Source organism: Pinus tabuliformis, chromosome 3_1 (assembly GCF_031772625.1).
Source record: "Pinus tabuliformis cultivar Carrire ecotype Pingquan chromosome 3_1, CPIR1, whole genome shotgun sequence".
In the NCBI taxonomy this organism is placed as follows: Eukaryota; Viridiplantae; Streptophyta; class Pinopsida; order Pinales; family Pinaceae; genus Pinus; species Pinus tabuliformis.
Window position 1 is genome coordinate 819,233,569 of NC_142301.1, and position 72,089 is coordinate 819,305,657.

Consider the following 72,089-nt stretch of genomic DNA (forward strand, 5'->3'; position numbering starts at 1 on the left):
GACATCAAGTATTTCTTTCTCACACATGACATGTTCATAATGAAATTTTCTGAAAATTAAAATGTCATCCAAGTAGACTATCATGTCTAGAAATGGCTTCAATACATCTTTCTTCATATGCATGAAAGTAGTATGAGAATGGAAAATACCGAAAAACACAACAATCCCTTCAAACAAACCTTGCTTGGTTTTGAATGTCGTCTTCCATATGTCTCCTTCAACAACTCTACTTTGATGATAACCACTTCTTGATTCCCATTTAATGAAATTATCTCCATTCTTCTTGGACACCAAAACAATAGGTGCACCACTTGGTGGAGATGGCCAGATGATCCTTTTGTTCAACAACCCTTGGATTTTCTTTGTTATTTATGTGCTTTCCCTTTTTTACATCCGATGCATGTCAATGTTAGAAAGTAGGCACTTTTGCTGCAATGGTATTTCATGTTGGATTCTCCTCTTAGAAGGAAATCCCTTTGCTTTCTGAAACACCTCACTATCATGGTTAACAACATCAACCAAATCAGTTTTCAATTTTGAATTACAACCATCGAACGCTTGGGTTTGATCATAAGAAGCACTAAATTCTTGCTTGAATTCACTAGTCTTTTCATCTGCCCTACATTAACTAACGAAATATTTAGTTTCTTGCGATGAGATATCACAATATAATCCACACCGTATTTGAACAAGTGGTACTCATTTTCATGATGATAGAATATTTCTTTTCTATCATAAAGGTAAGGACCACCCAAAGCAATTCCTGATATATCAAGCGGTACAACATCTAATTCAACTTCGTCAATGAAGTTTGTTGTGATTACAAACTGAAGAATACATTTTCTTGTAACCTGTAAGTTTTTATCCTTGCATATCCAACATGATGGATATGGATTGGGATGTAAAATGGGTTCAAGATTAAGTTTCTTTACTAAATCATCAAATATTAGGTTGGCTTGAGACCCACTATCAAAAAGTGTGTCGATTTTTGTATGTTTTGAGATTACCCTCACATGAAATAATTCAATCCTTGTTTCTTCATTTGGAGTACTAGTGTGACAATTTGATGTACTAGCGCTAGCAATGAATTCTTTTCCTTTTATACCCATGGGTGTAATTTTAGTCTCATCACTTGAATCGAATCCCAAATCCTCTTGAATGACTAGAACTATCTTTTCTTTTCCTTTGTTGTTGAATTTCTTAGGCCTCATCTCGGGATGAAGCTTCCAACAATTAGATTCATCGTAACCCTCTTTGGAATAATGGTTACATATTGTTTTCCCTCCTTATTTCTTAATGGGTTCATTTTTCTTTCCTTTGAAACCCTTTTCTTTCTCTTTACCCTTAAATGGCTTTTTACTACTGATCTGAAAATCACCCTTGAGTGACCTCAATTAAATAATTTATGAATGAAGGTATTACAGACTCATGCGCTGGTGTGTGTCTATGTTGTTTTAGGTAATGGATCGATCAGATTGCAAAATACACAGACACTAGAAATATGGAAAACAACAAGAGATGCACATTAAGCAAATACAAGAACACAACAAATTAATAAGGAGTTCACCCTATCCTCCAGGGCTACATCTCCAGTCCAGCTTTTGGTGGTGGCCTTGTTTTATTGTGTCTTTAAAGTAGAGATTTACAATGAGGAGCTCGATCTGAGTCTCCTGAAATAAAATTGCTTGGCAGGGTGGTCCTTGGATTCCCCAAGCCACTAGAGTACATAGACTCTTTTCCTTACCACCTCTTGACCTCTCTGGTCTTCAATGGGAGGAGCCCAATGTGGTGCTCAATTCCCGACAGGTCCTCTAAGGGATTGCTCGATGATGCCTTGTGCTGCAAGTCAGCTCGTCTCTCTGTCTTTCTGCTTCTTGCTTCACTGTATTTTCTTCTCTTTTTCTCTCTCTGTCTTCGTTCTCTTATTTTTCTCCCGTGTCCTTTGTTCTGTGTCTGTTCACGACTTAATGCCAATCTATCCCTAACTGCTCGCTTCCTCTTCTGCCCCCGTCGGATCGCCTGCTGTTGCTCGCTTGGAGTTCGTTGTCTTGGCGTCATCATCAATGGCTCATAGGGAGTGGCCACTTGTCCTCCTACGAACTGCACCGGCTCTTCCTCATTGGTTCAATTTTCCAGTTTCGCCGTGGAATGACTCATCTGCCACCTCAGCGGTCAAATCAGAGTTCAAACTTCTTTCTGTCACGGCTTAATCCCCTGCCAAATCCGGTTTCTCCATCGGGCATGATCTCATCCATTAGATCTGGAGCCCCCAGATCCTACGACATTCGTTCATTTCACGCGGTTGACTTGCTTGACTGTTAGCGCATGATGAGGCGGTTTTCTCTCTCCTCCGCTTGCCACATGTCGGGTGCTGAGTGGAATCACTCGGTTTTCTACAAATCTGCTTACAGCCCAAGGGTGCCCCTGATATACCGCCGGTTTTGGAGCGCGGGTCCCGCCTTTAGCCTTCAGTGCTTTCCCCGCTGTTTTCCCAGCTTCCATGCAACCGAGCACTCGGGGCCTTTCCTTCTCGAGGGGTTTTGCCTAGTGATGTGCGATTAGCGCTAAGCGCGCATCAGAAATGCCCTCTGTTTCCCGATCCGGGCTTCCCAATTGCTAGTTTTGCCTCCTGCGGGGTCTCCATGGGCCTCGGTCAGCGCGCTTTGTTAGAGGTCCTCGTCGTTCCTCGCTGGCTACAAACTGGCACTGTCAGAGGTCTTCCTGATCACTCTGTGTTCATAATTTTGAAGCCTGTCCTATTTTGATACAATCATGGCTCTTTGATTATTTTCATGGATCCAATTCAGATCATGACCTTCCCACTGCAAAAGCTTTTGGACCACCAAAATTTGGTTTTCAAGCATCAACTAAGTGAGGGTACAACTGTCTCACTTGTCCAATCTCAATCCACTTTTCGCTGCTCGGCTTTGAACCTTTTAGCCCAATTCTGAGGTACTCATGATCAGGTGCTCATGTCCTAAGTGTCGTAAAATGCTCAAAATTTAAAGTGCTTAGAACTGGTTCAAAGTTGAATGACTGGAAAGTGCTTGTCTTTCTTATTCCAACACCGCAAACGGTTCGAAAAACGGTCGCTGTATGAGGAAGTTATGGCAAAAAGAAGAATTTGTCCATAACATTAGAAATTTTAATTTTTCAAAAAAAATTAAAAAAGGAATATTCCGCCGGGCACGAAATCCGAGGAAACCACCAAACATTAAATGTAACTGCAGTTAAGTTGGCGGAATTTTGGCAGGAGCGCCAAATTTGGCGGACCCGCCATAATTGGCGGAACTATCTGGAGTTAACTAAAGTTAGCTGGAGTTTTTCTAGGGGCAAACTGGAGAAACTTTAAATGGCCATAACTTTGGCTAGGAAAGTCGGTTTTGGACGAATTTTTTTTTTATTTTGGGTATTTTCAACCTTCTAAAGCCATTGGTGCAGTTCTTACAGCCATTGGAGGTCATTTGTAGAGGTTTTGGAGCCGTGAAATTTCTATGAGCCATTAGGGCCCAGTTTTGTGAAGACTGTATAGGGTTGCAGGTATCCATTGGAGGTGATCCAATAGTCAATCCTAAAGGATTCAAGTGTTCTGAATCCATTTTTACCATCTATTTCTCCTGTAGATGCTTCTATTCAGCTGTATTTTCAATTTGAGCATTTAATAAAAACAAGGACAAGCCCGGTTGGGAGCTTTGGACTCAGAGCTCAGGGTTTTTGTGCAAAGATCTTCTAACTGTCTTGCAAAGTATTGATGCTTACCAGGTTGAAACTTAAAAGAGGGGAAGGACAGTTGACTAGATAACAAGAGAATCCTCAGTCAAGGAAGGCCAGAGAGCCATCACCTCCACCTTCAATTTCACCCTCAAGAGTCTCAGCAGAAGCTTCAAGGATGTCTGAACATGAAAGAGAAATTCCTATAGAGACAGATCCAAGAGAAGAAGAAAGAATCTTTAGAAAGGCTTTCTTGGACCTCACTGAAATGGTGAGGATATTGTACCAAGAAAGAAATGAGAAATTGGCTGGAGAAGGGTCCAAACATCCACATGAAGGAGAGGGCTCTTCAGGAGGTAAGAAGGATGATGATCATTCCAAGAAAAGACATGGAGGAAATGGTGATCCACCACCCCCATCTTCACCTTCTTCCTCTTCATCCTCGTCTTCTTCTGTTCATAAGCATAGATCCTCTGGAAAAAGTCCTTTTTTGAAGCTTGATGTAAAATTCGAATTACCTATGTTTAATGGTGAAGTGAATGCAGAAAAGCTTGACAACTGGATTAGGCAGTTGGAAGTTTACTTGAGGATCCAAAATATGCATGATGATGCCACAAAGATTCAGTTGGCTTCTTTGAGAATGGATGGAGCAGCACTGGTCTGGTGGGAGGTCAAGACTAAAGAGGAGATTAAGAAATTTGGTAAGGTCACCTTAACATGGCCTGAATTTCTGTTAGCCATTAAAAAACAATTTTATCCTCTTGCTCACATGCAGAAAGCCATTATGAATTGGCAAAATTTCAGACAACTTAAGGGTCAGAGTGTCCAAGACTACACCCAAGAATTCAGGAGAAGAGCTCTCTTATTAGGGGTAGATTTACAGACCCAAGAAACCTTGCTGAAATACATCGGTGGCTTGCATAGCTACCTTAGACACACCATCTTGATGTTTAACCCTACTAGCCTGGATGAGGTTTGTGTCCAAGCTACCCATTTAGAGGCAAGGGGAAAAAAAACATTTGAAGAGGGTAGAAACAAGCCCCCCAAGGGGAAAAACAAAGAGAAAACCTCCAAGGGAAAGGGCAAAAAGAATGCATCTATCAAATAGGAGAGTGAGAAAGTGATCTGTAAACACTGTTCTAAACCAGGTCATGAGGAGAAAAACTGTTGGAAATTATATCCTGAAAAAAGACCTCAATTTAACAAATCCAAAGGGAAACAGAAAACTGCTGCTACTACATCTACACCATAGGATTTAGAAGAAGATTCAGGTGATGAAACCAAAATTACAGCCATGGGTTTGAAAAACTTGAAGGAAAAAGAAGTTGAAACTCAAGCCAGCACTAGTACCTCAAACTGCCATGTACAAGCTCCTAATGAGGAAGAAAGAATTGAACTGTTTCATGTGAGGGTGATTTCAAAACATACTAAAATTGACACACTTTTTGATAGTGGGTCACAAGCAAACCTTATATCAGAGGACTTGGTCAAGCAGCTTAAACTTGAGACCGTTCCACATCCGAAGCCATATCCACTTGGATGGATTTGCAAGGATGCAAATCTACAAGTTTCAAGAAAGTGCACATTGCACTTTGCAATTACTGCACATTTTATTGACACAGTTGAACTTGATGTGGTACCTTTTGATATAGCAAGAATTGTTTTGGGAAGTCCTTACTTGTTTGACAAGAAAGCTATCTTTCATCGCCATGAAAACAAATATCATCTGTTCAAATATGGCAAGGAGTTCATTGTTAGAGGTCATCGCAAGAAGACAAATATAGCGATGGTGAATGCAGGACAGGTAAAAAGGCTGGTCAATTCAAGTAAGAATTTTGTTCTTCTTATGATTAAGCCCAAGGTTGATGTGAATCATGAGTCATTTGACAATTGTGATCCAAAACTTAAATAATATTTGTATGATGTAGTTGGTGCATATCATGAGATGTTTCAGGAGCCTACAGGTTTGCCTCCTAAGAGGGAGATTCAGCATGAAATCCATTTGCATCTAGATTGTCCTCTTCCAAACATAGGCATGTACCGCATGTCTATTATGGAGAATGCTGAAATAAAGAAGCAAATCAAGGACTTGTTGGACAAGGGTTTCATAAGGCCAAGTACTTCGCCATGTGGGTCACCGATTGTATTGATTCCAAAGAAAGATGGCACTTGGCATATGTGTGTTGATTTCAGGGCCTTGAACAAGATAACGGTAAAGAATCGTTACCCACTCCCAAGGATAGATGATTTGCTAGACCAGCTGAAAGATGCTCGATATTTCACTAAGCTAGACTTGCGCAGTGGATATCATCAAGTAAGAATTGAAGAAAGTGACATTTGGAAGACAGCCTTTAAAACCAAACAAGGACTCTTTGAGTGGCTTGTGATGCCGTTTGGTTTGTGCAATGCACCTGCAACTTTCATGCGGGTAATGGATGATGTCTTGCGTCCTTTTCTTGATGATTTCGTTATTGTCTACTTAGATGACATCTTAATTTTCAGCAAGTCTAGAGAAGATCATGTCATGCATGTTAGAAAAGTACTTGATGTTTTGAAGAAGAATCAGTTATTTCTTAAAATGTCAAAGTGTGAATTTGGAAAGACTTCTTTGGTTTATTTGGGACACATAGTAGGAGGAGGTGCTTTGAGAATTGATCCTGCTAAGATTGAGGCTATTGTGAAGTGGCCTACTCCCAAATCCATAACAGAGGTAAGAAGTTTTTTGGGTGCAGCTCAATATTGGAGTAAGTTTATCTCTAACTTCTCTTCTATAGCAGCTCCTATGCATGCAGTGACAAGTGTGAAGCATGCTTTCCAATGGGGAGGCAAGCAGCAAAAAGCTTTCGAATCTTTGAAAGAGAAGATTAGTTCAGCTCCAGTCCTTGCATTACCGGATTTGAGACAGCCATTTGAAATACAAACTGATGCTAGTGATTATGCTATGGGTGAAGTTCTTCTACAGCATGGTAACCTTATTGCTTTTCATTCTGAAACTTTTAATGGTGCTGTTGTAAATTATCCTACATATGACAAGGAGTTGTATGCATTGGTACAAAGTGTCAAAAAGTGGAAACACTACTTGATGGGCAAAGAAACTGTTATACATACCGACCATCAGCCCTTACAGTACTTGCAATCACAAAGCAAGTTACAACAGTCACGACACTTCATATGGATGGGCTTCTTGCAACAGTTCCATTTGGTAATAAGGTATAAGAAAGGTACTTTGAATAAGGTTGCTGATATGCTTTCAAGGCCTATTATTGGTGCTGTTACTTTACTTAAGAATGATTCCATTGTACACGATAGTTACATAGAACAATATGCATCTAATGATGACTTTAAAGATGTGTATGCTAACTTGAGTAAAGGAAATCATGTAGAGGAAAATGACTATCACATGCATAACAATTTGCTGTTTCATTTGGGCAAGTTTTGTATACCACAGGGGGAGAGGATAAATGTCATAAGAGAATCTCATTCTTCTCTTATTGCTGGCCATTTTGGTGTGAGCAAAACAGTTGCACATCTACAGAGGTATTGCTATTGGCCTCGCATGGTAGATTCTGTTTCAAGGTTCATAAGAGGTTGTTCATTATGTGCTACAAGCAAGCCTAGCAACAGGAAGCTTGGTTTGTATACTCCTTTGCCGGTACCTTCTAGACCATGGGAGAGCATCTCTATGGATTTTGTACGAGGTTTGCCAAAATCTCGAAAGCAGCATGATTATTTATATGTAGTAGTTGATCGTTTAAGCAAAATGTGTATACTTATGCCTTGTAAGAAAACTATAACTGCTGAAAAAACTACTGAATTATTTTTTCATCATGTATGGATTCACTTTGGTTTGCCTACTTCCATTATTAGTGACAGGGATTCCAGATTTGTGGGAAATTTTTGGTCCAACCTATGGGAGATGATGGACACAAAGTTGAAGAAAAGTACTACTTTCCATCCGCAAACAGATGGACAAACCGAAGTTGTGAACAGAACCATTGTGCACCTCTTGAGAGGTTATTGCAGCAAGCATCCCAAGCTTTGGGATGAACATTTGCACTACATACAGCATGCTTACAATCGTGCCAAGCACTCTTCCACAAACACCTCACCGTTTGAAGCTTGTTTTGGTTACTTGCCAAAATCACCTCTTGATTTCATTCTTGAGAAAGATGTTGCCATTGAGGGACATAGTGAAATTGACAAAGCTCGTTCATTCATTGAAAGAATTCAACAAATACATCAGCAAATTCAAGAACAGCTTGAGAAGAGTCAAGGCAAGTACAAGGAAAGACACGACAAGCATAGAGTCGATCACAAGTTTCAAGAAGGGGATGAGGTATGGCTGTACATTAGTAAGGAAAGGATGCAAGGAGAAGGTAAAAATCTGAAGCCTATTCGTTATGGTCCATTCAAAAACCTCAAGAAGGTTGGAAAAAATTCTTTTCAATTAGATTTTCCTTCCTACATGCAAATGTATTCTGTTGTCAAGGAGGCGTGATCAGGTGCTCATGTCCTAAGTGTCGTAAAATGCTCAAAATTTAAAGTGCTTAGAACTGGTTCAAATTTGAATGATTGGAAATTGCTCGTCTTCCTGATTCCGGCGCCGCAAACGATTCGAAAAACGGTCGCTGTATGAGGAAGTTATGGCAAAAAGAAGAATTTGTCCATAACATTAGAAATTTTAATTTTTCAAAAAAAATTAAAAAAAGAATATTCCGTCGGGCACGAAATCCGAGGCAACCACCAAACATTAAATGTAACTGCAGTTAAGTTGGCGGAATTTTGGCAGGAGCGCCAAATTTGGCGGACCCGCCATAATTGGCGGAGCTATCTGGAGTTAACTAAAGTTAGCTGGAGTTTTTCTAGAGGCAAACTGGAGAAACTTTCAATGGCCATAACTTTGGCTAGGAAAGTCGGTTTTGGACGAAATTTTTTTTTTATTTTGGGTATTTTCGACCTTCTAAATCCATTGGTGCAGGTCTTATAGCCATCAGAGGTCATTTGCAGAGGTTTTGGAGCCGTGAAAGTTCTAGGAGCCACTAGGGCCCAGTTTTGTGAAGACTGTATAGGGTTGCAGGTATCCATTGGAGGTGATCCAATAGTCAATCCTGAAGGATTCAAGTGTTCTAAATCCATTTTTACCATCTATTTCTCCTGTAGATGCTTCTATTTAGCTGTATTTTCAATTTGAGCATTTAATAAAAACAAGGACAAGCTCGGTTGGGAGCTTTGGACCCAGTAGACGTAGCCCTGGAGGGGGTGAACTGCTTTATCAACTTCTTTTGCATTTGTGGTTGATTTATTTTGCAGATCAAATTCATTTCAATGTGTTAAACAGTAAAAGGAAATAACTCTGCTATGCTTAAATGGGTCATGAACAGCTGAAAATTTCATGTGTTTTCTTTCTGCAAGACATGGAAATCTTTTAAACATGTTTAATTCTGAATTGAATACCTTGCAAACAAATTTCAAGTAGTTTCAAATTCAGATCAACTCAACATCTCCTCTGTGCATCGTCCTCACCTTCCTATCCAAAACTGTGTCTTCCTGCAATTCATTAAGATATTCAGGTAGCGGTCATCAATAGAAGGTAATTGAATTTGCTCTTCGGGATCTTCAATTAGAGAAGGTTCAAACAATCTCAAGCAATCTGCATTTATGACTGAGTAGATGTGCATGTAAGCTGGTAGATCAAGGCGAAAATCATTTTCACCAATCTTCTCAAGTATTTTGAAAGGTCCATACCTAATAGGCTTTAGCTTTTTACCTTCACCTTGCATCCTGTCCTTGCTGATATACAGCCAGACTTGGTCACCAACTTGGAAACTATGCTCCATCCGATGCTTGTCATGCCTTGCCTTGTATTTGGCTTGGCTCTTTTCCAGTTGTTCCTGTACTGCCTGGTGGATTTCCTGGATTTGTTCAATGAACCTAGTTGCCCTATCCACATCATTATGTCCCTCCACTGTGGTGTCTTTACCAAAGACAAAATCCAAAGGAGACCTTAGTGTGAAACCAAAACAAGTCTCAAAAGGAGATCTTTGTGTAGAAGAATGTTTTGCTCTGTTGTAAGCATGTTGCACATAACACAAATTTTCATCCCAAAGCTTAGGATGTTTATTACAATACCCTCTGAGTAACTGGATCACTATCCTGTTAACTACTTCTGTCTGGCCATCAGTTTGTGGATGAAAAGCAGTGCTTTTCTTTAGTTTGGTGTCCATCAGTTCCCACATACTTGACCAAAAATTTCCCACAAATCAGGTGTCTCGATCAGATACAATGGAAGTGGGTAATCCAAAGTGAACCCATACATGTTCAAAGAACAATTTTTCAGTTTGTTCAGCTGTAATTTGTTTATTATAGGGTATCAAAATACACATTTTGCTGAACCTATCCATGACAACATACAGATAATCATGACATTTCCTAGATTTAGGCAGTCCTCCAACAAAATCCATGGAAACACTTTCCCAAGGGTGAGAAGGAACTGGTAGTGGAGTGTACAAGCCTAGTTTTCTATTGTTGGGCTTTCTTTTAGCACACATAGTACACCCTCTTACATATCTAGAAACTGTCTCATTCATTTTTGGCCACTAAGAAAATCTTTGCAGCTGTGCAACTGTTTTGCTTACCCCAAAGTGACCTAATATTAGAGAAGTGTGCGCTTCTCGAATTATCTTTACTCTTTCAGTTTGTGGAATGCATAACTTCGCACAATGGTATAAGAATTGGTCCTTTACATGATAATCCATTTCTTCCACTCTTTTGCCTTGACTTAAAGTTGCATATACATATTTGAAATCTATATCTTGAGCATATTGTTCAATGTAGCTTTCATGTAGCACGGAATTATGCTTAAGTATAGTAGATGCATTTATAATGGGTTTAGATAACATGTCTGCAACTTTATTATGTATGCCCTTTTTATATCTGATGACTAAATGAAACTGTTGTAGAAAACCCATCCATCTATAATGTCTTGATTGCTGCAACTTAGTTTGGGAGTGTAGATATTGAAGTGGTTGATGATCAGTATGTATTACTGTCTCTTTTCCCATTAAGTAATGTTTCCACTTTTTCACACTCTGAACTAATGCATACAATTCTTTGTCATATGTAGGATAGTTAACTACTGTAGAATTAAAAGTCTCAGAATGATAACATATGGGTTTACCATGCTGTGTCAACACTGCTCCCATGGCATAGTCACTGGCATTAGTTTGGATCTCAAATGGTCTTTGAAGATCAGGCAGTGCTAGTACAGGTGTTGTACTAATCTTTTCTTTCAAGGTGTCAAAGGATTTCTGATGGTTGCCTCCCCACTAAAACACCTTGTTCAATCCTATTAAAGCATGTAAGGGAGCTGCAATTGAGGAAAAGTTAGAAATAAACTTTCTCCAATATTGTGATGCCCCTAAGAAGCTTCTCACTTCTGTAGCAGACTTGGGTTTAGGCCAGTTCACAATCATTGCCACCTTAGAGGGATCTATTTTCAGCTCACCACCCCCTACTATATGACCCAAATAATTCAGAGATGTTTTGCCAAATTCACATTTTGAGAGTTTAACATGAAGTTTTTCTCTTTTCAAAACATCTAGTGTCTACTTAACATGCTTTAAGTGTTCTTCCCATGTTTTGCTAAAAATCAGAATGTCATCCAGATACACAATAACAAAATCATCAAGAAAAGGTCTGAGTACATCATTCATTAATCTCATGAAAGTAGCAGGAGCATTAGTTAAGCCAAAAGGCATAACCAGCCACTCATACAATCCTTGCTTTATCTTGAAAGCAGTCTTCCATGCATCTTGTTCTGCAACTCTGACCTGATGGTATCCACTGTGCAAGTCTAGCTTGGAAAAATAAACAGCTTCTTTCAATTGATCTAAAAGATCATCTATGCGAGGAAGGGGATAACGATTTTTTATTGTTATCTTATTCAATGCTCGGTAATCAATGCACATTCTCCACGAGCCATCTTTCTTTCTCACCAAAACGATTGGTGACCCACATGGTGATGTGTTAGGTCTAATGAATCCTTTTTCGAGAAACTCCTGCACCTGCTTCTTGATTTCAGCATTCTCTAAAGCAGAAAACCTGTACATTCCAATGTTAGGCAATGGAGCATCTTGCTGCAAAATAATATCATGTACTATTTCTTTTTTGGGTGGCAGACCTTTAGGTTCTTGAAACAAGATATCATACTCTGAAACAACCTTTACTAAATCAGCTTGTTGTTCAGCATTACAGCCCTCAAATACATTGGTTTTTTCAGGTTTCTTTTCCTTTACAACCATCAGTAAGAATTGTTTGCATGAATTTATCATTCTTTTCATCTGCCCTGAGTTTATGAGAGTATAATTATTCTTGAGCTTATGAGCTCTCACAAAGTATTCGATTCAATCTTTGACAAGCAAATACTTGTTCTCAACTCTATAGAAAATAGCTTTCCTATCATACAAGTAAGGACTTCCTAAAACAATTCCACATATATCCAAAGGAATTATGTCTAACTCAACATCATCTACAAATGCTGACCCAAAAGAAAACTTGAGTTTGCACTGTCTAGTCACTTGTAGTTGTGCTTTATCATTCAACCATCCTAATGGGTATGGTTTCTTGCGAGGTGTGGTTGCTAATCCCAACTTCTTTACAATTGCTTCAGAAATTAAATTTACTTGTGAGCCACTATCAAACAAAGTATCAATCTTTTGATGTTTGGAAATAACTCGAATATGGAAAAGCTCATGTCTTTTTCTCTCATTTTCTTCATCAATAATAGATTGTGCAGAATTACTAGTAGATGCTTCAGAATTCTTACCTTTTATACCTGTGGTTGCAATGGTTGTTTCATCTCCCGAGTCTGACCCCAAATCTTTCTGAATAGTTGCAGCAGTCTTCTTCTTCTTGCCCTCGAACTTCTTAGGTCTCAGCTCTGGATGCAGAATCCAACAATGCTCATCATCATGCCCATCCTTTTTACAGTGAATGCATGAAGCTTTTTTCTTCTATGCAATGTTAGCCTTCCTTGCTTTCCACTTCTGCTTTCTTTTCTCTTTGCTCTTGCTTACAGTGGGTTGGGATGGTCCCCCAACTTCTAGATTTCCATTCTTTCCTCTAGCTTCTAGATGAGTAGCTTGTACATATACCTCATCTATACTAGTGGGATTAAACATGAGGATGGTATACCTCATGTAGCTGTGTAGACCACCAATGTACTTCAACAGAGTCTCTGGTGAGTCTAATGAGATTCCTAGAATCAATGCTCTCTTTCTAAATTCTTGAGTGTACCCTTGCACACTTTTCCCTTTCAACTGTTGAAGAGTTTCCAACTCATTATGGCTTGCTGCATGTAGGCCAATGGATAGAACTGCTTTTTTATTGCAGAAACAAATTCACTCCAGACAGAGATAGTCTTACCATGTCTTTTCATGTCAGCTTGGGTCCTGCCTTCCCACCAAACCAAGGCAATGCCTCCTCGGCGTAGGCTTGCCAGCTGAATCTTGTTCTTGTCTGAGTCAATGTTCTGTACTCTGCAATAAACATCAATTTGTCTAATCCAATTGTCCAACTTTTCTGCATTTAACTCTCCATCATATATAGGAAGATCAAATTTAACATCTAGTTTGATCAAAGATGCTTTCTTCTTGTGCTCAGGGCTGTTAGGAGGTGTGAGAAAGCTTTCCTCTTTCCCTTTTCCTTTTGAGTGGTCATGGAAGTGAGACTCATCTTCTCCCTTGTCATGCTTAGATCCTGATGAATCTTCATCCTTATGTCTTCTAAAGTCCCTATACATTTCTTCTACCATGGACTTTATGGCTAGGAAACTATCTATGAATTAAGGGTCTGGCCCCGTAGAACCTTCCTCTGACATTGCCTTCCGAGGATAGACTCTCCCAATTTTAGGATCAATTTCGACCAACTCTCCTTCTCCTAATTTGAGCTTTGATCTAGTTAGCATTAAACAGCTAAACCAACACAAGCTTGTATAACCTTAACATCCTAAAGCTCTGATACCACTTGATCTAAAAATCACCCTTGAGTGACCTCAATTAAATAATTTATGAATGAAGGTATTACAGACTCATGTGCTGGTGTGTGTCTATGTTATTTTAGGCAACGGGTCGATCAGATTGCAAAATACACAGACACTGGAAATACGAAAAACAGCAAGAGAAGAATAGTAAGCAAATACAAGAACATGACAAATTAATAAGGAGTTCACCCTATTCTCCAGGGCTACATCTCTAGTCCAGCTTTCAATGGTGGCCTTCTTTTATTGTGTCTTTAAAGTAGAGATTTACAATGAGAAGCTCGATCTGAGTCTCCTGAAACAGAATTGCTTGGCAAGGTGGTCCTTGGATTCCCCATGCCACTAAAGTACACAGACTCTTTTCCTTACCAACTCTTGACCTCTCTGGTCTTCAATGGGAGAGAGCCCAATGTGGTGCTCAATTCGCGACAGGTCCTCTCAGGGATTGCTCGATGCTGCCTTATGTTGCAGGTCAGCTCGGCTCTCTGTCTTTCTGCTTCTTGCTTCACTCTCTTTTCTTCTCTTTTTCTCTCTGTCTTCGTTCTCTTCTTTTTCTCCCGTGTCCTCTGTTCTGTGTCTGTTCATGGCTTAATGCCAATCTATCCCTGACTACTCGCTTCCTCTTTCGCCCCCGTTAGATCGCCTGTTACTGCTCGCTTGGAGTTCCCTGTCTCGGCATCAACATCAAATCCGGTTTCTCCATCGGGCGTGATCTCAGCTGTTAGATCTGGAGCCCCGAGATCCTACGACATTTGCTCATTTCGCACGGTTGACTTTCTCAACCGTTAGCGCGTGATGAGCGATATTTTTCTCTCTCCTCCACCTGCCACACGTCGGGCGCTGAGTGGAATCGCTCAGTTTTCTCCAAATCCGCTTACTACCCAAGGATGCCCCCGATATACCGCCGGTTTTGGAGAGTGGGTCCCGCCTTTAGCCTTCAGTGCTTTCCCCATGGTTTTCCCGGCTTCCATGCGATCGAGCGCTCAGGGCCTTTCCTTCTCGAGGGGTTTTTCACAGCGATGCCCTCTGTTTCCCGATCCGGGCTTCCCAATGGCCAGTTTTGCCTCCTGCACGGTCTCCATGGGCCTCAGTCAATGCGCTTTGGCCGAGGTCCTCGTCGTTCCTCGCTGGCTGCAAACTGCCACTGTCAGAGGTCTTCCTGATCGCTCCGTGTTCATAAATTTTGAAGTCTATCCTATTTTGATACAGTCATGGCTCTCTGATTATTTTCATGGATCCAATTTGGATCAACTACCCTCTTCTGGAGTGTTTTTCCGTCTTTCCTCAAGATGAGTGGCTTGCACACACACATCATCTAGATTATTGGTATTAAACATTAATATAGTATGCCTAAGGTAATTGTGTAAACCCCCTATGTACTTCAGTGACGTGTCTTGTGATTGCAAATCTACACCTAACATTAGAGACCTTTTTCTGAATTCTTGGGTGTAATCTTGCACATTTTGACCTATAAGTTGTCTAGGTTTCTGCCAATTCATAATGGCTTTCTGCATATAAGCTATAGGGTAGAATTTTCTTTTAATTGCAGCAATGAAATCAGACCAAGAAATTGAGATATTATCGTGTTTTTTTTATCTCCTCTTGTGTCTTTGAATCCCACGATACTAGTGCTGCACCCTCCATTCTCAAGGAAGTTAATTGAATATTTATGTCATCCTCTTGAAGGTTTTGAATTCTGCAATAGACCTCCAACTGACGAATCCAATTATCAAGCTTCTCCGCATTCACTTCACCATTATACATGAGCAATTGAAATTTAACATCAAGTTTTAATAAGGATGATTTACCAGTTCCTTTTGAGGTTTGTTGTTGAGAATGAGTAAGGGTTGTGTTAGTGGAATAGGGTGAAGATGACTGTGAAGAAGAAGATGAAGAATATGGTGGAGAGGGTGGAGGTTTACCTCCATTTCCATAACCTACTCCTAAAGAACCTTCTCCTTTGGGAGGTTTAGAGATTTCACCCTGTAGTATGTCATTCCTCTCTTCATAGAGGACCTTCACCATCTCTGTCATATCAAAGAAAGCCTTCTTGAAGGACTTCTCATCCTCTTTCATTGTAGGCTCTCCTTCATGAGACATGCTCACTGGTGCCTCAACTGCAACTTGAGGAAGAAATGGTGATGGAGATTGTGGCAACCTTTCCCTTCTTCCCTTTGACCCAACTTCAGGGCTTTCAACCAATTTCCCTTCTCCTCTTTTGAGTTTTAACCTTGTAAGCATGACATAAACTTGCAAATAGTTAAATCCTTCTTGCAAAAATAAAACCAAGATATCAGATACCAAAAAGATCTGATTAGGAATATTATTTTTGTTGTGCTAGGCTCCTCCTCAGATTATAAACACAATTCTATTCATGTTCTTAAGGATTCATGAGTTTATTGCAAGTGAAAATGAGTTTTATGTTAATTTTATGATAAATTTAGCATAAATAAGAAACTGAACAACAACGTATAAATGTACATAATATCATCAACAACACATCACAACAAGAACGTGATGAAGGAGTTTACCTCTCATGGGATATGTCTCCTTGGTCTAGCTTCCAATGTCTTGGGCCTCTCTATTATGCTCAAATGTTTAAAAGGATGTGTTTACAATGCTCAAATGCTTCTGCAACTTGCTCCAATGAGTCCAGAAAATCCAAAAATGGCCATCTAGCCTCTTTTTGCTCCCAATTTGGTCGAAAACTGAATAATTTTGGGACCTCTCCTAGTTTCTCTGCTATTCGCTCCACAAATTGCCCAGAATCTGGCACCGGACCCTCATTTTCACTTGGATTCCAACTAACTAGCCACCAAATCTACTGAAATCTGGGCATATTTGTTAGGAGGATAAATTGGCCATTGAGGTATAAAAATTCGGAGATTAAGGCATATGGAGGGCCATGCACCCAGGGGCTAGCCGTCGACGCTGGCCCCTTTCCTCTGACATTCGCATAAATGTTGGCGACTTAGACAGTGGTGTTCACATGGGTGGTTATGTCTGCGGGCTGGCCTAACCTCCAAATGGCGTGGTCATAAACTTTAAATACAACTTGTGGTCTATACATATTAAGAAATACCGTCGCGGTGTAATGGTCAAGGATATGTATTAGCGTTGGGAGGTAGCAGGTTCGACCCCCACTGCCTCCGCCTATACTATAACAAAACTTTTGGTGGCCTCCTGGATGCCACGTGGAGGTCTCCAACTGGGCCACGTGTCAACCTGTGGTTGGCCACTCCAACCAATCAAAACCACTAAAATCCGACCAATAAGAATGTGCCACTTGTCACAATATAATTCATCAAGGATCCCGTTGACCAAGTGTATGTCCACATACCCTACCTAGTCAGCACCACGTCATTAGTACAGACTTTTGACTGGGCTATCCTTTTTTTTGAAAATTCCCTTGTTTGGGAAAGTGAACAGAACTTGTTTCTAGAGTCATACAGAGTCCGTTTTGTACGAATGAGTTGTGTCGGATTCAAGATGATGAGCACTAGGAGGTTGTCCAAGTTCCACACCAATCTGACAATTTTGAATTTTGAGCTATTTTTTGAGCACCTAATCATGCATGAGGTCCTAGTTTGTGTAATTGTTATGGTCATGCATTGATGACTGGACTCTAACTAAAATGGTGTGTAAATGGTTTTGTAATCATGTGTTATATGTCTATATACAGTTGTTATGCATGTATGGTCTTGGTTATAGTTTGAATAGTAGGTCAAACATGCCTTGTGAAGTCATTGTATGCAATTTAAGTCATCATGGTGCTATTGGTTGTTATGATGCTAATATGTTGGCTAATATAGAATAGGAGATGCAAATCATTAAAGTGAAGCTGCAACATTGGACCTCGAGGCAAGAGCATGTCATCATAAAGGTTTGCATGTTGGGCATGCAGGTATGTAGGTTAAGGATTGTTATATACATTAGGGTTATATATATTAGGTTTATGTGCATGTCTTTTATGTTATGGCTACATTCATGATAGATGTTAGTTGATTAGTGTAGTTATATGCACATGTGTCAGATAATCAATAGTGGTAGTAACATGTGGTTGTATGCATTGCTATTTTTGTTTTATGTTAGATAACTTTATGATCATGTTATATGTTGTTGATGAGTATGCTATAGGTTAACTTTTTGTTGTTATATGATATTTAACTTGACGATTAGGATTATTTCATTGAGATCTTGATGTTGTAATTTGGATTGGTCATATGCGTGATGGTTATGTTCATTACATTGAAGATCTTGATGTTATATGTATTGTGTTAACCTGGTTTAACCTATGCAGATGGTTATGGTTGCGATATTCAGGTATGAGCCGACATATTTGTGATATGGTTTCATACTAATCTAGATTGATCATACATATGTGATTGCTATGCATAAATGATGATTGTTTATGAGTTATGATGTGAACATGTTAGTTAGTTACTATTATGGATATCATGATTTAGGTTTGAGTTGATATGTTGTGAAGTTGTATCGTGCTAACCTAGATTGATTGTGCAGACAAGATAGCCTCCCCTAAAATACACTAAGGTATGAGTTCGCTTATGTCATATATTTGGTGCTTGATTGTTTTATTATGTCATCTATTTGGTGTTCGAATGTTTGGTGTCTATTATGTCGTTTGGTTGATTCATTTAACATGGTATGTTTGCAAGTTGGTTGAATGTTTGATGAATTGCATAATATGAGTATGTGTTCCAATGATCTTGTTTTAAGATGATTGTACTAATACATATGTGTTGAGATAGTTGATAGGTACTTGAGTGTAGTAGGTGATGATTGTAGCGTTATGTCTAATGATTATGAGTTGACTATAGATTATGACATGCTTGTTAGTCTTGGTAAGGTTGATTTCAAATTGATACATATGATTGTCTTGATGTTTGGAACATATGGTTGACATGTGTGAGAAATTGCAGGGTAACATCCTTGGTATTAGCATGACAAGGTAATAGTTGACGATTTTATATAACTAACAGTGGGATGATGTGATAATGCATACTAAGACTCAATTGCAGCAAGGTAAAAAGGGTAAAATAAAGTAATTTGACAAGAATCCCTTTGGCTATGTTTGGAAAACCTAATTCCAAACGAACAAGTGCTTTGCATACATGGAGTCTCCTAACCTTGATTTTGTTTGACATTATGTGGATATGTGATAGGTTCATGAAAATGTACTTTACAGGTATATCAGCCTGTCTTTAGTTACAGGTGGATCTGTCAAAGAATTGGAGTCCCTTGAGAGATGTCATGGATGTGTTCAGTTACAAGCAATGTCAATGTGCTTGGCACAAAAAGATGTGGTAACTGGTGTATTGTTATGTTTATTTATGCACTAACATTTATGTGTTAATGACAACATGATGGAGGGAGTTGCATGGCAAGAAAGATTGCCATGAAATATTGAAGGCTCAAGTTGATGTTTCCTTGGGAACCATGGGGAATGAGTCATGGTGTTTGTTTCTAGTATTATGCTTTTGGTATTTTATGAATTGTAGAGATTGATTTGTGGTTTTGTTTATGTCTGGTGCAAGGCCTTGCCACTTTGGTTGTGGTGTCGTATTTTTGTCATTGGTTTTCATGATCTTCTTGTTGTTTGTTTCTTGACTTGTCTTTCGTGTTTTGAGTCTTGGGAATTGGTTGGGAAAGAGGAAATTTAATGGAGCTAGGGGAGAGGTGTGTGGAACCCAACAAGTAATGTACTATTCAGATGAAGCTCTATGCATGAGTAAGCGCAGCAGAAGGTAAGAATATGAGAGTCGGTTGGAATGGTTGGGTCCATTGCAGCAAATGGACGGTGGCAGTACAGTCATGAGAAAGGTAACCAGAAAAGGTAAAGTAAATGGATCTGAGGTGTCAGTTAACTTGGCTATGATTGGGAACGATTGTTCTCAATGTTTTTCATGAATAAAGGAAGTTCTCTTAACCTAGACCTTATGTTATCTAGTAATTATGTTATGATCATGATTATGTTGATGTTTATATATGTATACATGTATATATATATGTCGTTGTTTGACAGGATGATGATTGTTTTATGTTGATGATTATATATGTATGTATCCATGTATCTATGTTATTGTTTGACAGGTTGTCAGGGATCATTCTTGTGGAGGAATGATTGCTTATGCAGGTGAATGACATGAAGAGGTTCCTGGTTTATGAGGAATCAAGTGGAAGAATAGTCGTGACAAATATATGAGGTCAGTATCATGTGGTTATGAGTTGATATTATGTGATTATATTATTTCTATGTTATGGACAGGCTATACCGAGGGATACATCAACGAAATGAAAGAAGTGTGGTCTGCGACATGTTGGGACAAGCATGGATAAGACACTAGAAGCAATGTTGCTTGGTAGAGGTAGTGTGGTTTCAAATGTGTGGTATTATTGTGGTGCATATGTCATACATGTTGTGCATGTTACATCTATGATGACTGTGTGCATTTAGTATTGTTCATATATGGTGTGTGTACACGTTGTTTATGTAATTTTATGTACATGGTATAGTATATATAGTGTTGTATGAATGTTGCATATTCAGTGCTGGGTATAAATTATGATATGTACATGTTGGATATGAAATATTGTCTACATATTGTACTGTGTGCATGATGGATTTGCAGTGTTGTGTGCATATGGTGTTGTGCCCATGTGGGATATGCAGTGTTGTGTACAGATGATGTTATGTACATGTTGGAAATGCAGTGCTATGTACATGTGGTGTTGCATGCATGTTGTACATGTGGTGCTATGTAAATATGGTGTGGTGTGCATGATTGTACAAGTGGTTTTGTGTGCATGTGGTGTTGTGTACATGTTGTACAAGTGGCATTGTGTGCAGGTAGTGTTTTGTACATGTCATGCATGTGGTATCACATACATGTCATGCATGTGATACTATGTACATGTGGTATTGGTACACGTTGTACACATGGTGGAGTGTACATGTGGCATTGTGTACACGTTGTGCAGGTGGTGTCGTGTACATGTGATGTTGTGCACACGTTGTGCAGGTGGTGCAGTGTACGGGTGGTACTGTGTACATGTTGTACATATTGTACCAGTGCACGTGTGGTATTGTGTGCATGTCATACATGTTGTGTTGAGGGTATGCGGTATTATGTATGTGCATTGTGTAATCATGGTATCATGACATGTGTATTCCCTGTGCTGTACTTTGTGTAGTACATGTATGTTGTTGTGTTGTACACTAGGTGTACTTGTGTAAGTACATGTATTGTGTGGCATTGTACATCGGGTATAGGTGTATGTGCTTTATGTCAAGTGTAGGTGCATGTATTGCATGGAGTTGTATGTCGTGTGTGGTTATATGTGTGTGATGCACACTATGTATATGTGCACCTGGTTGAGGAGAAGGCACTAGGTGTTTGTCAGTGTAGAAACCGATCTAGTGTGCATAAGAAATAAGAACAAAGGTAGAAGTAAGGATCGATGAAGGATAAGTATCGATATTTTAGTTCAATTTTATTATACATGTGGTTTATGATGATTACGGGTGATCTATGATTCTGGTATATGATGATTACATGTGAATTATGATTTTGGTTTATGATGGTTACATGTGATTTATGATTTTAATGGTTATGTTTTGAGCTAACTTGATGTGATATTTTTATACATGTTGATTTGGTAAAATATGCTAGTTTGACTTGTTGTGAGAGGAAGTGAACAAGATTGCAAATGTTCCTTATTGACAAGATACCAATGAGTTATGATGTGAATTTATTTCAATTTATTTTAAATCTAATGGAAGTTATGTGCTTGGTACAGGGATACATGAAATGCTCGATTGGGTGATTGAAATCGACTGCAAGAATTTGTAACAACAAAAGGAATTGGAACATGCAACAGTATGTTGGTAGAGCACTTCAGGAGCAGGGCCATTGTGGGACACTGGTACCCAATAGTGTCCATTGATTTCCACATTGAAGCATTTTATGACCGGTATGATGGTTTTGAGGCATGGATATGACCTGGTTTTTGTATCTTTCGATGAGAGGAAGCCTTGCTAAGGGCTGGACTGCCCGAGATGGGGGTGCCAATGAAACTTGGAAGGTGAGTGATTGCACGAAAGGGGTGACCAGATTTCTCGAGGGACTGTGTAGCATAGAAGGGAAGGTCATCGACGGATTTGTTTTGGTCATTAGCATTGCCAGATGGAATCAGATGCACATTGGGAGTGCGCCCTAGAACAATAATCCGGTAGTTGTTCACTGAGAAGACAAGTGGCGCCGAATTATAGCACTGGACATTGGATGTAGCTTTGACTGTGACAGTGGATTATGGACTTCCTGGGAAGGAGGTGAATCTTGGTATTACTTTGAGGGTGGAGGTGTAAGCCTTTGGATTCCCTTGTTGTGGATACGTGCATCATATATTTTATTTGTTGGTTGAGCAAATGTGCATATGTATGTATGCGATATTGTAAATATTATATCGAGCAAGTTTATACAGCTCCACAGATAGTATGTCTACTTTTTGGTTGAAGAAAATGTGTATGTGTATATGTGGATTGTAAATATTGTAATGAGTTGTGTTATAAAGCTCCAGTAAAAGATATGATTGTCATGTTTTAGCAGTGGTCATTATAAATACTACAATGAGCTATGTTATAAAGCTCCATGAGCAGTATGTTTTTTTATCAGTGCTCTTGTTGGTTATAGGTGTCATTAAACACCAAGGACTGTGTTCCCCCAAGGGGAAGGGTTCTGTAACAAGTCTGGTGAAAATTCCATGTAAAAATATATAAGGCCATGGTGATGGGATACGTATTCCAAGCTGAATGGTGGGGGGAACATCCTAATGGGTGTTGATTCGTTTATTATGGCTAAGGAAATTGGCAAAGGCAATGGCTAAGGTTTTGGAAAGGAAAAATGGCATTTTTAGCACATTTATTTATGAAAATAATGGAAATTAGGAGAAAAGGAAGGTGAAAGGTCAGAATTTGCATGTGAGGAAGAAAATGAAGGAAAATAATGGAAAATGAAGAAAATAGAGGCCTCATTAATAAAAAGGCTTTTGAGGATCAGTGGGCAATTTTGGTCTATGCAAGACTTAATCAGTTCAGTTTTGGAGCTCTCTCATTATTCTCTCTCTATCCTACTCTTGGATACTTAGATTTTTCTTGGAGCACTCTTGGAGGGTGTGACATACTTGAATTCTTGGAGTAAGAAGGAAAATGAAGAGCAGGAAAGCGCAAGAGGGCATCGAGATCAACAACTACATCAAATTTTCTTGTAGGTACCGGGTTGCATGTATGATTTATTCACTAGTTTTGGCATGCATGGAAAATGCATGTGGTTTCTTGGCTGTGATCTGTCATTGGCATGGAGGTTGCCTGGATTGATAGTGGGTTGCCTAGCCTTTCCATTTCCCGAACAGCCATGGTGATTGTGGGTTTAATTTCATGATTTTTTTTGGTTGGTTCTCAAGATTCCTTAGCTTGGGTGAAGTTATTAGTTCCTAGAAGCCCTGGTTGGAAAAACGCCCTGGAAGCCCTGTAACAACTTGGGTTGAGTTACTAGTCCTGGAAGCCTTGGTTGGACAAATTCTCTGGAAGCCCGACGATAACTGTGGGTTGAGTTACTAGTCCTAGAAGCCTTGGTTGGAATAAACACTCTAGAAGCCCTGGAAGGCTTAGATGGAGACCAATTTGATGATGGTTTTGTGATGTTCAACCATGAGGTGGAATCATTGTTTGATGGGTTGAGGTGGATGGCCTATGGAAGCCCTAGATGAGTTTTGATTTATGTGTTCTATGAGATCCCACATTCATGCTTGGAATATGGCACGGAGGTGAATGGCTGAAGAGATATTTGGCTCAGCCATTCTAGGTCGAGTGGAACGTGGTAGTACCATCTCTAGTTGGTTCATTGAATTCATTAATGAGAAATACATTCCCTTGATTTTCATGTGTAATGGTACTGATGTATTTATGGATTTGATGGCTGATATGTTTATTGAATTTATTCCTATTATGTTGGTTATATGCACATTTTATGACAACATCTATGTATGGATCTCAACATGTTTTTACTTGTATGTGAATGGATAATGTGCCTACGCCCTAATAGATGATAATGCAACAAATGGCGTGAGGGAACAATGGTTCATAGCGATTATAAAATAAGTATGAGATCCCTACACTTAATTATGTTATTTACACATGTAGATTACATGTCAATGATATGTTTGACAAAATGTCTATCATGACTAGTAGGGATCTAGTTAATGTCTTGAACAAGTATTTGGTCCACAGTCACTAGCAGGAAGGCCTGTGAGAATGACTTTAGGTTGTTGGTCGCTCCCTTGCCCATGACATGAGAGCGACTATGGACCAAGAGATCTAAAACAACAGTGGGACCCTGGGAGAGGTTGTCTGAGTGGCTAACTTGTCTTCTGAGGATTTTGTTGATGATGTTGGATGTCTATATGGTGTGTTTCCGTCGGTTCCACTTCCTTAATGTGACTTAGGAGGTTGAACAATATCATAGTGGACTCTCGTCATATGTTTACCTCGGTTGGCCGGTTTCTTGGGTAGATGTGGGACGAGGGTGTTACAACTACTGATTTATGTATATGATTGATCTATTTTCCCTCACTTATATGTTGTCTTATGTGAGATCATGATGTATTTCTGTATGTTATGATTATATATTTTTATATATACTAATTTTCCTTTCATTAGAGGCAAGGATCGTATTTATATGTTTGTGAATGTGTGTAGGCAATAGGGTCTAGATGCTTGAGCAATATCTCTAGATGAGGAACAAGGTCTTTGACTACTAGATTTAGTTTTCAGTTTGCGTTGACATGCGAGGATAAATAGTTTCATTCTCTTTTCGTCCCTTCTCTATTATGAAAAGAAATAAATTCAAACATATCTTCGGAAAATCAATCTTATCATCTATATAAAATTTGGTAAATCATGAGGAGGGATATATGGGACAATAGCCCCTTTTCCATAGAGTTAAATTTGGGGAAAGAAGAAAGAGTGCCTTACCTAGGTTATATGGGCTAACGTGGAATGTGAAACTATTGGTAGGAGGTTGTTGGGTCGGTACCTTTGCATGGTTATATTTGATATTGGTTATGTACTTGGATTTAGGTAAGTCATTGATATTGTGGAATTGAAGCCTTGGTTGGGGTCTCACCCACTAGTGTGAGAATATGAGCCACATGGTCTATGGTTGGTTGGAACGTCTAAGGTCTATAGTCAGTTGGTTCCCCTTTCCAAATAAGTAATTGTATTTTGTGTTTAACAATTTTCTATTATATTAATTTCCATATATGTGTGTTGCTTTAGATTATATGTTTATGCATGTTTTATGCATTGTATGTGTCCTCTGCATGAGATAATTGGATGACATAGTATGGAGTATTTTATGGGATACTAGAGGATAAATTAAATTCTAATATATTGGTGATGAGTTTGAGGGAATTTCCTTGTAACCTTCCAACTGAGCCAATCACCGTGGTGGTCACTTATGTTATACATTCTCTTGGAGAATGAGGAAATAATATGTTAAATTCATGATCTCATCCAAAAGGGCCACATTCGACCAAGCTCCCCACCTTGTAGGAGTGAAAAAATGATGGGACATGGAGACTATGTATTGATTAAATATCTCTAAACAAAATCATTTTCAAGAACATATACTTGATCCCATGGGTAGAATATGGGTAGAACATTTGCAACACATCAACAGGTCATCAACACCTTGCAACAACACAAGAAGTCTGAAAATATGGAGGAATGATAATTTGGCATATAGAGAATTCAATATTTGGAATCTGTCATTGATGAACATGGGGTACATGTGGACCCAAACCAAAATCCAAGTCATTCAAGATTAGCCAACCCCGTTGAGTTTAATAGATCTTTGTATCTTTTTGGGCCTTGCTAACTTATACTAAAGGTTAATGTTGGGGTTGTCTCATATTTCTTAGCCCTTAATTCAAGTGACCAAGGGTGGAGCTAAAGAAAATATTTTTTGGTCAGTCACAACAGAAAACATTCAAGGATAGAAAACACCACCTCTACTATGCACCAATCCTCACCTTGACAGACCTACAATAATCATTTGAGATTAAGACATATGCCTTTGATTATGTTATCAATGTAATATTCAATTAGTAAGGACATCCAATGTCCTATCATAGTGAAACACTCTTTTATATTATACAGAGATACCCCACCTATGATAAGGAAATTTACTCCATCATGCAAGAATGTAGATAATGGAAGCATTATATTATGGGGAAGGAGATAATCATCTACACTAATCATAAGAATTTGTAATCCATGCAAGAATAAGGGAAGTTATTGAATGACTACCATAAGAAATGGTCCACATACTTGCAACAATTCCACTTGAACATCTAACATAAGAAGGGAAACACCAATCATGTTGTGGATTACCCTAGTTGACCCCTAGTTGTGGTGTTAACCACAATTCCTAAGCCTTGTGGGCATGAGACCTTTGTGTGGCCACAATTATACATCAAAAACTTTGAATTCACTACCACATACTAAACATTTATCATAGGAAAACTAGTTCCAACTTCCACCTCTAAGATGTGTTTTTATGCTACCTAGGCCACCTTTAGGGTCCTTTAAGCAAGCATTCCAATCAAATTTGGGAGGCACATTATAATCGAGTGGCGGGGAACTTTAGTGTGGACAATACAGTAATAGTACTAAAAGGTATTTCTGCTACCCAAAGCTTCAACAAGATGTCCACCATTACATTTGATTGTGCACTGCCTATGTCATTTCTAAACCATCCATCAAGAAGCAGGGGATTCACACTCATCTAGATAATCCCTAGGAGCTAGTCTACATGGATTACATGCTAGGTTTTCAATCCACCAAACATGGTAACAATTACATGTTTGTAATTTTCAAGTAGATCTGTAAGATGTCCATTTTGGCACCATTCAAGAAGAGTATCATAGTTCAAGCCACTGCTAAACTCTTCTTTGAGCATGTTTGGTTCATTTTGGGCTACCTTGGACCATTTCAAATAAGGACAACAGGTTCCTCAATACCTTCTGGTCCATCCTATGGTCTTTGATGGATACCAAGTTGACAGAATCGACTGCCTTTCGTCCCCAAACAAGTGGCCAGATACTAGTTTTCAACAATATGATTGGGTATATCTTGCACATGTACAACTGTAAGAATCCACATACATGCACTAAAATCCTTCCATATGCTTAACATAGTTGCAACAAATTTTTTCATACTTCTATTGGCCACATTCCTTTTCAAGTGCGCTTGGGGTTCCAACCATTTGTCCCCATTGATATTTCTATGCCCACTGCATCTTCATCAACATAGTCCTACCATGCTTAGGTCAAGGTAGATAGAGCATCCAAATTTGTTGAATGGATCGAACACCTTCAACAAGAGGTACATGATATCCTATTGAAAGCCAATGCCAAGTACAAGCAGTGACATGACCAACATGGGGTTCCACACAAGTTTTAGGTTGGTGATAAGGTGTGGTTCCAGTTATAAAAAGAGCACCTCATAAACCCCCATAGGAATCTCATACCACTTACATATGGGCCTGTTCAGTGTGGAGCCTGATTATCTTCTTTATTCAAAGGTTTCAGCCGGATGTATACCCCAAGAAGACTGTACACCCCTCCACGCAAGGGGGACTTGTCCCCCTTGCGGGGGTCCGGGGGCAGCGCCCCCGAAGCTAAAAATAGATGTAAAATTACCTTATAAAAGTCTACTAATCTCTAGTCAATCTGGGCCATTCATTAGGCGGATGATCTGACGGTAGAAGTTATGTTTAATTTAGGGTTTTTTGCCCTAGAAGGCAACCCCTCACTATATATGAGGTAATTGTATTGCATCTATGTAGATATGTATTCTCAGTGAGGAAGAGAGAGGAGATTGAGAGAGAAGAGGGTGTTACAGCGGATCTCCTATAGGTTGTATCTATTCAGTTTGCTAGATAATATAATTAAAGAAGGACTGGTTGTTTCTCTGTGGATGTAGCCCAAACTGGGTGAACCACGTATATCTGTGTCTCTCTTGTTTTATGCATTTTCTGTGTTTATATTTCTACAATATTTTATGTGTTCCATTGCTCTGTAATATATAATTTTCTAACAACTAGTATCAGAGCCGAAGGTCTATTTGGCTGATAAAATCGCAGGAAATAAGGGTTTCTGGTTTGAGTGGGAGCAATGGCGAAAGGTGGTAGGTTTAGGGTCGAAAAATTCAACGGCCAAAACTACTAGCTGTGGAAGATGCAGATGGAAGATTATCTATATCAGAGAGATCTGTACCTACCATTGAGTGGAAAGACAAAGAAGACGATGAGTATGACAGACACAAAATGGGATATTCTGGACAGAAAGGCACTTGGAACAATATGGTTGTGCCTAGCAGTGTCGGTAGCGTTTAATATTTCAAAGGAAACGACAACAGAGGGTTTAATGTCAACATTGGCCAAACTATATGAAAAACTCTCGGCCTAAAATAAGGTATTTATTATGAAGCATTTATTTAATATGAAGATGTCAGAAGGTGGATCTGTTGCAGATCATTTAAATGATTTTAATACAGTTACAAGTCAGTTAAGTTCTGTAGGGGTAAATTTTGATGATGAAGTTAGGGATCTATTATTTCTGTGCTCATTGCCAGAAAGTTGGAATGGTTTAGTTATGGCCATTAGTAACTCTGTCTCTGGATCTAGTACTTTAAAGATTAATGATGTTGTATGTGCAATCCTTAGCGAGGAAATGCGACGGAAAAGCTCCAGTGGGACATCAAGTAATGCTTTGACTGCAGAGACTAGGGGAAGAAAAATGGAAAGAGGAAAGAGCCCAGGATATCGCAGTAAGTCAAGAAAAGGCAGATCCAAGTCCACATCAGGGATAGTGTGCTGGAAATGCTGGAAGAAAGGACACCTGAAGAAAGACTGCAAGTCTCGGAAGGGAAAAGAAGGAGATGCGCAGCCAGAAACTAATCATGAAGCGAATGTAACAGGTGATGTGTAGCAAGATGCTTTGATTCTTTCATTAGAAAATATCATTGATGCCTGGGTGGTAGATTCAGGGGCCTCATTCCATGCCACACCTGATAAGAAACATTTTCATGATTATGTTCAAGGAGATTTTGGACAAGTTCGATTGGGTGATGATAAACCCTGTAAAATCGTTGGAATGGGTACAGTTTTCATAAAACAACAAAATGGAAATCAGTGGCTATTGAAGAAGGTAAGGCATGTTCCAGATCTGAAGAAAAATCTGATTTCAACAGGGTAGTTGGGAGGTGAAGGTTGCATAACTACTTTCACAGATAAAACCTGGAAGGTCACTAAAGGATCCCTGGTAATAGCGAAAGGAGAAAAGGTTGGTACATTGTATTTATGCAATGGTATTTCTAATTTTGTTAATGCTTTAACCTCTACAAGAGAAGATACGGCATTGTGGCATCATAGGCTCGGGCACATGAGTGAGAAGGGGATGCAGATTCTTCACTCAAGAAATTTGTTGCTAGGTTTGAAGCATGTTGATTTAAAATTCTGTGAGAATTGTGTTTATGGAAAACAGAAGAGAGTCAGATTCCTTAGAGTTGGGAAAGAAAAGAAGAGTGAAAAATTAGAGCTTGTGCATACAGATGTATGGGGACCTGCTCAGGTATCATCTCTTGGTGGCTCTCGTTATTATGTTACTTTTATTGATGATGCAACCAGAAAAACCTAGATTTATTGTATTCGAAATAAATATGATGTATTTGATACTTTCAAGAAATGGTAAGCTTCGGTTGAAAATGAGACAGGGAAAAGGTTGAAGTGTCTCAGATCAGATAAAGGAGGTGAATATTGTAGCAAATAGTTTGTTAGGTATTGTTCAGAGAATGGAATTCACATAAAGAAGACAGTTCTAGGAACACCATAAGAAAATGGTGTGTCATAAAGGATGAACATGACAATCATGGAGTGTGCAAGGTGCATGAGATTGCATGCAGGATTGCCTTTACAATTTTGGGCAGATGCTGTAGATACTGTTGTTTATCTAATAAACAGAGGGCCTTCAAGTTCCTTGGACGGTGGTATTCCAGAGGAGGCATGGACAGGTAAAAAGAGATAATACTCATTTTTAAAGACTTTTGGTTGTGAAGCCTTTGTCCACATTAATAAAGAAAATAGAACAAAGCTTGAGGCAAAATCAAAGAAATGTACCTTTATTGGATATGGTGTTAATGATTTTGGTTATCGCTTATATGATTATGAAAATCACAAAATCATTAGGAGCAGAGATGTAATATTCAATGAAAAGGTCTTGTATAAGAATCAGTTGCAGGAAAAGAAACAAGAAAAAGAAAATAGAGAATACACAGTGCTTGATGATATCACAGGAAAAGTGATGGTGCCTGAAAATCATAATGATCAACAGCCAGAACAACAACCATAATAGCAACAATCACTTCAAACACCTGAAAGTGATGTTAGAAGATCTACCAGGATAAGTAGACCCCCTAAACGATACTCTCCTTCATTATATTATGTATTTTTGACTGATTCTGGTGAACTAGAAAGTTATGAAGAAGCAGTGCAGGTAGAAAACAGGAAGAAGTGGGAGCAAGCCATGAAAGAAGAGATGGACTCCTTAGCACATAACCAGACTTGGGACTTAGTCAGGTTTCCTGCAGGTAAAACAACATTGCAGAATAAATGGGTTTACAGGCTGAAGGAAGAAGATGGAGGAAAACAGAGGTACAAAGCTAGACTTGTGGTGAAGGGGTTTGCACAGAAGAAAGGTATTGATTTTGATGAAATATTTTCTCGTGTTGTTAAAATGACTTCAATCATAACTATTTTAAGTCTAGTAGCAGTTGAAGATTTTCTTCTTGAGTAGTTAGATGTAAAGACAACCTTTCTCCATGGGGATTTGGAGGAAGAGATATATATGCAGCAGCCACAAGGATATGAGGTAAAAGGGAAGGAGAAACTAGTGTGCAGGTTGAAGAAGAGTTTGTATGGCTTAAAACAGGATCCAAGGCAGTGGTATCAAAATTTGACAGGTTTATGTTTGAACAAGGTTACACTAGATGTCACTCTGACCATTGTGTTTATCTCAAAAGGCAAAATGATGGCAGCTACGTTATATTGTTATTGTATGTAGATGTGTCACGCGGAATGAGTCGATCTTGCAGACAAGATAGACCTTCCTAGAATCTAAAGAAGACCTAACAACAAGCAAACCAACCAGACACTATCTTTCTCTAAATATGCTTCAATAAACAATAGCAAACAAAGGTTTCTAGGGCCTACCTTTGGTCCAACGCAAGCTTGTGGATGCCCTCGCTCTTTCGATCCAAATGAGCTCCTCTTCGCGAATCTGCAAACACAAATAAGGAAAACAAATTAAATAGCACCTGAAAAACCAATTGAAAAACTAATTGCATGAAACATATTTAACATGAAAGTCAAGGAGTCCATGAAACAAATAACATAAGATACTTGTTGAGAAAAATGAGTTTGATTGTATTAATTCAAAGGAAGAAGAACCTTACAACCTTTGCCTTGACGTTGTACAAGCTCCTCCCAGGGTCCAACAAGATGTCTCCTCTACTTTGACAAGTTTCACTCACTCTCCAATAGAACCAAGAGGTATGTGATCTCTCCTCTCAAGCTCAACCAAAGAGTCTCAATTTCACCAGCATTTACCCTCAAAATGTTCAGCTTCTAACCTCTCTAGTCCTCACCCCAATGCCTGTATTTATAGTGCAATGGAGGGAAGTTACTAGGTCCTCCTTCAAAGGGATAAAGCCCTCCTTCAAAGGGATAGCTCCTTTAGTCAAGGGATTAGCTCCTTCTCTTTTGGGATGCATGAACCACCTCAGGGCGAACAATCCACGTCAAAATTCCTTCTAGAAAACTCTAGAATTAACCCAAAGTGAGTTTTTTAAGATAAAAATTGTGCCTTTTAACTTTCACAGGGGTCTGCACCTGCACCGTTAGGAACAGAGCGGGCAGGTACGCAGCTTTTGTACACAGAAGGTGCGGGACCGCAGGTGACCATGGGAGAAAGTGTGGAACCAGAGTTACATTGATTTTTAATGTCTTTCTCCCACTTCCAAAGCTTGATTTGAAGAGATGAGGTTCTAGACTTGCTTAGGAGGACAGTACAAGTGATGATAGACCCATACTGACTGCAAATAATCATGGTGACGATATTTTTGTGTAACAGATTGCCCCCTAAAGTGCAAAGTCTGTAGTAGATGAGGATTTCATTTATCATATAGGAAGAGTGAAGTACTTTATCATTTCGAGGATTATCTTGCGGAGAGCCCGGTCGGAAACTGTAAAAACATTCAATGCAAGATATATATATGAGATCATATCATCGCTGAGGTAGGCATTCCCATACTCGGATCAAAACTAACTAGAAATCTACCTACTGCTCTGATATAGGAATGATCTTGTAAAACATCATAAGTATAGACTCATGTGAACACAGTATGGACGCAACCATCTTTTATGGATAGTCCACAACATAATGAGTACAAAATTCCTCGCAGCCTGGATGGTGGAAACTAGATCCAGGGTCTTCATTTCTACTTCCCGAAACAGTAAGATTCTATCCATGCGAATAAATGTGTTGATGTTGAACATGGTAGAAACCACTTGATTACCAGTCAATGATGTAAACTGTTAACAAGTGTGAGAGAAACCACCAGTGATGTCAATGGCTCTCAAAGTACCCAGTACAATCCATGAGATGTGAGTAAATGTGTTGATGTCGAACATATCATGGAATCCTTTGATCGAAAGTCAATGATGTAAACTGTCGTCAAAGGCAAGAAACCTGCCATTGAGGCATGCAGATCCCAAGGTACTGACGATCTCTAGATCATCTTTCTAGATAATGAGCTGAAGTCGATAGAAAGCGATCCGTTGCAGGCAAGCCCACAACACGAAATCATAGATGAAGTTGAAGAAATTTTGTTGCAAGGACTAACTCAGGGATGGTCAAGATGGATGACAGATATTTTTCAAATGAATGGCTTATTCGCAGTGACCTCTTGAACACATAACGACACGATAGATGGCTTGGTGACAATTGACCCAAAGTTAGTACCCAGAAACCGGCTGAAGACTTTCAATGTGGTTTGATCAACTGTTAGGCAAAGGATTTCCCAACCCAGGTGAATAAAAGTGTTGTGTTCAAGAGGGGTTACAAAGTATGACAAACAGACTCATTTTTCTCTCTTTTCCCCCACCATTTCTGGCAAGTACCTCTTTATTTTTGACAAGCTTGAGGAGGATAACATTTGCTTGATTATAATCTCATCCTTCGGATGAGTCCAACTTAGTTTAAATTCGAACCCTAAGAAGGAGTGGTTCGTCCCTGTTTGTAATTGAACAGGTCCTTTACTGTGAAATTTTGACGAGTCCAGTATAGGAGAAACTCGGCGTTTTTCAATTTTAGAGAGTCTGAAAAAACTTAAGAAATCTCTAGGGTTGACCTTTTTCGTAAATTTGTGTCTCCCAAGCCCGAAAAAGTATAAAATAATACTTGAGAGAACCGCTTGATCTTTTACGACCAAGGAGTACTTTTCATAATTAGTGCCACTGATCCGAAAAAGTAAAAAAGCGATCAATGACACGTCGTTTTATGACCAGTATCGAATTTGAAACGACAAAAATCCGGCAATCTTTTCATGTTTTTACAGTCGGAAAAGAGCTGTAAGTGGACCGTCTTTTAATTCTGTTTTAACGAGTGTAAAAGAAACGCTCGGCAATCTTTTCATGTTTTAGGAGTCAGAAAAGGGCTTAAAGATGACTCTAATGTTTCACTTTTTCGTAAGTTTTAACGAGTTTGAAAAAATGATAAAAATGTACTCATGGTTTTCACTTTTTCGTAAGTTTTAATGAGTTTGAAAAAATGATAAAAATGTACTCATTTGGCCGACTTTCAATTTAATTTACGAGCTGGAAAAGACGGAAAGAACTCGGCATTTTCATTTGTTTTACGAGAATGAAAGATAGCAAAATAATCTCAAGATTTTCATGAGTTTAACGAGTCTTGAAAATAACTGAAATTGACTCGAGATAGGTTTCATTTTTACAAAAGCTTGAAACAGAGAAAAACTATGCTTCAAAGTAGTTTCATTTTTACACAAGCTTGAAACAGAGAGAAAACTGTGCTTGATGCCCCCTAAGCGTAACTACTAGAGCGCATGCCCCCCCCAGCTTCATTTCATTCAACTAAGTACACTGCTGGTAATTATTAGCTGGATGGAATGAAGGTTCAGTTACGAGAATGAAATATTCGACCTAAAACTGTAAGAAAATTATGCAAAAAACCGAAATAACTAACCTAAATATACAACTTAACATTTATGAGATCCAGTCAAACTCTCGACTCAATTAGAGGAGGATTTGTTTCATTTTTTAACGAGCTTGACACAGAGAAAAGAACTATCCTCATACCTGATTCATTTTTAAGTGAGGTTGACTCAGTAAAAGGAACTGTCCTCATGGACATCTGTTTCATTTTTTAACGAGGTTGACACAGGAAAAGGAACTATCCTCACAACATCCGGTTTCATTTTTTAACGAGGTTGAGACGGGAACAAACTATCCTAGCAGCAACCTATTTCATTTTTTAACGAGGTTGACACAGGAACAAAACTATCCTCGCAACATTGATCATGGCTTCCAACTGGAAGAAAGACATGTCAATGGACACACCTTGATCATGGCTTCCAAGAGGTCTTCATCAGAAGGAAAAAGAGTTCTCTGGAAGGAACACATGTCAAGGGACTCAAAAGGGATAAAAACATCGGGTTCAAATAATCCCATAGAGTTTTCCATGTCAATTACCAGATCTAAATCAAAGGAAGATGAGCAAACAGTGGGAGCCTCACTTTCATCGGTAACTGAAAACATGGGACCAGTTACCACATAATTAACCCGTGGCGGGGTAGATACCACTTTAGAATCAGGAACATTTAGGGGTGTCATATTATTGGTAGTTGAAACAAGACCAGGGAACGAAAGCTGGTCTACAGTCCCCAGTATGGTCGCCATTCTGTCGCGCGGAATGAGTCGATCTTGCGGACAAGATAGACCTTCCTAGAATCTAAAGAAGACCTAACAACAAGCAAACCAACCAGACACTATCTTTCTCTAAATATGCTTCAATAAACAATAACAAACAAAGGTTTCTAGGGCCTACCTTTGGTCCAACGCAAGCTTGTGGATGCCCTCGCTCTTTCGATCCAAATGAGCTCCTCTTCACGAATCTGCAAACATAAACAAGGCAAACAAATTAAATAGCACCTGAAAAACCAATTGAAAAACTAATTGCATGAAACATATTTAACATGAAAGTCAAGGAGTCCATGAAACAAATAACATAAGATACTTGTTGAGAAAAATGAGTTTGATTGTATTAATTCAAAAGAAGAAGAACCTTACAACCTTTGCCTTGACGTTGTACAAGCTCCTCCCAGGGTCCAACAAGATGTCTCCTCTACTTTGACAAGTTTCACTCACTCTCCAATAGAACCAAGAGGTATGTGATATCTCCTCTCAAGCTCAACCAAAGAGTCTCAATTTCACCAGCATTTACCCTCAAAATGTTCAGCTTCTAACCTCTCTAGTCCTCACCCCAATGCCTGTATTTCTAGTGCAATGGAGGGAAGTTACTAAGTCCTCCTTCAAAGGGATAAAGCCCTCCTTCAAAGGGATAGCTCCTTTAGTCAAGGGATTAGCTCCTTCTCTTTTGTGATGCATGAACCACCTCAGGACGAACAATCCACGTCAAAATTCCTTCTAGAAAACTCTAGAATTAACCCAAAGTGAGTTTTTTAAGATAAAAATTGTGCCTTTTGACTTTCACAGGGGTCCGCACCTGCACCATTAGGAACAGAGCGGGCAGGTACGCAGCTTTTGTACACAGAAGGTGCGGGACCGCAGGTGTCCATGGGAGAAAGTGCAGAACCAGAGTTACATTGATTTCTAATGTCTTTCTCCCACTTCCAAAGCTTGATTTGAAGAGCTGAGGTCTTAGACTTGCTTAGGAGGACAGTACAAGTGATGATAGACCCATACTGACTGCAAATAATCATGGTGACGATATTTTAGTGTAACAGATTGCCCCCTAAAGTGCGAAGTCTGTAGTAGATGAGGATTTCATTTATCATATAGGAAGAGTGAAGTACTTTATCATTTTGAGGATCATCTTGTGGAGAGCCTGGTCGGAACCTGTAAAAACATTCAATGCAAGATATATATATGAGATCATATCATCGCTGAGGTAGGCATTCCCATACTCAGATCAAAACTAACTAGAAAACTATCTACTGCTCTGATATAGGAATGATCTTGTAAAACATCACAAGTATGGACTCATGTGAACACAGTATGGACGCAGCCATCTGTTTATAAATAGTCCACAATACAATGAATACAAAATTCCCCACAGCCTGGATGGTAGGAACTAGATCCAGGGTCCTCATTTCTACTTCCTGAAACAGTACGATTCTATCCATGCGAATAAATGTGTTGATGTCGAACATTGTAGAAATCACTTGATTACCAGTCAATAATGTAAATTGTTAACAAGTGTGAGAGAAACCACCAGTGATGTCAATGGCTCTCAAAGTACCCAGTACAATCCATGAGATGTGAGTAAATGTGTTGATGTCGAACATATCATCGAATCCTTTGATCGAAATTCAATGATGTAAATTGTCGTCAAAGGCAAGAAACCTGCCATTGAGGCATGCAGATCCCAAGGTACTGACGATCTCTAGATCATCTTTCTAGATAATGAGCTAAAGTCGATAGAAAGCGATCCGTTGTAGGCAAGCCCACAACACGAAATCATAGATGAAGTTGAAGAAATTTTGTTGCAAGGACTAACTCAGGGATGGTTAAGATGGATGACAGATATTTTGCAAATGAATGGCTTATTGGCAGTGACCTCTTGAACACATAACGACACGACAAATGGCTTGGTGACAATTGACCCAAAGTTAATACCCAGAAACCGGCTGAAGACTTTCAATGTGGTTTGATCAACTGTTAGGCAAAGGATTTCCCAACCCAGGTGAATAAAAATGTCGTGTTCAAGAGGGGTTACAAAGTATGACAAACAGACTCATTTTTCTCTCTTTTCCCCCACCATTTCTGGCAAGTACCTCTTTATTTTTGACAAGCTTGAGGAGGATAACATTTGCTTGATTATAAGCTCATCCTTCGGATGAGTCCAACTTAGTTTAAATTCGAACCCTAAGAAGGAGTGGTTCGTTCCTGTTTGTAATTGAACAGGTCCTTTACTGTGAAATTTTAACGAGTCCAGTATAGGAGAAACTCGGCGTTTTTCAATTTTAGAGAGTCTGAAAAAACTTAAGAAAACTCTAGGGTTGACCTTTTTCGTAAATTTGTGTCTCCCAAGTCCGAAAAAGTATAAAATAATACTTGAGAGAACCGCTTGATCTTTTACGACCAAGGAGTACTTTTCATTATTAGTGTCACTGACCCAAAAAAGTAAAAAAGCGATCAACGACACGTCGTTTCATAACCAATATCGAATTTGAAACGACAAAAATCCGGCAATATTTTCATGTTTTTACGGTCGTAAAAGAGCTGTAAGTGGACCATCTTTTAATTCCATTTTAACGAGTGTAAAAGAAACGCTCGGCAATATTTTCATGTTTTAGGAGTCAGAAAAGGGCTTAAAGATGACTCTACTTGTTTTTTCGTTGAAAATGATAGATTTCGCCTGAATAATCCTGTATTCTGCACAAAGACACAAATATTACTCATACCTGTTTGAAATGGATAAAAGCGTTCCAAAATACCTTTTCAAAGTGAAACATAAACAAATTTTCGATTTATTTACTCAAAAAACTTATAAAAAGGGCTTTTGTCAATTCATTTTTACTGTTTGAGTTTGGGTGAGAAAATAGTGCTTTTGCTTAGAAAACTTCCCGTGAAGATTGTGGAAAATCGAACAGTCGGAATCGAGCGCCGTCTTCTCCAAGTAATCCACATCACCTTACTCTTCATTTTAAACTGTTTAGTTTTTTGATTTAGCCCTTCATTTTGTTTTTTGGGAGAGTTTTTAGGCGCAAAACCCGCGCGCGGGGGTCCAAAGGTTTACCATTGCGGACCCGCGGACCCCGACTTTTTCTCCATTGGGAAAAAGCTCGGGGTCCGCACCTTCCGTGTAGACAAAGTGCGGACCCACGCACTGTGTCTAACGTGGAGGGTGCGTACCCCGCAGCAAGGGTTTTGAACCTAAGATTCCTCAAAAATGGACCTGTCACGCGGAAAGAGTCGATAGTGCGGACACAACCGACCTCCCTAGAAGCCTAAGACTTTCTAGTGACAAACAAGACAAATAGGAGCAATCCTTCTCTAAATATGCATTTATACTATGAGAAATCAAGTGTTTTAGATCTTACCTGTAACCCAACGCTGTTGTAGTAGTCCAGCTTTGTTGATCCGGATGAGCTCCTCCTTCTCTTCGAAACCTGCATTCACTAACAATCAAACGATTAAATAGCACCTGAATATCACATAAAATAAAACACATTTAACATATAGACCAAGGAGTATATGAAACAACTCATAAATAACAAATTGTTGAGAAGAATGGACTTATTTGTATTAAAAGGTAACAAAAGAAACCATTACAACCTGAGCCTTAGTGTTGTGCAAGTTCCTCCCAAGGTCCACAAGAGTCCTCCTTTACTCTGATCAGCTCACCCACTTCCAAATACAACAAGTAAAGATGGTAATCTCTCCTCACAAGCTTATACAAGGAAGTCCTAATTCCAGCAGCATCTACCCTTAGGAATGTTCAGCTTTCAACCTCCCCTCCCTCTGGCCCAATGCATGTATTTATAGTGCTGTAGAGGAAGTTAATCAGGTCCACCATCAATGGGATAAGCCCCTCTTTTGGGTGGGTTAGCTCCCCTCTTGATGGGATAAGTTCCTCTTCTATAGGGATACATGAACCATCTGGAGGCGCTCCATACACGTCAAACAAGCTTCTAGAATGCTCTAGAAATAACCACAAGTAACTTTTTTGGAGTGAAACTTGCGCTTATTGACCTTTACAGGAGTACGCACCCATTGCTTTACAGACAAAGCGTACAAGTACGCAGGTATTGTGAACTTGGATTGCGTACCCGCAGGTAAGGCTGAGAGAAACTGCGTACCAGAGATAACTTGACTTTAAATGACTTTTCTCTCTTTCTTTGAGTTTGACATGGAAGGCAGAGGCATGAGACTTGCCAAGGAGGATAGTATGACAGGTGATGGAGCCATACAAACTGCAAATAGTCATGGTGACATTTTTTAGTGTAACAGATTGCCCCCTAAAGTGCGAAGCCTGAAGTAGATTAGGGTTTCAAAACATCTAGGAAGGGTGAAGTACTTTATCATTTCAAGGATCATCTTGTGGAGAGCCTGGTCAAAACCTGCAAATATTCAACACAAAATACATATATAAGATGATATCACCGCTGAGGTAGGCATTCCCATACTCAGATTAAAAACTTTAACTAACAATCTAACTACTGCTCTGATACAGGAATGATTTTGCAGTACATCACAATTATAGACTTTTGTAGACACAGTATGGACGCAGCCATCTGTTTATGATTAGTCTAACATATAATGAATACAAAACTCCTCGCAGCCTGGATGGTGGAAACTAGATCCAGGGTCTTCATTTCTACTTCCCGAATTGGTATGATTCTATCCATGCGAATAAATGAATCGATGTCGAACATGGTAGAAACCACTTGATTACCAGTCAATGATGTAAACTGTTAACAAGTGTGAGAGAGACCACCAATGATGTCAATGGTTCTCAAAGTACCCAGTACAATCCATGAAATGTGAATGAATGGGTTGATGTCGAACACGTCACGAAGTCCTTTGATCGAAAGTCAATGATGTAAACTGTCGTCAAAGGCGAGAAACCTGCCATTGATGCATGCAGACCTCAAGGTACTGACGATCTCTAAGTCATCTTTCTAGATAATGTGCTGATGTCGATAGAAAGCGACCCGTTGCAAGCAAGCCCACAACACGAAATCATTGTTCAAGTTGAAGAAATGTTGCTGTAAGGACTGACTCAGGGATGGTCAAAATGGATGACAAGTATTTTGCATATGAATGGTTTATTTGCAGAGACCTCTTGAACACATAACGACACGACAGATGGCTTGGTGACGATTGACCCAAAGTTAATACCCAGAAATGGTTGAAGTCTTTCAAAGTGGTTTGATCAACTTTAAGGCAAAGGATTTCCCAACCCAGGTGAATGAAAAGTGTCGTGTTCAAGAGCGGTGATAAGGTTCTTCTGTAACAAAGGATAACAAATAGGTTCATTCTTCTCTCTTTTCCCCCACCATTTCTGGCAAGTACCTCTTTATTTTTTACAAGCTTGAGGAGGATAACATATGCTTGATTATAAGCTCATCCTTCGGATGAGTCCAACTTAGTTTAGATTCGGACCCTAAGAAGGAGTGGTCCGTTCCTGTTTGTAATCGAACAGGTCCTTTACTGTGAAATTTTAACGAGTCCAGTATAGGAAAAACTCGGCATTTTTCAATTTTAGAGAGTCTGAAAAAACTAAAGAAGACTCCAAGGTGGACTTTTTCGTAAATTTGTGTCTCCCAAGCCCGAAAAAGTATAAAATAATACCTGAGAGAACCGCCTGATCTTGCGACCAAGGAGTACTTTCATGATTAGTGCCTTTGACCTGAAAAGTAAAAAGCGATCAAGGACACGTCGTTTTATTTCCAGTATCGAGTTTGAAACGACAAAAACCCGGCAATCTTTTCTGTTTTTACGGTCAGAAAAGGGCTATAAGGGGACCGTCTTTTAATTTCGTTTTAACGAGTGTAAAAGAAACGCTCGGCAATCTTTTCATGTTTTAGGAGTCAGAAAAGGGCTTAAAAGAAGACTCTGATTTCTTGGTTCGTGAAAAATGATAGTTTACCCTAAAGTCCCTTTGTCCTGCACAAAAACAACACATTACTCATACCTGTTTAAGATAGACAAAAATACATTGAAAAATATCTCTTTATGGTGAAAAATAAACAAACCTAGCATTCATTTATCCAAAAAACCTATAAAAAGACTTTTTACCATGTCATTTTTACCATTTTACTGTTGAGGGAGAGAAAAGGGCTTTTGGCAAGAAACTTCCCGTGGACTTTGCGGAGAATCCGACCGTCAGAATCGAACGTCGTCTCTTTCAGGTATTCCACAACATCCTTCTCTTAATTTCCATCCATTTAGAATTCATTTTTAGGTTTTTATTTGATTTTTTGGAGGTCTTGGGGTTTCAAGGTGCACCCTTTGGGGTACGCAGGTCATGCACTGCTGACCTGCGTACCCCGATATTTTCTCAATGGGGAAAACACCAGGCGTATGCACCCGGTCTTAAGGGAAGCTGCGTACATACGCTCTGTCCCAAAAAGCCGGGGTGCGTACCCCGCAAAACGCGTTTTGAAACCCTCATTTCTCCAAAATGGACCAAAAATTTAAAATTTAATGGATTCTAACAGATGTTTTATGATGTGCAGGGTGCACACCATGCTTGATTGGCGTGAAAGAGAACACGAGGACGTTGATTTGGCTGCAATAGATCATCAACCCTCCATTGATGCTTTGAAGGCATGCGGTCTCTACAAGTACTGGGCCATACCTGGCATGAGGGCCCAGGTGCCATTCTTAGAGTGTCTGGTTGAAAAGTGGAACGTCCAGGAACAATGCTTTTACATCGGAGGGCACCAGCTCGAGATAGAGCCCTCTGACATATATTTTCTCACTGGTTTGCCTAATAGGGGCGAGCAACTGACTCTCTCCGGGACTAGGCCGGGTGGCCAATCCCTTGCTAGCCTCCGGCTAGAGTGGTGCAACAATCAGAACCAGGAGAAAGGGATAGAAATCAAATATATATCCCTGCCTGAACTTATGGTAATTGCCTTTACAGTTACCAGACTCTGCGGCGCAGCCGCCTTGCACAATGCCACCGGGTCCCAAATGCGGATAGTGATAGATTGCTACCGAGGCACCATTTTCAACTGGTGCGATGCTGTGTTGGCTAACATGAAGGGCCAACTGACTAGGGTAAAGAACAGGCAACTAAAGACCTTTGGGTATGGGCCTTTGGTTGTGAGATTTGCCCTAGATAGAGTTCTGATGCTTATACCTCAGCATCTCATTGTTCCGGTTGGGCCACCTCGGGAGCCAAAGTTGATACGATGGGTTACGGTGATGGCCCGACATCCTGATGAGGGAGCGGGAGTTGTTCGATTTCCTGCTGGTTACTTTCACTGGTTGGAGAACCAGGTCTTTGCGATTCAGGACTTTCCTTATGCCGGAGTAGATTTTCACGGTGATCCGGACATAGTTCTTCCACAGGGAGAACAATGGGACGACAGAGGTATTTCATTTTTCACAAGTTTTTAAATTATTTACTTTTTATTTGTTTTTATATCGTCTCAAAACTGACAGTGACAATTTTCAAAATGCAGATGTAGGCCCATAGCGTCCGACCAATCTCCGGCCATTCGAGAGAAGAGTACCAGTTGCACCAGCACCAGCCCCACAGGATGCAGCCGCAGAGGCCTCAGCCGAGCTGGAACAGGACCTAGAGCGTCTCATGGCAGACATACCAGAGACGACTATAGATGATATTCCCATTCGACTTCAGCGCTATGTGGTTGCAGTCCCAGGACCTATCAGGAGGTTCCTGTGTAGGGTAGCGCGGGCAGTGGTCTCGTATAGAGAGCACCACCAGTGATTGGCTAGTCACTTTTTGTAGACACATATGACATTTTTGGTTTTTTGTACTTATCATTTTTGCCGATCATAAGGTGTTTTTCAACCTATGATCGAAGACGATGTATATTTTTGACACACTCCTATCTATATATATATCATTATTACCAGCTTATCTTGTTACACATGTGTGATTAAATGTTAATGTTTTTTAAATTTACATGTATGATTATCGCAAATGTCTGTCTAACATTCGAGAAGCAATTGCATTTGCTAATGTATTAAAAGACCTTGGAATATGTTGATATTCAATGTAATCAAATTCACGTTCCAAAAGACGCACTCTCAAGAATAACCTTAATAACACTGGATTTCTAATGGCATAAACTCTATTGAGCTGTAATACAACGAGTTCAGAATCTAACCTCACTATCAAACTCCGAATTCCAAATGAAATGGATTCAGATAATAATTCAATCACTGCACTGTATTCTGCAATGTTGTTTGTTGTTTGACCGAGGCTCACCCCATGCATAGAAACTAACTCGTCAGAGGGCGAATAGATAACCCAGGCTGCAGAAGAGATATTTCGTGTACTATGACAAGCACCATCAGCAAATCCAATGTACGTTTGGAGAGGCATCGACATCTGCAATATCAAGAGTAAAACCAAGATAAGCCAGAATAACGACGAAAAACACACTCTCTAAACTAAGCACACTTGTCTAAAACTAAGCACACATACCGGCTAGAAAGAGAAAATTAACCTAACTATCCTAACAAAAATCTTCACACCCACCATTTAAGCATAGTACCTCTTTAGGTAAAGTCCATTTCTGGGTTTACCCAAAGAGTCCCCATCAAAGTCAACCAGCTCATAGGCCCCTTTTGCTAGCTTTCGCTTAACAATGTAGGGTCCATGCCACATAGGAACGAATTTTCCAGCACCTAATTTATCGTTAGCTTGATCATATAATAGCACTAGGTCTCCTTCCGAAAAATTTCGAGGGGTCACATTTCGATCGTATTGAGTTTTCATTCGTTTTGCATGAGTCTCGATTGCCAGTGCAGCATCACGTCGAGTCTCATCTAATTGAGCCAAATACAATAAACGCTTCTCCTCTTCGGAAGTAGCTGGAAGTAATTCAACAACCATTTGAAGTGATGGGATTTCGCATTCAATGGGTAGCACGGCTTCCAAACCATAAACTAGTTGGAAAGGAGTGAACCCTGTTGATGTTTTCACCAAAGTTCGATATGCCCACAGCGCGGAAAATAACATGTTGTGCCAATTCGACCGATGAATGCCAATGATTCGCCGGATCATGATGACCAAAACTTTGTTGATGGACTCAACCAGACCGTTGGCTTGTGGATAATAAGGTGTTGAGCTATCATGGCGCAAACCAAGCTGGCCTGTAAGTTCTGTCATCATAATGTTTCGAAAATGGCGCCCATGGTCAGTGATTATCGCTTGTGGGACACCAAACCTAGCAATAATGTGATTGAATACGAAAACTGCAGTAGTCTTGCCGTCTGCCTCGAATGTAGGCATCGCCTCGGCCCACTTAGTAAAATAATCAACCGCAAGGATGATATACGCATGCCCCCCGGCCGAGTGAGGGTTACAAGTAATAAAGTCGATACCCCATTTAGCAAAAGGACCAACGGCAATTATAGGGTGGAGAGGAGCTGGTGGTGCGCGCATCTTGCGATCAAACACTTGACAGTTGTGGCATTTTCGGACCGCAATGATACAATCTTTAAACATGGACGGCCAGAAATAGCCAGCACGCAACACTTTCTGAGCTGTGGCATACCCAGACATATGACCGCCACACGCTCCAGAGTGACAGTCATTCAAAACCCTTTCTGCCTCTTCGTGAGTTAAGCAACGTCGGAAAACCAAGTCCGCCCCACAGTGATAAAGAGTATACCTATTATTTTGTATTGTTGGGACTGGAATCGAATTTTCCGACGTTCCGTCTTTGAAGCTTCGGGCCGAAAGGATTGGGTTTGGAGATAGACAATTATATCCCCATACCACAGATCTAAAGTGCTGATAAGAAACAAAGATTCGTCCGCGATGGGCTCCTCTGCCACTGTTTCCGTGTCAGCACGCGGGAAATCACACATTAACTCGGCAAAGACTAAGGATTTCTTAGATTTGGACTTTTCGAACTCCAAATCGAACTCCTGCAGGATAACGATCCATTTGGAGTACTTGCCCCCTAGCAATTGTTTAGTCAGAATATAGATCATAGGGTTGCAATCCGAAATCACTATAGTTTTACGGAGAAGAATGTAGTGACGAAATCGCTGGACAGCTTGAACGGCTGCCAGTGCCAATTTTTCCACATGTGAGTACTTTAGCTCGGTTGGATTTAACGTCCGACTAAGGTAATATATCACATGTTCCGTTCCGAATTCATCTTCCTGAACTAAGACCATTCCAATGGTGGAGTGGGATGCGGCAAGATACAAAAAGTAATCCTGGTTATAGTTGGGAGGATGCAGCAACGGTGCATGGGTCAACGCGTGCTTAAGTGCATCGAAAGATTTCTGAGCTATCTCATCCCAAGAGAATTGAGCATTTTGTTTCAACAACCGGGTGAAACCCTTTGTAACCTCGACATAGTTAGGAATGAATCGACGTAAAAAGTTTGCTTTCCCTTGCAAACTCTGGAGTTGGTGCAGACTCGAAGGAGGAGGCATTTTGATGATAGCTTCTACCTTCGAGGGATCGACACGGATACCGGCTTTTGAAACGACAAATCCTAGCAATCGTCCCACTTCTATGCAAAAGACACATTTGTGTGGGTTCAACCGAATTCGATAATACTGACACCTCATAAAAATAGCTCGTAAGTGGACAAGGTGATCAGCTCGATGTAAAGAATGAGCAGGCAAATCATCGAGGTACGGCTGCACAATGTGCTTGATGTCGTGAAACGCATAAGACATTGCCCGTTGGAAAGTGGCTCCGGCATTCTTAAGTCCAAAAGGTAATTTGCAATAAGCAAATGTCCCCCAAGGACAAATGAAAGCCGTTTTTGGTTGATCGGCAGGTAGAATATTGATTTGGTTGTAACCGGAAAAACCATCCATAAAGGAAAATATTTCACTGCCGGCACAATCATCAATTATTTGATCGATATAGGGCGTGGGATAGTTGTCTTTTGGACAAGCACGATTAATATCCCTATAGTCGATGCATATTCTTATTGTTCCCTGTTTCTTGTTAACCGGAACAATATTCGATACCCAATCCGTTAACGGGATCGGATAAATGAAACCTGCTTTCAACAGCTTCTCAACTTCTGCTTTAATTGCAGCCGCTTTCCTAGGGTGTATCTGACGCAGACGTTGCCGAACGGGTTTAGCGTCCGGGTAAGTCTTGATTTCATGAACAACAATGGAGGGATCAATTCCTGGCATTTCCTCATAGGACCAGGCAAACACGTCGCGGAATTCTTGAAATAGGGCCTTGTATGTTTGAATTTCGTCATTTGTACACGAGGCACCTATATGAATGTTCTCAATAATTCCAGTTTTGACTGAAATGTCAATGGCAATAGTTTGGGAAATGTTTCCCAAATTCAACTCTGAATCAGGATGTTTCGTGGGATTCTGAGCGTCCTTAACATATTCAGCCGTAAAAATTGATGAAAAATCATTTTCAAAACCATCACCCTCAGGTAAAAACGAAGATCTATGATGGAGATCTTCCCATGATAGATCGTCTACACTTAGGATTTCGCGAAGTTGCTCGTCAGATGACACAACTTCGGGAAACGCTATCCGTTCTGAGGTTGATGTGAAAAGTGATTCCTCACAGACCACATTCATTTGGTCAACTTGGGTTGAACGCGAGTCGGTAAAAGACTGCACAGCTTCATAAGCAATTTCATATGGACTCAAAGGCATAGCATTATCGAATGAGTCTATCTCAGATTCAGATGGGACAATCCATGGATCATCGTAAATAATAGTATCTGACGTAATCATATGAATGGAAGTGAATGAAGGGTCTGCGTTGATTGGAGGAAAAGGAAAAGTTCCCAGTAAACCGAAATCTTTAACTAATCCTACGCCAACATCCCTATAAGGGATAGTCGTTTTACCGACATGCTGGATACTCTCTGAAGAGGCTGGGTCGGATGAAAAGAAAGTCAGCTGGTCTATTGTCATGATCTTGCCATTATGTGGAAACTTTATAACTCTGAAGACCGATGAGACGACCGCTGTCATAGCGTAAGACCAACTTCGACCCAAGAGAAGGTTGTAGTCTAGAGGGGCATCAACCACCTCCACATCCAGACTAACGGTTTTTCCTTCAACCCCTATAGGCAAATCCTGTAGAATGCCAAACAGATGGAACCCACGGCCATCAAAGGCCTTAAGAATCGTCGGGGATTGGTTCAATGAAGGAGAACCAAGCGATCTCCAACATTGAATCGACATAATACACGTAGAAGCTCCTTCATCAATTACAGTCCGATGAATAGGCCTGTTTTTTACTATCACTGGAATCTGGAAAGCCATCTGATGGGGGAGACGCGGTGTACTGTTTTCTAGATCAAAGATTATCAGGTTCGGGTCCTGAATATCAACAGCTCCTATAGCCTACAAAAGTAATTTTCGTTGTGCTGGGCATGATTGCAGCACTTCTAAAGCCGACATTGCTGAGGGTGAAACAGCTAAGTCCTCAACAATGTTATAATTCTGAGCTTCTCTCGCATGTGGATTGAAAACAGACTTTCGAAGTATACCCTTGGCGGGCGGTTTGATTACCAAGTCCGGGTTAGGTTTCTCGATCTGTAGTGGATCGGAACCGGGAGCTAAGGTTGATGGATTAGAATGAGAAGATTCTGCTTCTTTGCCATCAACAGGACTCTTACTACCATAATCGTGTGATCGAGTCGCAATCCGTACATGAGACATCATCAATATGGGTTCTTCACTGGCACTCGAGGAAGAACCTATCATCTTACTCTCCTACTGTGGAAATGGATCTTTCAAAACAGCAGGAGTTGGGGAATCTTTAACGATTTTCACAACCTCTGCCCGATGAGGGCAATCTCTTGTGAAATGATCTTCTTCACAAATTAAACAAGGATAGCGAGGTTTGCGTTTCTCGTCATTAGATTCCGACTTTTCTTTTTTCTCCTTTGGAGCCTTGTCTGCTTTATCCTTCTTCTTGCCTTTCTTTTTACCACCGTTTTTTGATTTAGCCGTAGATGACTCTACAGCGTGAACGTCGGCGGTAATTTCAGGAGAAGACTCTCCTGTTGGGGAGTCTAGTAAGGTTATGATTGGAGAAGAATTCTTTGAGGATTTCTTCTTACTTTTAGTGTTCACCGTACCAATCATGCCATCAGCAACATGAGACCCCGAAGGAGCAGCAGCGATTTGATTCGACTTAGGAAGATCTGGGATCTTCTCGTGCAACGTACCCGACTGAGTGTAAACTAAGTCAAGGTACTGGGCTTGAGCAATGACTTGCTCCTTAGTAACTACTCCGGCCTTAGCTACATCTTCAGTAATCTTCGGTAATAATGATTTGACAAACCATTCAGCTAAGATTTGGTCCGGAATAAAAACTTTCACTAAACGTCTTCGACGTCTCCATTCATGGATATGATCAGAAATATAAGTGGACGTCGATTGTTTTAATGAAGTTAATAACTCAGTACCATTATCGTATCTGACCGGCAACTGAAAATGAGTTAGGAACGAGGTAGCTAACTGGCTAAAGTTATAAAAAGAGGCCCGTGGTAACTCAATGTACCACTTGGCCGCGAGACCAATGAGCGTACGCTGAAAAAGACGTAAACGGATCGAATCATCCGAGATAGAATTCGAAGCACACCAGAGGTGGTAAGTCATCACGTGATTTGATGGATCCTCTCCAGACTTACCTTCGAACTTGGGTATATCACTGGGCAACTTATTTGGCATTGGCGGCCAGAACGGAAGATAATTTATTGGATCGTTCGTTAGGCGCGTCAAGTCGAGTAAATCCAAAGTTGCGATAAACGGCAATTGCCGGTTAGGATCTCTAAAACTCTGGGTCACAAGACCAGTCCCAGGAGGAGGATATCCAGGATAACTTGGAACAAGAATCGCGTTCGGGATATTATATCCTCCCGGAAAACCAGGATTAACCGGACCGTACTGGGGTTTTTGAGGTTGTTGATAAGTGTACCCAGGATACGGTTGATACTGGTAAATCGGTTGTTGGACAGCAGGACCGAATTGGTACTGTCCCTGGTACTGTTGATAAGTGAATTGTGGTTGACTTGTTACAACAGTACTTAAACCAGGCTGCCCTACAGGCATCTGGACCGTGGTTTGAATCGTAGATCCGGACAACGGTAAAGATGTATGAGGGGTGGTTGCAGAGACAGTAGAAACCGGAGCTGTCGATACTCCAGAAGTAAGTGCGGTAGATGTTGCGGTAGCTGCAGCAGCCGTTTGAGATGGAGTACTAGGTGCAATTGGAGGCTGAGTAACTACCGAAGTTACAGAAGTTTGAACATTTGACTGGACAGGTTGCGGTTGCTGGGGTGAACCAGAAACTACAGGTTGTCCAGTTTGAGGTAACAACTGTATACTTGGCTGCAACACCTGTTGACCTTGTGATGGATCCCACACTATCATTCCGGGGTATTGACCCGTAACAGGTTGAGGATACTGAGATCCGTAACCAGGTTGAGGGTAGGATTGATAATTGAAGGGTACATTTCCCGTACCTTGAACGTAAGATTGACCTTGAGGTGGTTGATAACCTTGACTCGAGTACTGACCTTGGGGTAGATACCCTTGAGGTAAGTACTGATACTGGGGTTGACCTTGATGCATAAATTGATACTGAGGTTGACCTTGGGGTACATATTGAGGTTGGGGTTAACCTTGAGGAATGTATGGCACCATAGGTACATACTGTCCTTGAGGTTGCCCCCCAGCCGCAACTTGTGTACCTTGAGGTTGCCCCCCAGGCGTTAATTGAGGCTGCCCCCCAGGCGGGAATTGACCACCTTGAGGTTGAGAACCAGGAATTGAACCTGACATCATATAAACGTCTCCTACACCCAACGGTTTATTACCATTGTTTCCAGCTAATGACCCATGTCCAATGGGTTGAGGAGATGCTCCTGCAAAGGTACCAGAAAGTGATTGATACCCAGTAGGAACAGAAGGACCACCATACAAGAAAGATTCAGGGGGTTGAGTAAGCACGGACGACTGACTAGACATGTTTACAGGAGTATAAATATCTCCGGGTGGATAAGGAGTAAGAGGTGGAGAAAAACCTATCCCTGAGTTGTCTAAATAATTAGTTAACGAAAGGTACCAAGTAGTACTTCTAGGTGGACTGTAAAAGATAGATTCACGCTCTCTTAGATCAAGAGTAGGTTGATCTTCAAGAACAGGGCCTACTTCTTCTTCTGGAGTAAGTTCTTCAATAGCTATCAAACCAGAAGGAAGATTTTCGGTTATGACTCTTTCTACCCTAGGTGAATCAGGAACACTAGAAGTTGGAGTAACAGGTTCAGATATTTCAGGTTCTTCGCCTATATCACTAGTAGATGAAAAACTACCAGCAAGCTCAGAAACTGCAACAGCTTCAGGATTGTAACCTGTTTCTAAACTTTGGTAATCTGGATGGACTACCAACGAAGACTCTCCTTCTTCAGGTGAACCTACTCTACTGCCACTAGGAGGAGTAACGAGGACTTTCAAACCTTCCAGATTACTCGGGTCGTCTCGAGGAGGTTCACCCCAAAGTCTACGAGATCTCCTCAATAATTCGGCCACAGAAACAACCTCAGGAGATTGGCCCCGAAGTCTACAGGACTGTCTCAGTAATTCCGCCACAGTTAAAAGTTTTTAACTACTGCACACGCAAACAAAGTAAAATCTCAAAACAAACCACCTAAAGTCTCTAAAGAACCAAACAAATTTGAATCACACGCCTAAAGAATCTAGGGCGTCAAACCATGCACAAACAGTAGCCTTCCGGACCGAAAACACTAGTTGGTGATGAAGCCCAACATCGCCGAATTCAGTACAGAAGTGGTGGGTGGAACAGTTACCCCGGCAACCTGCTTAATGAATAGACCGGCACAAGTTCCTCCACTTTAACCGTCTCGAGTGAAGTGAACCCCCGGAAAATCCAAGTGAGTCTAGCCGACGTCTGCTCCAGGTACAGTGGGATCTTCTCTCCACCGTCACCTCGGGTAGAATCCTAAAGATAATGGTCACTAAGGTTACCAACAGCAACAAATACACTTGGGGGAACAGTCTACACTCCGACAGCACGCAAGGGCAGAGTATCAAGCTCAATCCCCTTGCCGGCTCCTTGATAATAATCCAAGGTTTACCGACAAGTGATCCCTGGCTCCTCGACAATGGTTAATCCGAGGTTTACCGTTTGTAATACGTGCGTGTCTGGCGTCGTTCCCAACGAGGGAGGATTGATCCCCTCACTGGTTCGGACACAAGCTCGTGCTTCTCCTTTAAGAGGAGCTTTCCCAGAGTATAAATGAAACAGTTGGATTTATCCTACCACAAGATCAGCTACTTGTTTGGTTTTGTTGTCTTGGAGAGTTAATTACTCTCCTACTCCAAGACACTAGCCTGATCTATATTGGTGTTTCAGAGCCCTAGTAAATAAAAAGTTACTAAGTTGATTTTACTTTAAGCGTTAATTTTATGGTTTTCCTTTAAGACAAAAGGTAGTGGAGATGAAACTGGTGGTGTGTAGACTCGACTCTCAACCACTACAAAGATGCACCTAGGATGATTTACACTACTTTTCTTTTTCAATGAATCTCCTAGCTAAGAGAGTTGGAAAATGAAAATTTTATAGAAAACAACTTTCTTGGAAAAGACAATCAAAGAAACAATTCTCTTTATCTTTTTCAAAACATGCAACTCATGACCACTAATTATTCATGAAATTTCCTTTTTCTTCAAAAGACTACAAATGCTACCAAAGCAAACTTTTTCCAAAAGAATTTTTTGTATTTTTCCTATACTAATAAAGCATGTAAAACTATTTATCGAAAACCAAATTTAACAAATCTAAGGCAATCAATTCAAAATCACTCAAAAGCAAATTAAAGGGAAATTTACCTAAAAGTAAAACTAATGAGGACAAAAGCCTACAAGGATGATTCCTGGATGTTTTACTCAGTCAAAATGTAAATAAGGATCAGTCCATGCAGAATCATAAACTGATCATAAAAAACAAAATCGAAATCTTTTTGTTCTTTTTTTTTTTTAAATAAAATTCAAAGTTCAATCAATAAACGTTTTCGAGATTCGCAAAGAGAAGACACAAAGGTAGGTCTCTCACAAGGGTGAATTCGATGACAGGCCCGACTCCTAAGAGGGTTGAACAAAACCAGGGAGATCCAAAGTTTGACAACCTCTAACGCCAAAGTCACTACAGGACCAGTTAAAAATCAAACCCTAAGGCAAAATCCCTATGAATTCTACCAAAACTCTCGACACTAACGGAACAAGATCAGGTGAAGATCTCTGACAGTAAACCAATGGATCTGGGCAGTAAAAACAAATTAAAAACCAAAATCTAAAGAGCAAAAAGCAAAAATTGCAATTTTCTCAAATTTGACAGGGGTACGCAGGTGACCTGTTTAGACAGGTGCGGGTACGCTCTGTGCACACAGTTGCAGTGCGTACAAGTACGCACTGTGCTGAACTCAAAGCCTGCGTACTGCTGGCAAAGCTAAGAAAACTGAAAATCTAATTTAACCCTAAGCTAACCCACCCAAACACACAGTTAAACAGCCAAAAATCAGAAAATAAGCGCTTTTTCTCAGACCAAAATATTAAATCAAAAAGAACTCAAGCACATTCATGGAGTCCCCAGCGGAGTCGCCATTTTGTCACATGGAAAGAGTCGATAGTGCGGACACAACCGACCTCCCTAGAAGCCTAAGACTTTCTAGTGACAAACAAGACAAATAGGAGCAATCCTTCTCTAAATATGCATTTATACTATGAGAAATCAAGTGTTTTAGATCTTACCTGTAACCCAACGCTGTTGTAGTAGTCCAGCTTCGTTGATCCGAATGAGCTCCTCCTTCTCTTCGAAACCTGCATTCACTAACAATCAAACGATTAAATAGCACCTGAATATCACATAAAATAAAACACATTTAACATATAGACCAAGGAGTATATGAAACAACTCATAAATAACAAATTGTTGAGAAGAATGGACTTATTTGTATTAAAAGGTAACAAAAGAAACCATTACAACCTGAGCCTTGGTGTTGTGCAAGTTCCTCCCAGGGTCCACAAGAGTCCTCCTTTACTCTGATCAGCTCACCCACTTCCAAATACAACAAGTAAAGATGGTAATCTCTCCTCACAAGCTTATACAAGGAAGTCCTAATTCCAGCAGCATCTACCCTTAGGAATGTTCAGCTTTCAACCTCCCCTCCCTCTGGCCCAATGCATGTATTTATAGTGCTGTAGAGGAAGTTAATCAGGTCCACCATCAATGGGATAAGCCCCTCTTTTGAGTGGGTTAGCTCCCCTCTTGATGGGATAAGTTCCTCTTCTATAGGGATACATGAATCATCTGGAGGCGCTCCATACACGTCAAACAAGCTTCTAGAATGCTCTAGAAATAACCACAAGTAACTTTTTTGGAGTGAAACTTGTGCTTATTGACCTTTACAGGAGTACGCACCCATTGCTTTACAGACAGAGCGTACAAGTACGCAGGTATTGTGAACTTGGATTGCGTACCCGCAGGTAAGGCTGAGAGAAACTTCGTACCAGAGATAACTTGACTTTAAATGACTTTTCTCTCTTTCTTTGAGTTTGACATGGAAGGCAGAGGCATGAGACTTGCCAAGGAGGATAGTATGACAGGTGATGGAGCCATACAAACTGCAAATAGTCATGGTGACATTTTTTAGTGTAACAGGACCAATCAAAAAGTTTTCTAGCAATCTAATTAAACTTTATACTTGATGCAGAGGATATATCATGCTAGATTGGCGAGAACGGGAGCATGAGGACGTGGATACCGCCGCATGGAATCATCAACCTTCACTTGATGCTTTGAGGGCATGCGGACTGTACAAGTTCTGGACCATTCCTGGCATGAGGGCTCAGGTAGATTTCTTACAGTGGCTGGTTGACAGGTGGAGTGTACAGGACCAATGTTTTTTCATTGGCGGACACCAACTCGAAATCGAGCTGGAGGACATTTATTTCTTGACTGGTTTGCCTAAGAGAGGCGAGGACTTGACTCTATTCGGGACTAGGCCAAGTGGCCAATCTGTCGATAGCCTCCGGCTAGAGTACTGCGACAGCCAGGCTAAAGACAAAGGGATAGACATAAAGACCATATCCTGTCCTGAGCTCATGGTGATTGCGTTTACTGTCACCAGACTTTGCGGAGCTGCCGCATTACATGTTGCCACCGGATCCCAGATGCGTATGGCAATTGATTGCTTTCAGGGCACCATCTTCAACTGGTGCAATGCTGTGCTAGCCAATGTGAAAGGCCAACTGACCAGGGCCAAGAACGGACGACTAAAGACCTTTGGTTATGGGGCTTTGGTCGTGAGTTTTGGCCTGGAGAGGGTTCTTATGCTGATCCCACAACATCTTACTGTTGGAGCTGGGCTTCCTCGAGAGCCCAAACTGATGCGATGGGTCGCAGTCATGGCCCGTCACCCGGACGAGAGGACAGAGGTTGCTCGATTCAAACCTGAGTATTTCCAATGGTTGGAAAACTAGGTTTTTTGCATTTAGGATTTCCCTTACGCTGGGATAGATTTCCATGGTGACCCAGACATGGTTCTTCCACCGGGAGAGCAGTGGGACGAGTCAGGTAAAATCCTTTTCAACTTTCCCTATTTAAATTTTTTTATATTTTACATCGTCCCAAAACTGATAGTAAAAATTTCAAATGCAGATGTGGGTCCACAGCGACCAGCCGCTCTCCGGCCTTTCAAGAGGAGACAACCAGTTGCACCCGCGCCAGCCCCATAGGACGAATCAGCAGAGGTTTTGGCTGAGTTGGAGAGTCATCTTGAGCGCTTGACAGGAGATATTCCTGAGACTACTATTGATGACATTCCTCGTCGACTTCAGCACTATGTGATTGGAGTCCCGGGACCTTTTAGGAGGTTCCTTTGCAAGGTGGCTCGGGCAATGGTTTCTTATAGAGATCATCACCAGTGATAGGATGATCGCCTTTTGTGGGCACAAGTGACATTTTTGTTTTTTGTACTTATCATTTTTGCCGATCATAAAGTGTTTTCCAACCTATGATCGAAGACGATGTATTTTTTGACACACTCCTATTTGTATATCACTATTGCCGGCTTATCTTGTTAAACATGTGTGATGAAATGTTTTTAAATTTACATGTATGATTATTGCAAATGTCTATTTAACATTCGAGAAGCAATTGCATCTGCTAATGTATTCAAAGACCTTGGAATATGCTGATATTCAATGTAATCAAACTCACGTTCCAAGAGACGCACTCTCAAAAATAATCTTAATAACACTGGATTTCTAATGGCATACACTCTATTAAGCTATAATACAACGAGTTCAGAATCTAACCTCACTATCAAACTCTGAATCCCAAATGAAATAGATTCAGATAATAACTCAATCACTGCACTATACTCGGCAATGTTGTTTGTTGTTTGACCGAGGCTTACCCCATGCATAGAAACTAACTCGTCAGAGGGCGAATAGATAACCCAAGCTGCGGAAGAAATGTTCCGTGTACTACGACAATCACCATCAGAAAATCCAATGTGTGTTTGGAGAGGCATCGACATCTGCAATATCAAGAGTAAAACCAAGATAAGCAGGAATAATGACGAAAAACACTCTCTAAGCTAAGCACACTTTTTCAACTAAAACACACTTGCTAGAAAGAAAAACTAACCTAACTAAAAATCTCCATACCCTATTCTTTTAAGCATAGTACCTCTTCAAGTAAAGGCCATTTCTGGGTTTACCCAAAGAGTCCCCATCAAAGTTTACCAATTCATAAGCCCCTTTGGCTAGCTTTCGCTTGACAACATAGGGCCCATGCCACATAGGAACGAATTTTCCAGCACCTAATTTATCATTAGCTTGATCATACAATAACACTAGGTCTCCTTTCGAAAAATTTTGAGGGGTCACATTTTGATCATAATGAGCTTTCATACATTTTGCGTAAGTCTCGATCGCCAATGCAGCATCACGTCGATTCTCATCTAATTGAGCTAAGTATAACAAACGCTTTTCCTCTTCGGAAGTAGCTGGAAGTAACTCGATGGCCATTTGTAGTGACAGGATTTCGCACTCAATGGGTAACACGGCTTCTAAACCATAAACTAGTTGGAAAGGAGTGAACCCTGTTGATGTTTTTACAGATTCAGTTCGGTACGCCCAAAGCGCTGAAAATAGCATGTTGTGCCAATTCGACCGATGAATCCCAATGATTCGTCGGATCATGATAACTAAAACTTTGTTAATGGATTCAACCAGACCATTTGCTTGTGGATAATAAGGGGTTGAACTATCGTGACGTAAACCAAGCTAGCCTGTAAGTTCGGTCATCATAACGTTTCGAAAATGACGCCCATGATCAGTGATTATCGCTTGTGGGACACCAAACCTAGCAATTATATGATTGAACACGAAAATTGCAGCTGTCTTGCCATCTGCTTCGAATATAGGCATCGCCTCGGCCCACTTAGTAAAATAATCTACCGCAAGGATGATATACGCATGCCCCCCGGCCAAGTGAGGGTTACATGTAATAAAATCGATACCCCATTTAGCAAAAGGACCAACGGCAATTATAGGGTGGAGAGGAGCAGGTGGAGCGCGCATCTTACGATCAAAAATCTGGCAGTTGTGGCATTTTCGGATCGTCGTAATACAATCTTTAAACAAGGACAGCCAGAAATATCCAGCGTGCAATATCTTTTGGGCTATGGCATACCCAGACATATGACCGCCACATGCTCCAGAGTGACAGTCATTTAGAACCCTTTCAGCCTCTTCATGAGTTAAGCAACGTCGAAAAATAGAGTCCGCCCCACAGCGATAAAGAGTATCTCCAATAATTTTGAATTGTTGAGACTGGAATCGAATTTTCCGACGTTCCGATCTTGAAAATTCTGTCCGAAAGGATTGGGTCTGGAGATAGACGATGATATCCCCATACCACGGATCTAAAGTGCTGATTAGAAACAAAGATTTGTCCGCAATGGGCTCCTCTGCCACAGTTTCTGTGTCAGCACGTGGGAAGTCACACATTAACTCTGCAAAAACTAAAGATTTCTTAGACTTAGATTTCTCAAACTCCAAGTCGAACTCTTGCAGGATAACGATCCATTTAGAGTACTTGCCCCCTAGCAATTGTTTGGTCAAAATGTAGATCATAGGGTTGCAATCCGAAATTACCATATTTTTACGTAGTAAAATGTAGTGACGAAAACGTTGGACAGCTTGAACGGTTGCCAATGCTAATTTCTCCACATGTGAGTATTTTAGCTCAGTCGGATTTAACGTGCGACTAAGGTAATATATCACATGTTCCGTTCCGAATTCATCTTCCTGAAGTAAAACCATTCCAATGGTGGAATGAGAGGCGGCGAGGTACAAAAAGTAATCCTAGTTGTAGTTGGGAGGATGCAACAACGGTGCATGGGTTAACGCGTGTTTGAGTGCATCAAAAGACTTCTGAGCTATCTCATCCCAAGAAAATTGAGTATTTTGTTTCAACAATCGTGTAAAACCCTTTGTAACCTCGGCTTAGTTAGGAATGAATCGTCGTAAAAAGTTTGCTTTCCCCTGCAAACTTTGGAGTTGGCGAAGACTCGAAGGAGGAGGAAAATTGATAATAGCTTCGACCTTCGAGGGATCAACGCGAATGCCGATTTTCGAAACTACAAATCCCAGCAATCGACCCGTTTCTATACAGAAGACACATTTGTGTGGGTTCAACCGAATACGATAATGCCTACACCTCATAAAGATTGCTCATAAGTGGACAAGGTGATCAGATCGATGTAGTGAATGAGCAGGCAAGTCATCGAGATAGGGTTGCACAATGTGCTTGATGTCATGAAACGCATAAGACATCGCCCTCTGAAAAGTTGCTCCGGCATTCTTAAGCCCAAAAGGTAATTTGCAATAAGCAAATGTTCCCCATGGACAAATAAAAGCCGTTTTTGGTTGATCGGCAGGTAGAATGTTGATTTGATTGTATCCGGAAAAACCGTCCATAAAGGAAAATATCTCGCTGCCGGCACAATCATCAATGATTTGATCGATATAAGGAGTTGGGTAGTTGTCCTTTGGACAAGCTCGATTAATGTCCCTATAGTCGATGCATATTCTTATTGTTCCCTGTTTTTTGTTAACCGGAACAATATTCGATACCCAATCCGTTAACGGGATTGGATAAATGAAACCTGCTTTCAACAGTTTTTCAACTTCTGCTTTAATTGCAGTAGCTTTTCGTGGGTGAATCTGACGCAAACGTTGCCGGACGGGTTTAGCGTTCGGGTAAGTTTTGATCTCATGAACAACAATTGCGGGATCAATTCCTGGCATTTCCTCATAGGACCAGGCAAACACGTCGCGGAATTCTTGAAATAGGGCCTTATATAATTGAATTTCGTCATCTGTACACGAGGCACCTATATGAATGTTCTCAACAATTCCGGGCTTTACCGAAATGTCAATGGGAATAGTTCGAGAGATGTTTCCCAAATTTAACTCTGAATCGGGATGTTTCATTGGATTCTGAGGTTCCTTGACATATTCGGTCGTAAAGATTGATGAGAAATTATTTTCAAAACGATCATCCTCAGGTAAAAACGAAGATCTGTGATGGAGATCTTCCCATGGTAAATCATCTACACATAGGATTTCACGAATTTTCTCATCAGAGTGAACAAGTTCAGAAAACGTAGTTAAATCCGAGGTTGATGTGAAAAATGATTCCTCACGGACCACATTCATTAAGTCATTTTCGGTTGAACACGGGTCGGAAAAAGACTGCACAGCTTCATAGGCCATTTCATATGGACTCAAAGGCATGGAATTACCAAATGAGTCTACGTCAGATTCAGAAGGAACGATCCAAGGATCGTCATAAAAAATAGTGTCTGATGTAATCATATGAATAGTTGCAAATGAAGATGATGCGTTGATTGGAGGAAAAGGAAAAGTTCCCAGTAAACCGGCATCTTTAACTAATCCTACTCCAACATCCTTATATGGGATAGTCGTTTTACCAACATGCTGAATAATTTCGAGGGGTCACATTCCGATCATACTGAGCTTTCATACGTTTTGCGTGAGTCTCGATCGCCAATGCAACATCACGTCGATTCTCATCTAATTGAGCTAAGTATAACAAACGCTTTTCCTCTTCGGAAGTAGCTGGAAGTAACTCGATGGCCATTTGTAGTGACGGGATTTCGCACTCACTACAATATTCGATACCCAATCTGTTAACGGGATTGGATAAATGAAACCTGCTTTCAACAGTTTTTCAACTTCTGCTTTAATTGCAGTAGCTTTTCGTGGGTGAATCTGACGCAAACGTTGCCGGACGGGTTTAGCGTTCGGGTAAGTTTTGATCTCATGAACAACAATTGCGGGATCAATTCCTGGCATTTCCTCATAGGACCAGGCAAACACGTCGCGGAATTCTTGAAATAGGGCCTTATATAATTGAATTTCGTCATCTGTACACGAGGCACCTATATGAATGTTCTCAACAATTCCGGGCTTTACCGAAATGTCAATGGGAATAGTTCGAGAGATGTTTCCCAAATTTCGTCATCTGTACACGAGGAAAATATCTCGCTGCCGGCACAATCATCAATGATTTGATCGATATAAGGAGTTGGGTAGTTGTCCTTTGGACAAGCTCGATTAATGTCCCTATAGTCGATGCATATTCTTATTGTTCCCTGTTTTTTGTTAACCGAAACAATATTCGATACCCAATCCGTTAACGGGATTGGATAAATGAAACCTGCTTTCAACAGTTTTTCAACTTCTGCTTTAATTGCAGCAGCTTTTCGTGGGTGAATCTAACGCAAACGTTGTCGGATGGGTTTAGCGTTCGGGTAAGTTTTGATCTCATGAACAACAATTGCGGGATCAATTCCTGGCATTTCCTCATAGGACCAGGCAAACACGTCGCGGAATTCTTGAATTAGGGCCTTATATAATTGAATTTTGTCATCTGTACACGAGGCACCTATATGAATGTTCTCAACAATTCCGGGCTTTACCGAAATGTCAATGGGAATAGTTCGAGAGATGTTTCCCAAATTTAACTCGGAATCGGGATGTTTCATTGGATTCTGAGGTTCCTTGACATATTCGGTCGTAAAGATTGATGAGAAATTATTTTCAAAACGATCATCCTCAGGTAAAAACGAAGATCTGTGATGGAGATCTTCCCATGGTAAATCATCTACACATAGGATTTCACGAATTTGCTCATCAGAGTGAACAAGTTCAGAAAACGTAGTTAAATCCGAGGTTGATGTGAAAAATGATTCCTCATGGACCACATTCATTAAGTCGTTTTCGGTTGAACACGAGTCGGAAAAAGACTGCACAGCTTCATAGGCTATTTCATATGGACTCAAAGGCATGGAATTACCAAATGAGTCTACGTCAAATTCAGAAGGAACGATCCAAGGATCGTCATAAAAAATAGTGTCTGATGTAATCATATGAATAGTTGAAAATGAAGATGATGCGTTGATTGGAGGAAAAGGAAAAGTTCCCAGTAAACCGGCATCTTTAACTAATCCTACTCCAACATCCTTATATGGGATAGTCGTTTTACCAACATGCTAAATAATTTCGAGGGGTCACATTCCGATCATACTGAGCTTTCATACGTTTTGCGTGAGTCTCGATCGCCAATGCAGCATCACGTCGATTCTCATCTAATTGAGCTAAGTATAACAAACGCTTTTCCTCTTCGGAAGTAGCTGGAAGTAACTCGATGGACATTTGTAGTGACGGGATTTCGCAATAAGCAAATGTCCCCCATGGACAAATAAAAGCCATTTTTGGTTGATCGGCAGGTAGAATGTTGATTTGATTGTATCCGGAAAAACCGTCCATAAAGGAAAATATCTCATTGTCGGCACAATCATCAATGATTTGATCGATATGAGGAGTTGGGTAGTTGTCCTTTGGACAAGCTCGATTAATGTCCCTATAGTCGATGCATATTCTTATTGTTCCCTGTTTTTTGTTAACCGGAACAATATTCGACACCCAATCCGTTAACGGGATTGGATAAATGAAACCTGCTTTCAACAGTTTTTCAACTTCTGCTTTAATTGCAGCAGCTTTTCGTGGGTGAATCTAACGCAAACGTTGCCGGACAGGTTTAGCGTTCAGGTAAGTTTTGATCTCATGAACAACAATTGCGGGATCAATTCCTGGCATTTCCTCATAGGACCAGGCAAACACGTCGGGACCGCAGGTGACCATGGGAGAAAGTGCGGAACCAGAGTTACATTGATTTTTAATGTCTTTCTCCCACTTCCAAAGCTTGATTTGAAGAGCTAAGGTTCTAGACTTGCTTAGGAGGATAGTACAAGTGATGATAGACCCATTCTGACTGCAAATAATCATGGTGACGATATTTTTGTGTAACAAGATGATATGCTTGTTGCAGGTTCTAACATGCAGAAAATAAATGTGCTCAAAAGAAAATTGGAAAACTCATTTGCAATGAAGGATTTGGGTGTTGCAAAACAAATCCTTGGTATGAGAATAACTAGAGACAGGAAGAATCGCAAATTAACATTGTCTCAAAGTGAGTACATAGAAAAGGTGTTGAAAAGGTTTAATATGTAGAATGAAAAACCAGTTAATATACCTTTGGCTAGCCATTTCAAATTAAGTAAGGAGGTGTGTCCCAAGACTCAGGAAGAAATGGCTCATATGTCTAAAGTTCCATATGCATCAGCAGCTAGAAGCTTAATGTATGCAATGGTCTGCACAAGGACTGATATTGCACATGCAGTGGGAGTTGTAAGCAAGTACATGAACAATCCAGGAAAAGAACATTGGATGGCGGTGAAGTGGATTCTCAGGTATTTGAGAGGTACCACAAATCAAGCATTATGCTTTGGTGGTTCAAACATTGCTCTACAGGGATATGTTGATGCAGATATGGCAGGCGATAGAGATAACAGGAGGAGCACAACAGGGTATGTGTTTACTGTAGGTGGAACAACTGTCAGTTGGGTTTCAAAAATCCAAAGTGTTGTTGCACTTTCAACAACAGAAGCAGAGTATGTTTCTGCTACAGAGGCTAGTAAAGAAATGATTTGGTTACAAAGGTTTCTGGACAAATTGTGCAAGAAGCAGGAGTTGGGCAGGTTATACAGTGACAGCCAGAGTGCCATACATCTTGCAAAGAACTCTGCATTTCATTCCAAGACTAAACATATACAGCTCAAGTACCATTTCATACGGTCAGCATTGGAAGATGGACAGTTGAAGCTGGAAAAGATACACACCAGCCAAAATCCTGCAGATATGTTAACAAAAGTTGTAACCAGGGAGAAACTGAGAATCTGCTCAGTTTCAATTGGTCTTCAAGTATGATGAAGAAGATGAGAAACAGCCAGGTCCAAAGTGGAGTCATTGTCTAGCAAATGAAGTAGTGGTGGAGTTGCTATAATCAGTCTCCAAGTGGGAGATTGTTGGGTGTGGAGCCTGATTATCTTCTGTATTCAAAGGTCTCAACTGGTTGTATACCCCAGGAAGACTGTACACCCCTCCATGCAGGGGGTGCGGGGGGGACTTATCCCCCCCACGGGGCTCCGGGGGCTAGCGGTCCCCCGTCGAGGGTTCGGGGGCAGCGCCCCCGAAGCTAAAAATAGATGTAAAATTACCTTGTAAAAGTCTAGTAATTTCTAGTCAATCTGGGCCGTTCATTAGGCGGATGATCTGACGGTAGAAGTTATGTTTAATTTAGGGTTTTTTTCCCTAGAAGGCAACCCCTCACTATATATGAGGGAATTGTATTGCATCTATGTAGATCTATATTCTGAGTGAGGAAGAGAGAGGAGATTGAGAGCGAAGAGGGTGTTACAATGGATCTACTATAGGTTGTATCTCTTCAGTTTGCTGGATAATATAATAAAATAAGGACTGGCTGTTTCTCTGTGGATGTAGCCCAAACTGGGTGAACCACGTATATCTGTGTCTCTCTTGTTTTATGCATTTTCTGTGTTTATATTTCTACAATATTTTATGTGTTCCATTGCTCCATAATATATAATTTTCTAACAACTGGTATCAGAGCCGAAGGTCTATTTGGCTGATAAAATCGCAGGAGATAAGGGTTCCTGGTTTGAGTGGGAGCAATGGCGAAAGATGGTAGGTTTAGGGTGGAAAAATTCAACAGCCAAAACTACCAGTTGTGGAAGATGCAGATGGAAGATTATATGTATCAGAGAGATCTGTACCTACCATTGAGTGGAAAGACAAAGAAGACGATGAGTATGACAGACACAAAATGGGATATTCTGGACAGAAAGGCACTTGGAACAATACAGCTGTGCCTAGCGGCATCGGTAGCATTTAATATTTCAAAGGAAACGACAACACAGGGTTTAATGTCAGCATTAGCCAAACTATATGAAAAACCCTCGGCCTCAAATAAGGTATTTCTTATGAAGCATTTATTTAATATGAAGATGTCAGAAGGTGGATCTATTGCAGATCATTTAAATGATTTTAATATAGTTACAAGTCAGTTAAGTTCTGTAGGGGTAAATTTTGATGATGAAGTTAGGGCTCTGTTATTTCTGTGCTCATTGCCAGAAAGTTGGAATGGTTTAGTTATGGCCATTAGTAACTCTGTATCTGGATCTAGTACTTTAAAGTTTGATGATGTTGTTTGTGCAATCCTTAGCGAGGAAATGCGACAGAAAAGCTTCGGTGAGACATCAGGTAATGCTTTGATTGTAGAGACTAGGGGAAGAAAAATGGAAAGAGGAAAGAGCCCAGGATATCGCAGTAAGTCAAGAAAAGGCAGATCCAAGTCCAGATCGGGGATAGTGTGCTGGAAATGCGGGAAGAAAGGACACCTGAAGAAAGACTGCAAGTCTCGGAAGGGAAAATAAGGAGATGCGCAGCAAGAAACTAATCATGAAGCGAATGTAACAGGTGATGTGTTGCAAAATGCTTTGATTCTTTCATTAGAAAATATTATTGATGCCTGGGTGGTAGATTTAGGGGCCTCATTCCATGCCACACCTGATAAGAAACATTTTCATGATTATGTTCAAGGAGATTTTGGACAAGTTCGATTGGGTGATGATAAACCCTGTAAAATCGTTGGAATGGGTACAGTTTTCATAAAACAGCAAAATGGAAATCAGTGGCTATTGAAGAAGGTAAGGCATGTTCCAGATCTGAAGAAAAATCTGATTTCAACAGGGCAATTGGGAGGTGAAGGTTGCGTAACTACTTTCACAGATAAAACCTAGAAGGTCACTAAAGGATCCCTGGTAATAGCGAAAGGAGAAAAGGTTGGTACATTGTATTTATGCAATGGTATTTCTAATTCTGTTAATGCTTTAACCTCTACAGGAGAAGATACGGCATTGTGGCATCATAGGCTCAGGCACATGAGTGAGAAGGGGATGCAGATTCTTCACTCAAGAAATTTGTTGCCAGGTTTGAAGCATGTTGATTTAAAATTTTGTGAGAATTGTGTTTATGGAAAACAGAAGAGAGTCAGATTCCTTAGAGTTGGGAAAGAAAAGAAGAGCGAAAAATTAGAGCTTGTGCAGACAGATGTATGAGGACTTGCTCAGGTATCATCTCTTGGTGGCTCTCGTTATTATGTTACTTTTATTGATGATGCAACCAAAAAACCCTGGATTTATTGTATTCGAAATAAATCTGATGTATTTGATACTTTCAAGAAATGGAAAGATTTGGTTGAAAATGAGACAGGGAAAAGGTTGAAGTGTCTCAGATCAGATAATGGAGGTGAATATTGCAGCAAAGATTTTGATAGGTACTGTTTAGAGAATGGAATTCGCAGAGAGAAGACAGTTCCAGGAACACCACAAGAAAATGGTGTGTCAGAAAGGATGAACAAGACAATCATGGAGCGTGCAAGGTGCATGATATTGCATGCAGGATTGCCTTTACAATTTTGGGCAGATGTTGTAGATACTGTTGTTTATCTAATAAACAAAGGGCCTTCAAGTTCCTTGGATGGTGGTATTCTAGAGGAGGCATGGACAGGTAAAAAGGTAAACTACTCATTTTTAAAGACTTTTGGTTGTGAAGCCTTTGTCCACATTAATAAAGAAAATAGAACAAAGCTTGAGGCAAAATCAAAGAAATGTACCTTTATTGGATATGGTGTTAATGATTTTGGTTATCGCTTATATGATTATGAAAATCACAAAATCATTAGGAGCAGAGATGTAATATTCAATGAAAAGGTCTTGTATAAGAATCAGTTGCAGGAAAAGAAACAAGAAAAAGAAAATAGAGAATACACAGTGCTTGACGATATCACAGGAAAAGTGATGGTGCCTGAAAATCATAATGATCAACAGCCAGAACAACAACCACAATAGCAACAAGCACTTCAAACACCTGAAAGTGGTGTTAGAAGATCTACCAAGATAAGTAGACCCCCTAAATGATACTCTCCTTCATTATATTATGTATTGTTGACTGATTCTGGTGAACCAGAATGTTCTGAAGAAGCAGTGTAGGTAGAAAACAAGAAGAAGTGGGAGCAAGCCATGAAAGAAGAGATGGACTCCTTAGCACATAACCAAACTTGGGACTTAGTCAGGTTTCCTACAGGTAAAACAGCATTGCAGAATAAATGGGTTTACAGGTTGAAGGAAGAAGATGGAGGAAAACAGAGGTACAAAGCTAGACTTGTGGTGAAGGGGTTTGCACAGAAGAAAGGTATTGATTTTGATGAAATATTTTCTCTTGTTGTTAAAATGACTTCAATCAGAGCTATTTTAAGTCTAGTAGCAGTTGAAGATTTGCATCTTGAGTAGTTAGATGTAAAGACAGCCTTTCTTCATGGGGATTTGGAGGAAGAGATATATATGCAGCAGCCACAAGGATATGAGGTAAAAGGGAAGGAGAAACTGGTGTGCAGGTTGAAGAAGAGCTTGTATGGCTTAAAACAGGCTCCAAGGCAGTGGTATCTAAAATTTGACAGGTTTATGTCTGAACAAGGTTACACTAGATGTCACTCTGACCATTGTGTTTATCTCAAAAGGCAAAATGCTGGCAGCTATATTATATTGTTATTTTATGTAGATGATATGCTTGTTGCAGGTTCTAACATGCAGGAAATAAATGTGCTCAAAAGAAAATTGGCAAACTCATTTGCAATGAAGGATTTGGGTGCTGCAAAACAAATCCTTGGTATGAGAATAACTAGAGACAGGAAGAATCGCAAATTAACATTATCTCAAAGTGAGTACATAGAAAAGGTGTTGAAAAGGTTTAATATGCAGAATGAAAAACCAGTTAGTATACCTTTGGCTAGCCATTTCAAATTAAGTAAGGAGGCATGTCCCAAGACTCAGGAAGAAATGGCTCATATGTCTAAAGTTCCATATGCATCAGCAGTTGGAAGCTTAATGTATGCAATGGTCTGCACAAGGCCTGATATTGCACATGCAATGGGAGTTATAAGCAGGTACATGAACAATCCAGGAAAAGAACATTGGATGGTGGTGAAGTGGATTCTCAGGTATTTGAGAGGTACCACAAATCAAGCATTATGCTTTGGTGGTTCAAACATTGCTCTACAGGGATATGTTGATGTAGATATGGCAGGTGATAGAGATAACAGGAGGAGCACAACAGGGTATGTGTTTACTATAGGTGGAACAGCTATCAGTTGGGTTTCAAAAATCCAAAGTGTTGTTGCACTTTCAACAACAGAAGCAGAGTATGTTGCTGCTACAGAGGATAGTAAAGAAATGATTTGGTTACAAAGGTTTCTGGATGAATTGGGCAAGAAGCAAGAGTTGGGCAGGTTATACAGTGACAACTAGAGTGCCATACATCTTGCAAAGAACTCTGCATTTCATTCCAAGACTAAACATATACAGCTCAAGTACCATTTCATATGGTCAGCATTGGAAGATGGACAGTTGAAGCTGGAAAAGATACACACTAGCCAAAATCCTGCAGATATGTTAACAAAAGTTGTAACCAGGGAGAAAATGAGAATCTGCTCAGTTTCAATTGGTCTTCAAGTATGATGAAGAAGATGAGAAACAACCAGGTCCAAAGTGGAGTCATTGTCTAGCAAATGAAGCAGCGGTGAAGTTGCTATAATCAGTCTCCAAGTGGGAGATTGTTGGGTGTGGAGCCTGATTATCTTATGTATTCAAAGGTTTCAGCCGGATGTATACCCCAGGAAGACTGTACACCCCTCCATGTGGGGGGGTGCGGGCAGGACTTGTCCCCCCCACGGGGGTCTAGGGGCCAACGGTTCCCCGGTGAGGGTTCGGGGGCAGCGCCCCTGAAGCTAAAAATAGATGTAAAATTACCTTGTAAAAGTCTAGTAATTTCTAGTCAATCTGGGCCGTTCATTAGGCAGATGATATGATGGTAGAAGTTATGTTTAATTTAGGGTTTTTTGCCCTAGAAGGCAACCCCTCACTATATATGAGGGAATTGTATTGCATCTATGTAGATCTGTATTCTGAGTGAGGAAGAGAGAGGAGATTGAGAGCAAAGAGGGTGTTACAGCGGATCTGTTGTAGGTTGTATCTCTTCAGTTTGCTAGATAATATAATAAAAGAAGGACTGGTTGTTTCTTCGTGGATGTAGCCCAAACTGGGTGAACCACGTATATCTGTGTCTCTCTTGTTTTATGCATTTTCTGTGTTTATATTTCTGCAATATTTTATGTGTTCCATTGCTCCGTAATATATAATTTTCTAACAGGGCCTCACACGATAAAAAAGGTTGTGCTTGAAAATTCATTTGAGTTGAGTATTCTACATTTCCTTGGCTTGCACCCATTATTTAATGTGGAACTACTTCGACCATATTTTCCACCTTTGTTGGGCTCCTCATAGGAAATTGAGAAATTGACCATTGAGGAGGCTATAGTGTACCAGATCATGGCCACTAAGGCAAAGGATACCTGCTAGTATCACATATAACTCTATTTTGTTGTCAATGTAGGGAAGCTTCTTCACTAAGGCTAGTGTCTCACTAGGATTTAATTTCAGTAAATTTTTCCCCATATGATGAGGGAACTTGATGCAATAAATATCATTCCTTCCTAAGGGGTATGCATTGATCTAGGTGGATATCAGTTGCCACACACCTCTTAAATTGACTCAATGTTTTTCTATCTTCTTGGTAGTTTTGTTCATGGTATTTGGATGCCAAACTTTCGAGGACATTTTGAGGCCATAAATAATGATTTTTGGTGGTTCAAGCGGCCATGGGTTACCATGGAATTCCTTGGCCCTAGTTGAAATATGTATTCCTTCAATAGTTCTTTCCAATGAGCTATTGTGTGATCCAAATGGAGATTGTATACAAATGTTGCACCCCTGGGAAATGATGTACCAACTAACCACCTCGAGGCCCGCAAACCTTTGGTTGCTTTCCATGGCATTCCTTGGCCCTAGTTGAAATATGTATCCATTCAATAGTTCTTTATAATGAGCTATTGTGTGCTCCAAATGGATATTGTATACAAATGGTGCACCCATGGGACTAACCATCTTGAGGCCCACAAACCTTTTGATGCTTCATCTTCTAGTGTTATGGTTATTTTGGATCTATAGGGTTATTTTTTTTATGTTAAAAGAACATGATTTCAACCTCTTGTAACATATTTCAAAAATTCACGTAGCCACCATCTCTCTCTTCAGATATAACTACCAACATTCTAGCCAATTTGTGTTCTACAATATTCTATGTTTGTACTTAGTTATGTATGTTAGTGTTCTCCAAATAAGGGGAAATTTCCTGCCTTGGGCTTACTGGGGAATTTGGTAGGAGAAATGGCCCTCAAAGGAAACTTTGGTGCTCTATGAAGCAGGTTAGCAATTGAAAAGTTGTTAGAAAATGTACTCCTTAGAGTCCATGCGACCTTTATGGGAGTAACAAAAGAGACCAAAGCTAAAGGATTATTTTTTAGAAATGAGATTGACCAAGTTAAATTATTGTTGGTTTGGTGAAGGTTGTACAAATTTGACCTTAACCTACTCCTAGGCATAAGGTGGAGGAATATTATCTTGTGGGGGGGGGGGGGGGGGGGTGGCGGGCTTGTAAAGGATAATATGGGTTATATTGTGGAGTGTTCCATTCTGAGGAGTAGGATGTGCATGTGTCATCACTATAATGTTGAGGGTTGTAGGAAGGTCCACGAATGGGTGGGAGAGCTTGTATATTATAAGGTGGTATTTGGGCCCCAAAATGCCTATAATAGTGCCCCCTATCATTGATGGATGAGGGGGGAAGCAAAGGGTGAGATCAAACAAAAAATTGTGAGACCAAGAATGCCACTAAAAAATGGTGGAAGATTAATAAATGTGAGATCATCAAGGTTTCCAAAGGATCCCTATGGTTATAAACTTGGATTAAATGGGAATGTGATTGGTTAACTAGTGTTTTACGCAAATAAATGCTCTTGGTTATTTTCTAAACTTGATCCATGCAAAATGTGCATGTAAGAAAAAAAGATGAGTTTTATATAAATCACAAAAGTGGTTTGCTGGAAGAGCATCTCTCTACATGAGGATGCGAAAAAAACATGCAAACACCAAGCCTATAAGACCTAGTGTCATTTCCAAATGATTATGTAATTAGGCCTTCTAAAGGTTTCAATGATGGGGGATAATCCCACTTGAATAAATTATGTTAGTTATCCTAAGGGGTATTTGGGGCAAGTTCTATAGAGTTTGACAACATTTCCCAATAGCCACACAACATATGATTTTGGTGCAATTTCATCACACAATTTCCACCAAGGGGAGGTGTCCTATGAATCAGCCACTAAGATACCCTTAAGCAGTGTGGATAGGGGAATCTCCACTTTTTGGCATTGGGCATAGATTAAGAGACTTCATAAGAGTTGGGTAGTTGAAAAAGGTTTACAAGGTCTCGACCTTATGCCTTACCCACTTCATGGTTTTCTCCCTATCTTATCTTTGTGCACAATAGTGGTGAAGTATTTTAAAGTACCCTATAAGTCAATGTTTTAGATGAAGAATTATAAAGGGGGTTATTTGAATGCCTACCCCCAGGATCCTCACTTCAAATAAAAAAGTTATTTTATGAGTTCTTTTAGGATTTTAGTTGGTTAGTATAAATTTGATTTTAAGAGTCTAGAATCGGATTGATAAACTAATTAATTTGAGTAATGGTGTGTTTGAAAATTTCTTTAGAGCACCTCACTTGTTTTAATTCTCTAATATCATTTATGAGCATAAGAAGAAGAACATACACAAAGAATGCACTTAGGAACTTTTGTGTCTTGGTGAAGTTTTTCTAGGCCAAACAAATATATGAATGAAATTAAGTCAAGCGGACAACATGTGGTCCTTACTTTCCTCCTAATTAATATTTAGGCATGAATTGTAGCCTTACAATAAAAAAAGCACATGCACATGTATGGATGCATTACTTTCTCACTAATTAATATTATGTGTGTTTTTTAGTTTTAATAAGGGAGATAGAGGAGCCTTTGCACCTTTCCTATCCACCATTATTGCTTGGCATTCAAGGTAGAGAGCATACTATGAATATAAAGACTTATTTCTACTGTAGGAAATAAAAATGATTAATGATTACAATCTAGCTAAAAATGTGTTTAGGTAGCCATCCACATGGAAAGGAAAGTAAATATGATTCATTTTAACCCAATATTAAGCTAGGTTATCTATATAGTTGAACAAAAAAAATTAAAAGTTGGACTTCGCAGGCTATATAGTGCAAAAAAAAACTTCCTACGACCTAACTAAACAAAAAAATAAAAATAAAAAATTGGAAAAAATCTATAATCAAAGAACTTGTGTTAGTTTATGATAGAGATGTGCATGAATATTGCAAGTGAAAAATTGTTTAGGTAGCCATCCACATAGTCTATTTTGGCATTTGTTTCTTCAACAGTTGCATGAATCCTATGTGGGATGGAAAAACAAATTATGCTTAAATAAAAGGGTAGGAGGATGATTTTCAGCCATAAGTAGGCCAATTTTATTAATTGCAAAATAGAAAATGTGAGGCAAGAAGTTCCTAAAAGCCAAGGAATGAGAGTTTATAGGTGAAATATTAGTGGAGTTGTCAATCTATTGGTGTGTATTTACCACTAAGGTGAGAAAACACACTTTGTTGTAGCTTAAGGCTACAATACTAGAAAAAAATAGTGATGTTAAAGTTAGTCCATTAACCAATAAGATAAGCTTGTAGTATAGAAAAGAAATAGACAAGCATGTGAGGAACAAGAGATAAAAGAGAAAATAAATAAGAAATAAGTGGAATCATGCTATACTCTATTTAATCACAATGGGAAAGGTTATAGTCTTGAAGAAACACTAGAGAGGATGAAGTAGAGCTAATGAGCCTTCACATATCCTCCCTAGGAGGGTCCTCTAGTGCCCCTTGAATCTTCTCCTCTCTTTAAACTAAGAAGGGAGTCAACCTTCTTCCATGGACGAAACTAAACCCATAGATGGAAGCTATGTTCACGAAGTCAAGTCTCAAAGCATATAGAGCTCTAAGAGCACTTGGGTAGTATTTGACTCTACTATTCTTCTCTTGGCTTGAAATTTATCCCATGGCCTCTTGTTATAGGAAGAGTTCATTCTCCAAAATGACTAGTTCATAGTGTGAATGGGCCAAACATGAATTTTAGCTCCACATATATGAGGAGGTTTGGCTCTTCCCAATATCCACTACAAATGGAAATGGAGTTTAGACCTAAACTTGTTCACCTCCTTAGGAATACCTCTATCAAGGATCATGCATTAATTACAATAAACTCATGTGAAATTTAAACTTTTAAGAAACCATGTGACTCTCAAAGGAAAAGCCATGTGACATGCATATTATTAGAATTGGTAAGTTGCACAAATACACAAACATTCCCTTTGAATAGTTTTGGTTTCTTAGTTGAACGTGGTGATGAAAGACCGTGTAATTTCTAGTGATCCTCTATAGGGCCATGTGAGAATTTTTTCAATGATAATGAGATGCAAGGCTTGTTTTTATGAGGAGGATAAGATATTATGTAATTCCTTTAATTTTGAGATTACAAGTTGTACAATTCTTTTGGATTTTCTATATCTTTCTCCATGATTCTCTAGAGATATTGCATCCCTAAACTTTGCATCCACATAAAATAACACGAGACATGAGAGTGTCAAAGGAGATTTTTTCTTATCCAATAT